The 60261-nt window shown below is 39.9% G+C and overlaps 1 protein-coding gene and 1 pseudogene across 2 annotated transcripts; one reads left to right on the forward strand and one right to left on the reverse strand.

Moving 5' to 3' along the window:
- Nucleotides 1-13018: 13018 nt before the first annotated feature.
- LOC119741636 lies at nt 13019-22039 on the reverse strand (annotated as a pseudogene).
- A 2632-nt stretch (nt 22040-24671) lies between these two features.
- Nucleotides 24672-58538, forward strand: LOC119740806 (MAPK/MAK/MRK overlapping kinase-like). 2 transcript variants are annotated; one of them, XM_038216240.1, is made up of 14 exons: nt 24672-24960; nt 27193-27307; nt 29154-29243; nt 30461-30531; nt 34588-34666; nt 35989-36037; nt 37584-37598; nt 40638-40723; nt 43119-43211; nt 44396-44497; nt 48286-48462; nt 52666-52837; nt 53887-54108; nt 55477-58538. In XM_038216240.1, exons 1-14 carry the CDS (start codon nt 24954-24956, stop codon nt 55561-55563), a joined length of 1365 nt encoding a protein of 454 aa, XP_038072168.1. In that variant the 5' UTR covers nt 24672-24953; the 3' UTR covers nt 55564-58538. The 2 variants fall into 2 exon arrangements, with proteins under 2 accessions (XP_038072168.1, XP_038072169.1); XM_038216241.1 differs by lacking the exon at nt 37584-37598.
- Nucleotides 58539-60261: the final 1723 nt, after the last annotated feature.

A 60261-nucleotide genomic window follows, 5' to 3' on the forward strand; every position in this document is an offset into this window, starting at 1 on the left:
CATTTCTAATTTGTTATCATCATTTATGGCCGTTTTTTGTTCAGGCCTTAGCAAAAACAAAGTATTATAGAAAACAAAATCAACCACACGTTGGTGACCTTTCCGCGCGAGACTTACACACTCTATAAGCGACAATATGTCGATCCTACATGGGCTTTGATGACAAATGTGAAGTGACGTCACCATGACGTCATCAGTTCATTTTTAAAAATTATTTTTCATTATTTCTTATTTTCTCCGAATTTCTAATATGCACATTATCCCAAGTCAAATCAATTTCAAAATACTTCATAATATACAATCTTCACATAATATCATACTTTTTTAAACATAATATATAACAATGTATCATAGATTTTTACTCACATAAAATTAGGAAAACAAAGAAGCCCTGTGTTCTGTTCAAACAGACAAACCTCTAGTATTAATTTTTGAAAGTTTATTATTTCTCCTAGTTTCTAATTTGCACATTAGGCCTATCCCAAGTCAAATCAATTTGAAAGTACTCCACAATATAGAGTCATTTGTCCGATTTTTTAAAACAAATATTATCAAACAAAAATACGGACAACGGAAAAGCCGTGTGCTCTGTTCAAAACAGACGCATACCTCTAGTTTTTTTTTCCTCTTGGGACTTCCAACCAAAATGCCATAGACTTTGTGCACGTTTTTTCTAGCAAACACTTTTGGCATAAAACAAAGTCATATGACATCAAAACTTAACATGAGGTATTAGGTTCGCTGGGCAATAGATATATGCACAAAATTTGGAAAAATGCGTGACGTCATGATTTTTTGAAACATATAAGGGAATGTCCGATCGTCATGAAACTTGGTGGGTGGGTAGATAATAACACTAGTACACAAAATCTTGAATGACGTCACGATGACGTCATCGGTCGATTTTTAAAGATTTTTTTAATATTGCTTATTTTATTCTGCTTACAAAATTTAACACTTTTATTAATCCGATTGTTTTCAAACTTGGAACAGACTAAAACCACAATAAAATAATGAGCACTGCCAAGTATTGTTACGATGACGTCATCATTAGACATGTGACATCATCGTTAACTTGTATATTTTAAGCACCTATATCCCACGAACAGTACGTCAGATTGGGTTGAAACTTGGTATGGGGTAGGCCGGGATGTGTTACAAATAAATATTGAGGTGACGTCATCATGACGTCATCGTGTGATTTTATATAGATTTTTGAAGTTTTGGACCTTTAAGCCATATAATTATCACGAACCCAATATATTAAATTTAAAATTCTTTTTGTATTAGGTTTGTTAGGCAATAGGTATATGTACAAAATTTTGAAAAATGTGTGACGTCATGATGACATCATCAAACATGCGCTTTTTTGAACCACATATAAGATAATGTCAGATCGTCATGAAACTTGGTGGGTGGGTAGATAATAACACTAGTACACAACATCTTTAATGACGTCACGATGACGTCATCAGTATATTTTTTACGATTTTTTTTAATATTGCCAATTTTATTCTGCTTCGGAAATTTAACACTTTCATTAATCCGATTGTTTCAAACTTGGAACAGACTAAAACCACAATAAAATAATGAGCACTGCCAAGTATTGTTAGAATGACGTCATCATTAGACATGTGGCGTCATCGTTTGTATATTTTAAGCCTCTATATCTCATCAACAGTAATTTAGATTGGGTTGAAACTTCGTATGGGGGCAGGCCGGGATGTGTTACAAATAAATATTGAGCTGACGTCATCATGACGTCATCTTGTGATTATATATATATATTTTATATATAGGACTTTTGCCGTATCTCACAAATGCAATATGCCAAAATCAAATTTCCCTTTGAATGAAGTTTGTTAGACAAAACATAAATGCACACAGTTTTGCACCAAACCAAAAACATGACCCCAATTAAAAAAAAACATAATGCGGAAGAGCCCTATGTTCTGTTGCAAACGGACATAGACCTCTAGTTTTCCTCTTGGGACTTCCAACCAAAATGCCATAGACTTTGTGCACGTTTTTTCTAGCAAACACTTTTGGCATAAAACAAAGTCATATGACATCAGAACTTAACATAGTCACAGAACATATAGCAAAGGTCTTTCGCGAAGATAGACGCAATGATGACGTCATCATGGGTCATGTGACGTCATCGCAACGTTGCATATTTCAAAGCCCTATATCTACAGAACGGTATGTCCGATTGGCTTGAAACTCAGCATGTGGTTAGACCGGGAAGTGTTATAGATAAAATTTGAGATGACGTCATCATGACGTCATCATGTGATTTTATATCTAATTTTGAATTTTTGAAGACTTTTGCCATATCTCACTAACGCAATATGATAAATTCGAAATTCTTTTTGTATTAGGTTCGCTGGGCAATAGATATATGCACAAAATTTGGAAAAATGCGTGACGTCATGATGACGTCAGCAAAAATGCGATTTTTGGAAACACATATAAGGGAATGTCCGATCGTCATGAAACTTGGTGGGTGGATAGATAATAACACTAGTACGCAACATCTTTAATGACGTCACGATGACGTCATCAGTATATTTTTTACGATTTTTTTAATATTGCCAATTTTATTCTGCTTCGGAAAAATTTAACACTTTCATTAATCCGATTGTTTCAAACTTTGAACAGACTAAAACCACAATAAAATGATGAGCACTGCCAAGTATTGTTAGAATGACGTCATCATTAGACATGTGACGTCATCGTTTGTATATTTTAAGCCTCTATGTCTCATCAACAGTAATTTAGATTGGGTTGAAACTTGGTATGGAGGCAGGCCTGGATGTGTTACAAATAAATATTGAGCTGACGTCATCATGACGTCATCTTGTGATTATATATATATATTTTATATATAAGACTTTTGCCGTATCTCACAAATGCAATATGCCAAAATCAAATTTCCCTTTGAATGAGGTTTGTTAGACAAAACATAAATGCACACAGTTTTGCACCAAACCAAAAACATGACCCCAATTTTAAAAAAACATAATGCGGAAAAGCCCTATGTTCTGTTGCAAACAGACATAGACCTCTAGTTTTTTTGGTTTTTTTTCTTCCTCTTGGGTATTCCAACCAAAATGCCATAGACTTTGTGCACGTTTTTTCTCGTGGGCACTTTGGCATAAAGCATACTCATATGACATTGAAACTTAACAAAGTCAAAGAACATATAGCAAAGGTCTTTCGCGAAGATAGACGCAATGATGACGTCATCATGGGTCATGTGACGTCATCTTAAAGGTGTATAATTTAGGCCCCTATATCCCAAGACTGGTAAGTCCAATTAAGTTCATAATTGGCATGTAGGTAGACCGAGATGTGTTAAAGGTAAAAATTGAGGTGACGTCATGATGACGTCATCACGTGATTTTATAAGAATTTTTAAAGTTTTGGACCTTTAAGCTATATCTCATCAACGGAACATGGTAAATTCAAAGTTCTTTTTGCAATGGTTTTGTTAGGTAATGCAAACTTGGACAAAAAAGTGACAAGTGCATGACGTCATGATGACGTCATCAAAAATGCGATTCTTCATTTCACATATAAGGGTAAGTCTGATCGTCTTGAAAGTTGGTGGGTAGGTAGATATTGTTATTAGTATGCGAAACCCGAAGTGACGTCATGATGACGTCATCACCTGATTTGTTATTAATTTTTAATATTTTTACTTTTTCTTCTATTTGCAAAATTATACATGAAATGGGATCATATTAACTTTATACTAGGCACAATACAAGGCCCTTAGGTAAAGTTGGTCCTAAACAAGTGACATCATAATGACGTCGTCATTAATCATGTGACGTCATCTTAAAAATTATAATTTAAATATTTTATATCTATAGTTAAAGCAGGCCAATTGGGTTGAAACTTGGCAAATATACAGTTACGTGTATGTTATATGTAAATCAAAACTTATGTCATGATAACGTCATCGTTAATCATTTTATTGATTTTTTATTGTATATTATTTTCAAAGTTTCATTACGTATTTGGATTGCCAAGTTCGGCATTATCTTAAATCCGATGAACTTTAAACTTCCTAACATGTTTAAAAGAACCAACCTAAAGCCAGATTTTTCTGAAAAAGGAAAGTTTTTTGGGCAAAAACGCGTAGAAAAAGTATAAGCTTTCGCTAACAGAGGGCAGCACATACATTTAATGGTTGGCGTTCGGCAGCTAATGCAAAGTACATTGTAAGTTACAAATTAAATGTATCTGCTGCCCTCTATTGACGTAAAGTATAATAATTGCATCCTGTACTCGCTTGGCTACTTGGCTATTCCCACTCAACCACGTGTGCATGGTTATCACCGTTGAAATGATTTGTTTCTTTGGAAATTTACTACGCTTGCAATGATGTACTGCCGTCTACCTGTCTATTTTACTTATTTGTGTATTATTAGTAAATTTTGTTAATAAGTATTTGAAGGTTTGAAATATAAGGAGTCATGAGTACTTCAAATTGTGCAGACTAGTAGATGCTCGAAATGGCATTAGTATGGAATAATAATGTCCTAGAGGAAAATAATATCTGTATGCTACATATATGTGGAAAACAAAAAATTCAACAGACAGAATTTATTCAGTGGTAAATTTAATACTTTAATAATCTTTATTAGACCTTTAAAGAATAAGTTCAAAGATTGGTAGCTTAATATCAGCTTCATCTGGCTAACATATGTTTCTGATGCACACACAGGCAGAATTTCTTCAGTGGTAAATTACTTTAATAATCTTTAGTAGACCTATAATAAGTTCAACGATTGGTTGCTTAATATCTGGCTACACATGTTTCTGATGCACAGACAAAATGAAATGTTTTTCTCATCATAAAGAGTTATTGATACATGTATGTCTTTGAAACTAATTTAACACAATTGAAATCAATTGTTCATCTATTTTTGTACATGATGACCTTTATGCAAGCAACATGTGTAGTTTGAAACCGATCAAGTCATTAGACCGGAAGTTACAACGAAAAAACCTTTAAAAGTTAATAAGCGAAAAAGCCCTATGCTCTGTTGCAAACAGACATAGTACCTCTAGTTTCATCTTACATTTTCCATTTTTGTTGCTTTGCTTTTCTTTTGACAACTCAAAAATCTCATTTCAGTATAAAGCATTCGAAACTCCTGTCGCCAAATAAACCGTTTGTGTATTAATCTGGAGAACAATGATTTTACTATAATCAGAATAACCTAGCTTTGCCGGCACAACCTATTGACCTCGTCACATAAGGTTTACATCGTTTAAAAATGTACACAGTTCTCTTCTCAACGGTAGTTCACTGTACCCTGACTCTTACGTGCAAACGATACAGGCCTTCGAGACACCCGTCTATGAGTAGAGCAGACGGGCTATCTATACTACAATTCAAGGAATCTCTGTCTGTCTGTCCGTCTGTCCGTCTGTCTGTCCGCCGATTATCTCCAGAACCGGGCACCGTATGAAGTTGAAAATCGTCGGGACAGCAGAATGTGCAGTACCGAGTTTGAAGTGGTTTGGACGAGCGGTTGTCGAAAAAGCTGCAAAAAAGCAGTATTTTCTGAGGCCTAGCGCGCCAGAATATAGCCTAGAACTCCGCGCACTGCCGTTCTTTTTTATTGTTTACGTCATGTTTGAGCTAAAACGCGCGTGTTAATGTGGCGCAAACAATGCAAAAAAGACACGGGCACGCGCCATAACTCTATTGCACGCGCACGGGCATTGTAGGGCGATACTATATTGTCCAGTACCGTTTGTACGCCTACGTGGTGGCTGCACGGGCACATTATTTTTGCAGTCGACTGAGCCACCTTACTGCAGGACGATACCACTGTCCAGTGGGGGAGAGTAATATTTGCGCTATTTTTGCAGCCTTTTTGAGAAACACTCGCACAAACAATTTTAAACTTGGCACAAACTTTGACGTAAGTTTGCGTTCAATCTGTTAAAACAACACCATTGAATCGCGTGCGTTGTTTGCACGAGCAGTTCTCAAAAACTCTGCAAGCATGCAACCAATACCTGTGGCTAAAGCAATTTGCGCTTCCCAAACAAGCACATTTTAGACACAATACAGCACGGTTGTACGCCGTACGAGGGCGTGAGAGGCTGCACGGGTATACGCATTTTGTCGTCGACTGAGCAACAATTACTGTAGGCGACTGACTGAGCAACCTTTACTGTAGGACGATACCATAGTCCAGTATGGGTAAATATCAGTGCCAGGGGATGGCGACGTGTACAAAGTGCGCGTTTAACCTAAATGTGCGTTCAACCTGTGAAAGCTAGCAACATGTAATGTGCGTTGTTTGACGGGCACGCGCGCGCACGTGCATTGTAGGGCGATACTATTGTCCAGTATGGGTAAATTATCTATGGGGTAAATAGCACTGCGTACATGTTTCCTTATGTTCACGTACGTGACTGGGTGGCTGCACGAGCACATGCATTTTTGCATTCGACTGAGCAACCGTCGATGTAGTTATATGGGTATTTCACTAAAATTCCTGGAATTAAAGTGGAGATTGTCTGTCCACATGTAAAAAGATATGTGCGTTCAGTCTGTGACTAATACCACTGAATCGTGTGCGTTGTTTGCATGAGCGGTCAAGCAATTTGCCCCTCCCGAACAGGCACATTTTCAACTTGCCCCTCCCGAACAGGCAAATTTTCAACTGGCCCTGCACTAGTCTATACTACAATTCAAGGAATCTCTGTCTGTCTGTCTGTCGGGCTGTCTGTCTGTCTGTCTGTCCGCCGATTATCTCCAGAACCGTGCACCGTATGAAGTTGAAAATCGGAGGGTGTGTTGCTCGGGACAACAGAATGTGCAGTGCCGAGTTTGAAGTGGTTTGGACCAGCGGTTCTCGAAAAAGCTGCAAAAAAGCAGTATTTTCGGAGGCAAACGCGCCAGAATCATAGCCTAGAACTCCGCGCACTGATGTTCTTTTCAATTGTTTACGTCATGTTTGAGCTAAAGCGCGCCCGCTTAATAATGACGCAACAATGGAAAAAGGACGGGCACGCGCACGTGCATTGTAGGGCGATACCATTGTCCAGTATGGGTGAATAGCACTGCGTACCATATATTTCCGTACGTGATGACTGCACGGGCACATGCATTTTGCAGTCGATTGAACCACTATTATAGGCGGTGGATTGAGCAACCTTACTCACGTAGGTGAGTAGCTGCACGGGCGATTTGGTGAATATCAGTGCCGGGGATGGCCTGGCGACATGTACAAAGTGCGCTCAACCTATGAGTGTGAGTTTAACCTGGAAAACAAGACAATTGAATCGTGTGCGTTGTTTGCATGATATGAGCATTTTGACGCGCCCGCACAGGTGCATTTTTTTGACGGGCCCTGCAAAAATGACGGGCACATTGTAGGGCGATAGCACTGCGCACCATGTCTTCGTACGTACATATACGTGGGTGGCATGCACGGGCACATGCATTTTGTACTCAACTGAGCAACCATCATTGCACTGTATGTGCCAGGGGCCCGGGGGGGACGACATTTTGTGCGTTTAACTTGCGAGTGTGCGTTCACACCATTGAATAATGTGCGTTGTTTGCACGAGCTACAGTTCTCAACTGCCCCTTCCGAATCTCTGTCTGTCTGTCCGTCTGTCTGTCTGTCTGTCCGCCGATTATCTCCAGAACCGGGCACCGTATGGAGTTCAAAATCGGCGGGTGTGTTGCTCGGGGCCACAGAATGTGCAGTGTCGAGTTTGAAGTGGTTTGGACCAGCGGTTCTCAAAAAAGCTGCAAAAAAGCAGTATTTTCTGAAGCCTAGCGCGCCAGAATATAGCCTAGAACTCCGCGCACTGATGTTCTTTTCAATTGTTTACGTCATGTTTGAGCAAGAGCGCGCGTGCTGACGCAAACAGTTCAAAAAGGACGGGCACATCATGGGGTTCTTTTCAATTGTTTACGTCATGTTCGAGCTAAAGCGCGCGTGCTGACGCAAACAGTGCAAAAAGGACGGGCACATTGTAGGACGATAGCACTGCACACCATGTCTTCGTACGTACATATATACGTGAGTGGCATGCACGGGCACATGCATTTTGTAGTCAACTGAGCAACCATCACTGCACTGTATGTAGGCAGTCGACTGAGCAACTACAATATTATGGTATCGCCCTACAACTACGCCCTACAATTGTAGGGCGATACCATATTGTCCAGTAGGGGTAAATATCAGTGCCGGGGGGTGACGACATTTTGTGCGTTTAACTTGCGAGTGTGCGTTCACACCATTGAATAATGTGCGTTATTTGCACGAGCTGCAGTTCTCAACTGCCCCTTCCGAACACGCACATTTTCGACTGGCCCTGCACTAGTAGTATACAAATATTGAGTGGCTCAGAGTGAAATGGAAAATTATCGCAAGGTAAAATCTGGACTTTTCCGTTTCACGAGGCGAAGCCGAGTGAACTGGAAAGTCCAGATTTTACCGAGCGATAATATTCCTCCCGTTTCACAATTTAAAGCAACTCAATATTTGTTTTATATAACTGACATAAGATCCTTGTCATTTGATTTTGAACTTTTATTTCAACATAAAATATGTGAAAAATGTATTTCTCTCTTCCAAACTAGTCCAGACTCTAGATGTTTTTTGGGGGGTTTGTTTTGGGGTTGTTTTTTTTTGTCACAGACCCAGTAGGCCTAGGGCGCCCTCTCTACTCGCTCGGGTGTGAGAGTTTCGCTCGTACCCCCCCCCCCCCCCTGCAAACAGGACGCTGGGTAAATTCACGCTCTGATTGGTTGGATTTTGCGTGACCAGTGACCTGTGCATCATCAAGGTCATGACTCCGCAAGGTTGGAAACGGCCGTTAAGATTAATTCATTACTCTTTTATTTCAGTTTAGAGATGTTTCTTTCTTGTTGAAGAGCGTAATAATGTAGGAAATTCTGTAAAACTTACCGGTGTTGTAAATTTACAATTCCCGTCACTCGCTCAGGCTCCGTTTCGAATCACGAACGGTCGGATTACATTATGCGACGCTCAAAATTGTGTCCACATGATGGTCCGCAATGAAACAGAAATCACATCCGGTATGGAATGTGCGCAATTCTATGGGAGGTTTTCGGATAGCATTTGCGCACATTGTCGAACTGCGGTCATGAACAGCTGCAACCAGATGCTTTATACATAAGTCATAGGCCACTTCCTTCACAATTTTCTGTGAAGCTCATCAGAGTATCCCAGCCTCCTGTTTGCAGGGCGGGGGGTTACCAGCGAATGTCTTTATGGGTGCACACCTGTAAATAGGCCAAAAATCCGTCCGCTGAGCTCATGAATAAAAGTTATAGGCTACCGTATATTAGAGAGTTTTGAGAGCCATAAAATTGGGGAATTGAAGAGATATTAATGAACCTCTGGCCCAGACTTGGGACTTCCAATTCTGAGCATTTTGGATGCTATTGGGCTCGGGAGTGGCGCTATTTTGCCATGTTGGGAGGGATCATTTTTCAAGATGGCTACTTTTCCGCTTTGGGGAAAATAGGGGTCGTCTTCTTTGGTTAGAATATCTCGAAAAGTCAATGGTCAACCCACCCAAAAATGAAAAGAAAATGAAAGATGACACATTGATCATCATTTTTTTGTGCAGCTTGAATACCTGTAAAAGAGTTCCGAGTATCTTTAAAAGGATGTTGAAGTATGCGCATTTAGCACTAGTGTCTATGGGATTTTTCTTGCAGGGTTGCACCCTGTAATTCACGAGTTGGCCATTTTTGTCGAGTTGCCTTAATGTATTTCATTAATTATTAACTGTTGAATTTGATGGCGCCAGACTATTTATGCAGGCATAATGCAGCCTTATTTTAGGCCCCAAAAAAATCTCCAGTTTCTGGTATGGAGCTTGCCCAAATAGTGGTGCGGCTTTTTTTTTACCTGATTTTTTTTTGCTTCAGATGTCGGCTGATGACTGCAAATGGTGCCCGACTAAACTTAGTGCAAATAATTATATGGGAGTCCAGAGAGGCCACATAAAGCTTATTCTCGACCATAACCCAATCTAAAAACACGTTAAAATTGTGCAGCAGCAGGATTCCAGTCAAACCAGTGAGTTTGGCGGTTTTGACTCGGAGACATCATCTTTCATTGAAAAAAAAAACGTTTTCATTTTGCCGACGCGCATGGCTACGGCGACGCGCGCGCATACCAGAAACTTTTTTTTGGCCTTACTGTCATATATATAATATAATATGGCTTGAAACATTAGGGACTGTTTCATTACAAATTTAAAATTATTTATTGAGGCAGACAGGAATTGATCAGTGATTAAATTGCTTTCATTTCTCTTCGCAAGTTGAAAAAAATAAGATTTTACCTAACTTTCAATTCAATATGGCCGACTCGTGAATAAGGCCCATATGTTGGCAGTTCCCCGAATCTTTGTTCAAGGGGCGCTAGATATAAATGTACAAAGATAACAAGCGGTGGACCTGTATTCTTTCTTCTGTACTATAACGACCCTTATTTACATTCTAAGTCCAAGTTTCACACTAAAGTCTATACCCGGCCAGCAATGAAAGCGCACAACTAAACATCACAGTGACCTCTGTTGATGAAACAAGCAAGGCTACAGATGGAATGCCTTTTGGGGTCTTTTGTTAAAAAATGTATAAGTTTATAAAATCGTTCCAAACAATCTTTCTAGATAGCAGTTCTATTCACCTACAACAAGCTAACAAACATTGAAGGCACATGGGATCATTTGCCTTTATCCCAAGAGTAACAACACATATTTTATCAAAAAGTTTACTTGGATTAAAGATCGTACTGGTATTAAACAAACACCCCGTAAAATTATTCCATCCGGCTTGCCATCCCTTCGAACTGGAAGAAATAAAAACATGTAGAGTGCTATCGACAAAATCTAGTTTCATGATCAAACGCTTGTGCATGGTTTTCCAAAGTTTTCTCGAGAAGTGTAATATCCACTGATATGAAACTTCAACAGGTTAGGTTTTGAACATAATTCTTTGGATTTTGAGTGGTGTTATTATTGGAAATGAACAAAATGCATGAAAAGCAAATGATCCCATGTGCCTTTCAGAAGTTATTATTGTACATTTAGTACACCAAACAAAACAAAAACAAAAAAAAGGAGGGGAAAAAAGAGGAGAAAATAAAACGCCAAATAATGGCACATCGTCATGTGTCGTACTTTAAACAGATCCAAGTTTAACCCTGTTGTTGAACAATAATGGAAGAGTATCATTTTGATAAAAAAACCCAACTAATTTTAACATGTTACTATTCATTTGGCATAGCATGCAGCACAATTTCTCAAATGTCAGTTTTAAAGGGAATGTACATCATTGGTTTTTGCTGTAATTTTCAGAAATGAACTATTTGGGGGGTTACTATGATAGATCAAATATTGTTCCACTGATATGTTTGAAGTTTTGTGTTCGAAAATGCTGGAAAACCAAGAAAAACACAAATGGTGGAGTAGTCTGGTTCCCTGACTCCACTAAAGATAAATTGGATCAATTTATAGATGCCGGAAATTTGTAAGGTAAGGGAACCAGTCTAGCTGGCCTGCACCCGTTCATGAACATGTAACCAATAGCAAACAAAATTTGGACTGAAAAAAATGGTGAAGTTAGAGTAGTAGTTGAAAAATAGTTAGGTTTTTCCAACGGTGGTCGGCCGACCACCGTTGGAAATTTATACAAAAATACAATTTTCTTGAAAACGACTTCACACCAGGTGCTATAAGTTTACAGGATGCTTTAGACCGTCATTTAGCAATATCCTAGTAAGGTATTTCATAAAAACTTGGTAATTTTATTTTTCGATGTTTGCAAAAGTTGTATATTCCCTTTAATGGTTGTAAAAAAATTTAAGAATTTATAATTGTCTAAAATGGATAAAGTTGAAGTTGAAGTCGTCTGCCTAATATCTTGTTAAATATTTCACATAAATCTTGAAGTGAAGCAAGAAGCACGAAGGAAGTACACCGGTCGATATCATGAGACTTACTTTGATTTTTGTTATTGCAAAAAAAAAATAATGAGTTTCACATGAGTATCGAAGTGGTTGCTTTAAGTAAATAATAAAAGTAGAATATTGGATGTTTTCTTTTTTCGGTCGTGGTAACAAAATGAAGTACTGAAAGCCGGGATTTAGATGCTGATTTGATACACAAACCGTCGAACTACAAAACTTGTCCATTTCATGAAATTCCCCCCCCCCCAAAAAAAAATGTGTTCATTCTTGAAATTCATTTATACTATACTCTTTGGGACAATAAGAAGAGAGACAAGAAACCAGTGTTTTGTACTAAAGGTCAAAATTACAAGCTCGTGTTTTGCAGGCCAAATAACAGAGTAAAGAGAGTAGTGAAGTGCTTTATTACATATAGACAAATTCGGCAGCAGCCATTTTCTGTGGTGGTGCACGGCTCACGCTCGGGTAGGGCGCACAGGCCTTCGGGTTTCTCCGACCAATAGGAATCCCAAAATGCGCACCCGCCTCACCTTTAAAGCTATAGTCCATCATTTGCAGCCATCCGAAAAGTAACTGAGGTAATTATTGTTGAAAAACATACTTGGTTGAAAGATAGTAAGTGGACTAAACTCCCTGTGAAATTATTCTTTCTGGCAAGCTATCATTTTGAAGTAATCAACAAAAGAAGGCCTTTCCAATGGTGCGTCTTAAGATCCACCATACAAAAATTTAAATTAGTAGTTCGTTTTGTTATTCGGTGAAGTGCGCGCAAGCATTGGCACGACGCACACGCGCGTGCGGTTGCTATAATTCGTCGGATCAGTGTGCGACATCGCGTATAGCTGCAATCAGCTCAGTGAGAACGTGTCTGAATTCAGGACCAATTCAAAACATGATTCAGCAACTTTGATTTGAAATTGAGATACTAGAATGCTGAGCTGAAACTTCATCAGGTTAGTTGTTCAGTATCCTTCATTAGATTTTGAACACTTTTTGTTGCTTCAAACGAACAAAATGCACAAATTACAAATGATGGACTATATCTTTAAGAACGCGTGCAGCGTGCGCGTGAGTGCGACACCACCGCAGTAACAGCTTCTAATTCTGGTGGCCGGATTTCATTATAGACTAATTCAACCAATCGGAGCATGACGAAAGCATTGTGCTAGCTATTGTACAGATAATCTGTTACGGGGCAGCTGCTTTGTACAATAGTATACACAATGGTCCCTACATTAATAGCGCATCGTGAGTGTACAGTTATTGCATGCTTGGATTGGTCTACAGAAACATTTAACTACCCTTTCACAAAATAAAATTAAAAATAATAATAATAATATAAATAACTACAACAACAATAACAACCCTAAAACCACAAAATCAAGAAAAAGAATCACATACACCTTGGGCTCACTAAAAATTGCTTTAACTTTTGATGTCAACTGGGATCTCAAAGCAGAATATGTCCTTTTTGTCCCCGTCCAATAACTCCCACTCCACATAGAGATCAATCTGTCGAAACAAAGAAATTAAAAGAAATTGAAATTTCCTTTTGACTGCGAAGCCTCCTCAATTGAAATTGCTTCACTACTCATGCAAATGCGAATGCGAACCAAATTTAATGTCATAAAACTTTCAGAGGAATATTTGCAGAGGTTGAAATGTGCTCTTTTTTTGCAAATACTCAGTGGGAATACGGGCATTTTTCAGAAAAGTGGGGGTAGTATTCAAAGTCTTTTTTAATGTGTTGCCGAGTAGAATGATTAGTCTTCCAAGTGCTTTTTAGTTGGTTTCATTAGGATGTTTTGTTCAAAAGATACAGCAATCACAATACAGGGGGACTAAAAAAAACCGAAACCTAAATGTCGGGACCATTGTTTTAGTGAAGTTCTGCATGTAGCACTTTCAAAATCTAGGATATAACAGCCCGATTCATACCGGTAAGCTTTCTTTTAGTACAAGAATCATTCAAATCACTCATGTACTTTTCAAGTTACGGAGTTTTAACACAACCACCACCGTTTTAAAGTTATGTCCACTGATCACAAAAAAAGGTGTGCGTTCTTTCAGCAAAACGGAAACAATTCACTCACATCCTTATGTGATTTGTTTTCGTCTTGCTGAAAGAACACTGAACTTTTTTGTGATCCGTGGACAGAACCTTAAAACGGCGGTTGTGTTTAAAACTCCGTAACTTGAAAAGTACACGATTTGAATGATTCTTGTACTAAAAGAAAGCTTATGAATTGGGCTTTCATATCCTAGATTTTGAAAGCGCTACATGCAGAAGTGTGGCCTAGCGGTAAGGGTTCGTGACTCATGATCAGAGGGTCAGGGGTTCGAATCCAGCTACCGGCCATACGTTGTGTCCTTGGGCAAGGCACTTAATCCCCACTTGCCTCTCTCCACCCAGGAGTATAAATGGGTACCAGCATTAGCTGGGGTAACCTGCGATGGACTGGCATCCTGTCCAAGGGGAATAGAAATATTCTCAGTCGTTTCCTGCCAAGGAAACCGGAGATAAACGCCTGCCTGATGGGCCATATAGGCTAGGGACAGACTTTACCTACTTTTACATGCAGATCGTCACTAAAACGATGGTCCCGACGTTTGCGTTTTGGTTTTTTTACTCACCCTGTACAAAACTACAGGACTTGAAAAAACACTTGGGCCCCTTTTTTATTTAAATCTCCTGGTCTTCTCAAAAAACCTTTGTCCAAATCATTAACTGATAAGCTGCACTAAACACTTTTGACCCATCCTTTGTGTGTTTCTCTATTAAACTGTGCTTTCTTTTTTCTCACTTTCAAGGAAAGTGGCTCAAGACGATTTTCAACCCTCGAGTTCAACTTTTGTTTGTTTCAATGCATCGATTTGAAAAAAATAAAGTTTGTATGGCAGATTGGTTATCTGATTTTAAGAGGTAATTTGAAAATATTTCAAAACTCACATGCAATAGGCCTATACCTTTATTAAATGGTTTTTGACTGTTCTTAAAATGTGGGACAAGCTGTACTTGCTGTCACATCACAGATTGGCATTGGGTCTTTTTCGTGCTTCAAAAATGGATGTGGGCGGGGACAATCAACTGGTATTTTTTTTTTTTTGCCTAAAAGTAACAGCCTCTTGGGCTCCCAAACTGTACGCACTATTATGAGCATTGGGGGTAGAAAATAGCTACATTCTACAATGAACAACCACTATAGGCTCCGTGCGCCAACGAAAGAGGACACCCTTTTACCTAGCAACGACGTCCCATTGGCGGGACATTTAGCTGGTTGACGCGCACCGTTCCTTGTGTGTGACGCACGTACACCAGGGGATTTGTACTATGTTCCATCAGTGGTACGGCCCCGCGTCGCGGCAAAATTGCAGTCAGGCAAGATGGTGTCGGTTGGTCAACCCCAACTGTACTTTCTTTGCCGGTGAGGGGGTACTTGTGAACGGAGCAAATACTGAATTTTTTCTACAGTTACAGCAAAGTTATACTGAATCGTTATGTCCTTAGGAAAACCTTTAACATCAAGTTCAGGACCAGGAGGCTGAGTAGACACTAGGCAGACTATGGATGGCTCTAACACAAATCTGTATTCCCACGTATGCTCGCATTTGGCAGCAAGTGCAAGAGGGCTTGCAGGGGGTGATATTGTGGTAAGATATTCTGCATTGTTTCCATATTTGTCTCACCAACATTTGCATTGTAAGGCCAAAAAAAAACATGTTTAGCGTCCTGCCTTTTTGAAAAAAGAAAAGGAGGCCTTTTTTCCCCTCCTTCCAATCGACCCATGATGGCCGCCAGCTTTTTTTTAAAAAATGGCCGCCACTTGGACTGAGGAATGACATACCAGCTTTATATGGGCTAGATGCAACAGACAAGAGGCCAAAATGATGTCACTTTAAAATTTATCATTTATTCGTGTTTTTTTTTTTTTGGTTAAAGAAAAAAAAAGAGGCAGCCTTCAAAAAGGAAGCGGGCGGGGACGCTAGACATGTTTTTTTTTTTATTTGGCCTAAGTACACGTACATGCTGAGTGATGTGATGGCTCAAAAACTGATAGTGCTAGGTCGTTTTTGTCCGAGCAGTTTCTGTGTCTATTTGTGAGATAATGAGCAACCTAAGTGGTTCTTTCTGGACTTACGCTGGGGTCAATTTTGGCGATGAAGAGCTTGGCAATATAGATGTTCTCGCTGGAAGGTTTCAAAGGGCACTTCAGGTTGGCTGTCTTGCAGGCATCTCCGTAGTCTGTTCCGTAGGGGAGTGGAACTCCACCGACGATTCCATGAACACTGGTGTTAGCAATCTTTGCCGTTTGGTCACCTGATGGAGAATGGCGTACAGAGCAAGTCAGGGCAGGCTGTGACTGACTCGGGAGTGTAAATTGTACTGCCGTTGAAAATTTGAATTGAGATCTAAAACTTTGTCAATGAAATTCTCAGTACCAAAAGAAAAAGTGCAGTTGGCCTAGCTTGAGTAACTCCAGCTGACATGCTCATATTCATTCACATGTAGCGCTGGAGACATAACCTAGTCGTGAGAGGGTGGTAGCAAGAGACCCTAAAATAATGGCCTCTCAAAAATTGTCGATTTTCACCTCTAATATCCCACCCCAGATTTCATTTACATACCTCATACATTCAGCAGTCATTCACGAAGTTAATGATCGACTTGAAACAGACCACAAAAAAAAAAATGTGAAAAATCTTGACGATTTCGGTAGCTTGTCCGTAAAAAAACGCCAGTTCCAACAGCTGTCGTCCATTTTGTTTTGTTAATTATGTAAATGCATTCATCACGTGATGACATTGAAAAAAAATCTGCGCGCGCGATGTATGTGGGTACCACACCGCTTTCAGGCGCCGCATATTGGGTTCAGTTTTCGTCTGGTGCGTTGTCGCGGAAAGCAAGACAACGAGAATGCTTTCCACGACAACGCACCAGACGAAAATTGAACTCACTTGCGGCGCCTGAAAGCGGTGTGGTACCCACATACATTGCGCGCGCAGATTTTTTTCGATGTCATCACGTGATGCATGCATTTACATAATTAACCAAAAAATGGACGACAGCCGTTGGAACTGGACGTTTTTTTGCGGACAAGCCACCATGGGCGTCGCGAGGGGGGGGTGCAAAGGGGGGCACTTGCCCCCCCCCCCCCCCCCCGGAAAAGCAAAAAGAAAAAAAAAAAAAGGAAGAAAAAAAAAGAAAAAAAAAAAACAAAAGAGGCGCGAAGACAAAGTGGTGTAAATTTAATGAGTTGGGGGGGGGGGCAAAATGCCCCCCTCTAAAACTGATAAATCGAGAATGTGTTGAGAAATACAAGCATTTTTTGGCCAAATTTTTTTTGGCCCCCTCTAGAAAAAAATCCTGGCGACGCCCAAGCAAGCCACCAAAATCGTCAAGATTTTTCACATTTGTTTTTTTGTGGTCTGTTTCAAGTCGATCATTAGCTTCGTGAATGACTGCTGAATGTATGAGGTATGTAAATTAAATCCGGGGTGGGATATTAGAGGTGAAAATTGACAATTTTTGAAAGGCCATTATTTTAGGGTCTCTTGCTACCACACTCTCACGACTAGGTTATGTCTCCAGCGCTACAAGTGAATGAATATGAGCATGTCAGCTGGAGTTACTCAAGCTACAGTTGGCCGAATATCTTATTTTGTAGGTTTAAGCTGCGGACAGCAGCTCAACAAATCGTCGTGTCTCTCCGTTAGTTAGTAACAAACGTTCCAAAGCAGCCTTGCATGGTTTTAAACACGTCCCTCAGGCCCTGGCCCTCTTTTGTGTCACTTTAATGGGTCATAACTGACCGTCAAAGGTCACCATGGGGTCACTAGGGTCAAAAACTTGATTTTTGTACTAAAAAAAACTACTCCTTCCAGAAATTACAAGGTACAATCACAGGACTCGTGCATGAACAAAAATTTGTTGGCCCGCAGCTTCCCATATCATTGCCAGCCTATTTTTCAACATTGGACACGATACTTACTTTTCATGGTAAAATCAACAGTCACTGTAACATTGGTTCCTTTCACCAGAGTGCATGGAAGTGTTGGGCAACCCGACACATCGACTTTGTTGATTGTAGACGTCAAGGTTTTACCAGCTAGTTGGAGGCAAAATGAGAACAAAAAAGGGAATTAATTTGAGTAAGCAGTGATGATGTTATTGCATAAAAACCCTGTTTTTATTGTGTAGGACACATGCTGCGGATCAATCACAAAAACAGACATGGGCCCAATTTCATAGAGCTGCTTAAGCACAAAATTTGCTGAAGCACGAACAAATATTGCTTAGTAAAATCAGATTACTGGCCAAAACTCCAAGTGATGTACATTGTTAGTGACGGGTCCTACTAAAGCGCGTCAACAAGCGTCAACAAGCCTCAACGGTCGTCAACGAGCATCAACTTTTTATAGGCTTTTGAATATTAAACAGCTTTTATATGGTAGAAAAAGTAATAAAGAACATCTTCTGCATATAAATTAAAGTTAGAATTATTCTAAAACTTGGTTTTTTTGAACGCGAAATGTACGACGAATTTGTCGATAAAAGTTGGCCACCATCTTGTTTATGTGTAGCTAGCCGTACTACGCATGCGTGAAGTGTACAGAGCCATACTACGCATGCGCGAAGTCTACAGCGCCATCCAAACAAGACGGCGGCCAACTTTTAATGAAAAATTCGCCTTACATTTCGCGTTCAAAAAACCAAGTTTTAAAATAATTTTAACTTTAATTGATATGCAGAAGATGTTCTTTATTGCTTTTTCTACCATATAAAGCTGTTTTTAATGTTCAAAAGCCTATACAAAATTTGTTGACGCTCGTTGAAGACCGTTGAGGCTTGTTGACGCTTGTTGACGCGCTTTAGTAGGACCGTTAGTGACTGGTATTTAGCTGTTGTTTACTTAGCATAACAATTGCAATCATCTACTGAGCGTGCGTCAACTTTGGCAAAGCGCACCGCGGCTGTTGCCTGTCATTCCAAAATCTTTGAAGCCCTCTGCAGTGAAGCGCGCCCTCTTGTGTGCGCTCTTCATCCGCAGCCGCGTATTGCATCCGGGTACTTCACAGAGCGCCAAAGATTTTGGAATGACAGGCAACAGCCGCGGTGCGCTTTGCCAAAGTTGACGCACGCTCAGTAGATGATTAAAGCGCTGGTCTGGTTCCCTGACCCCATTAGCCTTTTGACTAGGATTATGGTGGCCGGGAAACAGTCTGGTAAATATCAGAGCTGCCATGCTTTTTCAAAACCGTGACGAATTTCCATGAATTTTGGATAACTAGACCTCTGAAGGTACCGAATTTAACGATTTTGTGCTATTTAACAGTAATAGCTGGGTTGATTTTCTGCTGACAATATAATTTCGATCTTTAATTAATTTTCGGCTCCCCTAGCAACGGGACGCTCCGCTCACAGGCCGTACGTGGCTCTGTGACTGATATACGGAGGTAGTCCAGTATTTAAGTCACATTTATGGGACTAAGGAAAATCGTGATTTCTACCCCAAGAATCTGTTCAAAATTGCAAAACGGGTGTCGTTAGAATTGAGAAAAGTCTGCTTTTGATTGTAAAGGTGATTTTTCAGCAATAAAAAACAGTTTTTACTCTAATTTGATCAAAACAAAACAGGGGCCCTACACTTCACGATCGCCCCAAGTTCGGCCTTTATTTACGGAGGTAGTGAGGTAGTCAGGTAGTAGCCCCACTAGTGTAGCCACGATATTGCTGCGCTGTATCTCTCTGGCCACACGCCATGTTGTCCAGTACTACTGAGGAGCTTTTATTCCAAACACTGGCGCACCCTTTGTTGGCATTTTTTTTTTAACATTCCACTGACTGACTGTTTATGGTTGTATTCTATGATTTCTCATCTTTTGCCCTCCGGGTTGATTAGGTAATCTTTCTTCAAATTTTTCGAGAAATTTAGCATCTTTCTGGAGTCCACGTGTGCCAGGTTGGGAAACCGAAACGTGTTGCCTAACCATGGAGGAAGGAACACCTTCCTCCATGGCCTAACGTACAGCGCAGCAATAATACTGAGGCCAGACAAGTGTAGCCCCACTAGTGTGGCCGTCGGTATGCTGCGCTGAACCTAAGGCCACACACCGTGGTCCGCGCACTACTGAGGACGTTTTCATAAAAATTGCAGGGAATTTCTTACATATGGTTGTATTCTACGATGTCCCATCTATCACTTCTGGGATGCTTAGGTGTAATGATGTTCAATTTTCCGAGATATTCTTGAATCTTTCTGGAGCCCATATGCACTCGTGAAACGTCCGGTGATGGCAGCCATTTTGAATGTGACAAGAGATGACCTCAAGCTGTGACGTCGCGTTTATGCTAATTGCTTGTCGAGCGAGGGTGCGAGTTGCAAATGCGACGGCTGTTTCCTGTACCATGCATTTATCGTCTGGGGGCCACGTGCACTGATCTCTATTCAGGATCTACGGCACAGGAAACAGCCGTCGCATTTGCAACTAGCGCCCTCGCTCGACAAGCAATTTGCATAAACGCGACGTCACAGCTTGAGGTCATCTCTTGTCACATTCAAAATGGCTGCCATCACCGGATGTTTCACGAGTGCATATGGGCTCCAGAAAGATTTAAGAATATCACGGAAAATTGAACATCATTACACCTAAGCATCCCAGAAGTGATAGATGGGACCATATCGTAGAATACAACCATATGTAAGAAATTCCCTGCAATTTTTATGAAAACGTCCTCAGTAGTGCGCGGACCACGGTGTGTGGCCTTAGGTTCAGCGCAGCATACCGACGGCCACACTAGTGGGGTTGTCACGCCCCAACTATCGCATCGGTCCCAACTATAGTTGGGCCTGTCCCAACTATAGTTGGGCCTGTCCCAACTGTAGTTCCACAGTTGGGCTGGCCCAACTATAGTTGGGCCTGTCCCAACTATAGTTGGGACGGTCCCAACTGTAAGTTCCATTGTTGGGCTGGCCCATCTATAGTTGGGCCACTCCGATCTTTTTATTTTGCGGTGTCCCAACTATAGTTTACATTGATGTACAACTGTAAAACGTTCCCTTCAGCTCTGATACACGTCTGACTTTACTGGGGACCACTGAAATTAGTTATTGATGGGGCGAATCTATAGTTGGGCCACTCCAATCTTTTTATTTTGCGGTCCCAACTATAGTGTACATTGTAGTACGATTATAAAACATTCCCTACAACTCTAATACACATCTGACTTTACTTGGGACCAATGAAATTATCTATGGGTGGGGACCATCTGTAGTTGGGCCACCGCAATATTTTTATTTGGCGGTCCCAACTATAGTTTACATTGATGTACGACGACTATTAAACATTCCCTACAGGCAGCTCTGTTACATACTGTCCGACTTTACTTGGGACCTTTGACATTAGCTATGGGTGGGGCCCATCTATACTAGTTGGCCGGCCATGGCAATCTTTGAATTTTGCAAAATGTTGCTGGGCAATCAACCCAGCAGCTGGACAACTCATCCAACTAGGCAGTACCACGTGACCGGCCAGCCTTGCGGCATGCATGCACGACGAATACACGGTGCCAGCGCCGCGGAACATTTAATCCAACAACAAGATCTATCAAGCATGAAGCATCCGGCGCAACTCCAGTCCTAACTATAGTTGGGCCGACCCAACTGCCCCACTATAGTTGGGACAGTCCCAACTATAGTTGGGACCGATGCGATAGTTGGGGCGTGACAGGGCTACAAGTGGGGCTAGATACAGTGCCTTTAGCATTATGCATGATGAATCATCATGAACATGATCATGAGACATGATGATGATCGATACTTACTGCATGGGAGGATTTAGTTGCATAGCATGTACTTGCTGTCACTGCTAACACCAGGACAAAACTGATCATGTTGTTCGAAAACATGGTTATTTAATTAATCTTTTTTTTAATTCAGTATCTTTTAAACTTCAGCTACAGTTCTCCGTCGGATAGATCACACCGTTAGTTTTTTACCGACCGATCTCTCGCACTATACACTCACGTGACATGCCATACACCTGAGTCACATGGGTCATATCAGGTGATTATATTGAGGGCGCCCTTACATATTGACGAACAGTAAGGCCTATTTATTATGAGGGCGCCCTTAGATTTTAACGAATGGCCTTTTTGGGCCAACTTGCCGCCGCGCCGCGCTCAAATTTTAAGACGCGTAGATAACGGAATACAAATGGTGTAATCATCCATTATCTCCGAAATCATGAGTTTGCATGGATATTCCCGCCCTCAAAACGCACTTTAATGTTTCCCACGACCTTCCGGCTGGCAGTGCCTTTTGTTGACAAACTTCAAATGTACTAGTTACCTCGACCTAGAATACAGGTCAACTCGTACGCGAACCAACTCGTACGCGACCAACTCGTACGCGAACCGACTCGTACGTGGACCGACTCGTACGCGGACCGACTCGTACGCGGACCAACTCGTACGCGGACCAACTCGTACGCGTGAGTTTAGACGATTGGTTTAGCTCACATGGACAGATGAAATTAGGTTCGGTACGGTAGGTCGGCATAATTTTACCTTTTCTGAAAGGTTGAGATTTTCAAATTAAATGTAGTTGATTTTTGAATCCGCCATTGCTACTTACATTCGCGATTTTTTAGAGAAGAATTCTGCGTTTTTTTTTTTTTTTTACAAGTTCGCTTGATTGATTGGGAAGTTGTCTTCGCGATAACCAGTGCAGTATGATAGGTTCCCGCCGCACCGCGCACTGTATAAAGAATGCATGATTGAATCGCTGTAACCTGTGTATGCCGCGGTACAATTGCTGGTTGGTTAGACAAGTACAATGAGAAGAAAACACCGATTTTTGCGATGTCTATTGTATAAAAAGGAGCTACTATAAAAAAAAAAAAGAATATAGCATCACGCATGCTTATACAGTTGTACGGACAGCGTCCGCCAGTTTTTTGCTTGGGTCAGATAGTTTTTTAGTCCTAATTATTATATATCCAAATAATATTTTGTAAAAAAAGAAAAAATGGGGAGTTGATTTTTTATTTTTTTTAAAATCAGAATTTACAAAAATCAGTTACTTTATTATCATCATTCACGGGTTCACCCCAATCACACACAACGGTCACACATTGAACTACGGACTACCCGTCACACTATTCCCAAATTCTTCCCAACCATGCCAACCCAATCCTCGAAACCACTCCTAAAACGGCCCGCGTACGAGTTGGTTCGCGTACGAGTTGGTTCGCATACGAGTTGGCTCGCGTACGAGTTGACCAATCCGCGTACGAGTTGACTCGCGTACGAGTTGGTTCGCGTACGAGTTGACCTGTTACCTCCGCCAATGAGGTTATGTTTTTCATCGGCGTTGGTTTAACTTTATGATTGTGGTTGATTGGTGAGTTTGTCTGTACTTACAACAAGATAACTCACAAGTTATGGACGGATTTGCATGAAAATTGTTTCAAATCGATTAGATTTTGGACGCTGAGATCTGGGACTCGATCCATGACTGTAATCATCTTTATTCATCTGTTTCTGAATTGGTCACCAAACAGAATTATACATTTTCTTCCCATTGAATAAATTTTCTTGGTAAAAACTTTGATTTCCCCACGTTTGACAAGGTGATTTGATCTGGAACACTGCAGCAAAACGCATCAGTGAATCGTCTCGATACACTTTTGAACAGGACATCTACCTCTCATGTCTTTGGCTGGAAAATATTAGATTAGTTACCGTATAGAAACACTCATGCAAATATTATGGTGTTGAAATGTTTAACTGGACCGGCACCTTATCTTACTGGAAATGTTGTCAAAGTATATGATCAACATTCCCAACGTATCTAATAACGTACCTCCTCATCCTAAGTCAGAGTCTGGGAGAAAAGACCTTTGGAGTGGTGCAAACCTGGATGTGCACTTCCCATGATCTCTTCTTAAAAACCAGCTGTCTACTTAGCGAATTAAATCCACACACTACAGTAGTCGGTTTTACAGTTTTCTTGTCTTGATTTTTCAGACTTTCTTGTTTCGTCATGCCAAGTCCCTTAGAATTTGTAATACTGTAATTTTTCTAATTCTTCAAACCAACCACAACCAACCAACAAATTAACCAAATCCAATGGAAACATAACCTCTTGATGGCGGAGGAACTTGATGAAATAAATAAATAAAGGCCTAAAACTAAGCCTGGTTTGTAGGGTTACCCTCGTACGTCTGCGAGAAGGTTAAGAAAATAAGAATAGTAAACATTCCCGCCCGTTGGGAATTATTTGCCATAGTTGTTCATTAACAAGAGGAAACAGTTCTGTTTTTTTTTAATGGCGATGTTGACGATAATTCTCCGTCCGATCTTACACAGCGCCCTCTAGACGACTGAGTAGACTGCGTTGACTGTTGCTAGTGACGACAGGTTCACTGCGACATGTCACGCCTGTTAACGCCTCGAACCCCAGCTGTACACTAGCAGAAATAGGTCACAATTATCTACATCACCTTCAAATATCAAATGATTGATCGTTACTTCTGTTGTAAAATCAAAACAGATTAATATTCGATCTATAAAAAGCCTTAAGAACAATTAAACACGTTCTATTCAATATTTATTGAAAGTTTATAAATATTTTAAACCCTTTTTAAAGTGATGCGCCGTTCAGCCATTAAATATAGTTCCGGGACTGCGCGAAAAGTGCGATAAGTTCCGGTACGGTACATGCAATTATCGTGAACAGGTGTATACGTGCAGTTGTCTACGGATGGCTTTGTACACGTTTGGTTAGGGTTTGTTTTTAAACAGGTCTAACATTTTGCAATCATGTAATTTATTCGTGATGAAGCTATGGATTGGATGACCAATTGTGCATTTGTTGCTGCCGCTAGCTTAGCCACTTTTCAGCTGAATTTGATGAGGCTACGACGTCAGTGAATGATTGCCCACAACACGACACCATGCATAGTGAGTTCTGTTTACTTTTTATTTATTTATTCCAAAATATATGTGACGTGTGGGACGGTGTGTTGGATAATCATCATGTGGGGTATCCAATGAAATAAACAATAACAAATTACATACCATGACCATATTGATTACTACAGCACTATAGTGTGAGAGGTCTCATGCTTTTTTTCTGATTTGTATTTTCCCCCTTTTTCTTGAGTTAGCCTAAACTTAAAAAGGACAACATTTGTTTTTGCTGTTATTTTCAGAAATGGATTGAATTTTTTTTTTTTTTGAGGGGGTAATAAATATCTTCCTGTCTATAACTTATAAGCGCTTTCACGGTTATGCGCCATCTGGTCCGAGTAACTTTGACCCAACTTATCGCCTTTTTAACATGGTCTGGCGATAGTGGGGTCCAAGCTAATCATGCTAATCCTTATAATTTATATGCTGAGCAACACAATTCTGTCATTGACCCAAAAACCCAACATTGTCCAACAAAAACATCAGATTTCACCCTCAAAAACTGCCTCCAAATTACTAGATATGCCACCTGAGGTACAAGAAGACATCGATAATTAAGATGGTTGTACTGAAGTTTACTTACGATCCGGATGAAAAGTGAAATTTCCCGTTCAATTCCGAGAGCTCCCCTCGCGATCGTGAACACGTTAAATTTCCGACTCTTGTTAATGTTTGAACAACTGATGAGGTCTTCATGCCCAGCGTACATTCGATGGTCCCCGTATCCTGAGTGCGATTCCATTACCGAGCGCGCGCGATGCATCGATTATGATAATGAGTAAACTGGATCACGTTTGTAAACACAAGTGCATTTCGAAAGGTAAAAGGGAATCGGGAACCAGCTTGAACTGGTATCCGTCCATAAAAGCTGCCCTAGTTCCCGACTCCCTATCATCGTTCGAAATGCACTTGTGTTTACAAACGTGATCCAGTCTACTCATTATCATAATCGATGCATCGCGCGCGCTCGGTAATGGAATCGCACTCATTCCTAATGCCCAGATTTGTACAGATTGACTGATCATTTTCAGACAGGCAGTAGTCTAGGGGCTAGACGTTATTATGGTTTGATACGCGATCACCAGCCGCAGGGATAACCCACTGCCGCGAGAGGGCGCTATCACGACCAACCAATATCCCCCATGAACCGTCGGAACAACGTTTAGGCCAATTCCTGTTGGTTGTGTAATGCGGGCGCTCCTGTTTGGCCTAATATATGCAGCGCGCAATTCAAAAAAAAATCATAGAACATGTAGTTCCGAAGCAAACTTCTTAAAATTAATCATGGTAATGTGAAAGATGCAGCAAGACATTTGTGCAAATTCACTGGTCAGCTCTTTTGTGGGTTGTAGTATGTGTGGGACTGAAAATGGACCATAATTGCCTGCAGAAGTCGCGCATGCGCACTAGTTTCCCCCCATTTTTCGAGGGGAGATTTTAGGAATTGGCCTAGACGTTGCTACTGACAAGTTCGTGGATGATATTGGTTGGTCGTGATAGCGCCCTCTCGCGGCGGCGGGTTATTGCTGCGGTGGGTTATCGCGTATCAAACCACATGTTTATATAACCGACATACAGATCCTTGTCATTTGATTGGTGGAACTCACATCACGTGGCATTCGTTATTGCTCCCATTCATGCCGTGGCTCAAAAAGTACTATCCGCCCATGGGAAATGGGAAATACTATTCAACAGTTAGGATCATGACGCGGTATTTGTGTGCAAATGCATGCTGGTGTGCGCGTTCAGCGTTGCGCGTAGCGCGTATTGTTCCAAAGAGCCAGCGCTACAGCGTTAGGTTCGAACATTTTCGTGAAGGGGTGGTTTGGAAGAGAGAAATACATTTTCCTCCAGTTTTGTATTGAAAAAAAGTTCAAATATATCAAATGACAAGGATCTATATGTCAGTTATATAAAACAAATATTGAGTGGCTTTAAATTGTGAAATGGGAGGAATGTTATCGCTCGGTAAAATCTGGACTTTTCCAGTTCACTCGGCTTCGCCTCATGAAATGGAAAAGTCCAGATTTTACCTTGCGATAATATTCCTCCCATTCCACGCTGAGCTACTCAATATTTGTATAACAACGTCTAGCCCCTAGACTAGACAAGCAACAGCGCGGCGAGTGTTAAGTGTTTTTTTATGTCATTAATGAAATGTACATCTATGTATGTAGTGAGATTTTGTCTGTATTCCAATGTTTCCCTTATCTTTCTCTGCAGAGTATCGAGTCCTTGGTAAGAAAGGCGAAGGGACCTTCTCTGAGGTGCTGAAATGCCAGCACATCAAGGATGGGACGTATTACGCCTGCAAGAAGATGAAACAGACATATGACAGGTACGTGCACGTGGTTTGCTTCAAATAACCAGAATCAGAAGAAAAAAAACTTTGGTCTAAGTCTACACCTGCAGATTGTATGTTTACATCTTAACGACATATAGGGTGGCCCCCCCCAAAAAAATGTTTACACTTTTTCACACGCATATTTCTCAAAATTATACATTGAGTTGACTGTTTGTGACAGAATGACATGTTGAAAGTGTTCTGTGATATTCCTAAACTATCTTGGTGGTACGGGTGAAAATGGCATTGAAAATAAAGGCTAAATTAAGAAATGGCGGCCATTTACAGAAAAATGGAGGGAAAAAACGAGTTTGTCCACACATGTGTTATTATGAGATGTGGTCAAAACAATAGACCTGCGTGCACGAAGAACTGCATTTACAATGACCATATCTGATGTGGACAAACCGGCTTTTGACCATATTTCTGTAAATGGCCGCGCCATTTCTTACTTGAGGCTTTGTTTTCAGTGCAGTTTTTACCATGTACCACCGAGATATTGTAGATTAGGAATATCTTTTAAAAAAATATCTACTTGTCAACCCAATTTTGAGAAATCTGCGTTTGAAAAAGGTAGAAGTCTTTTTGGACCACCCTGTAGTGCACCCCTCTCAGTGTTCCAGTGTTTTAGGGAAGTTAAAGTTCCTTTCCGTTGTGTACTTTAACAAACTCATATTTTTTTTTCTTGAAAAATGTTCAGATTTGCCTTACTAGCAGACTGGCTCCCTGCCCGTTCTTGGCAGGCTTCAACAAATTCGAACTTTCAATACCTAAATGTACTTTGTGGGCCCATGTTTTTCGGACGATGTTTCATTGAAAAGAGTGTTGCAGAAGTTACAGCAATTTAGAAAACTCGTCATTTTTTGGGGGGAATGAAACTCGGAAATAGCACTGGGAATGCAACTTTAAAGTATAGAAGCTTTAGTACTCCCAGGTATCTACTAGAATGTATCCTGAATCCGCCAAAATCCAACAGCAAATAGCGGTACCAACAAACGTAGCCAAGGAGTTCAACTGTTGAGATCCTGAATCCATCATAATCTCCCAGATGCTCAATATTGATATGGCGGTACCCGGTTACACCTCTGTTCCAACACCCCTATGTTCCAACACCCCCATGTTCTGACACCCCTATGTTCTGACTGCACATATTTCTATTCCTAACCCTTACCCTAACCCTAACCGGGAGTAACACAATCTTATGTGGGGGTTGTCGGAACGTAGGGGTGTCAGAACATAATGGTGTTGGAACATAGAGCAGTCACCAAGGTATCCTGAATCCATCAAAATCATGAATTTCAGCTAGGATTACAATCCTAAATCCATCAAAATCCCCCAGTATGTTCAATATGGAGGTATCCTGAATCTGCCGAAATACTCTAAAACAGGGGTATGGATTTTGGTGGGTAGGGTTAAGCAATGTTTAATACAAATACAGTAGCCCTGAAAAATGTGAACGGGTTTAGACTCCAAAACAGTACCACTGTACTGATCTCAACTCAGGTTAGTGACAAACTGGAGGTTTTTTTCAAATTGTTTTCAATTTATTCATAATATGGAATTTTGCGTCGGGGTGATGTAAATCAAATTAGGTTTTGCCCTTCACTGACGTATCTGATGTACTGCTATGTACATCAGATTAGAACCAGCCAACCGATCCCGTTAGCTCGGTGGTCAAGTGGTAAGACATCTGCACTAGAAAGCAGGAGGTCGAGGGTTCTAGTCCCACCCGAGTGATTCTTTTCCAACTTTCACTCGGGTGGTAACACACCGAGTATACAGTGTTTATACGTCGGTGAAGGGCAAAACCTAAATTTGATGTTTTCAATTTCTTTTGTAGTTTGGAGCAAGTCAATAACCTACGAGAGATCCAGGCCATGAGAAGACTGAGTCCACATGAGAACATTCTGGAACTGATTGAAGTCATCTTGTGAGTTTTCCGTTATCTGTTATGAGAACTGAATAATTCACTCGTGATGGGTGTCGCAGAATTTGTCAGCTCGATGCATGAGCTTACCTTGCGATGGTTTGACATTCAGTATTTGCTAGAATGGAGGGGTCTGACACGGGATGTGTATGTAGACTGTTTTTTGAACTGCTGTTAAAAAAAATGGTGGACTCTGTGTACAAGTATTCCATCATAAATTTCGAAGATAGAGTTGGTGGAGTGAGTCCACTGGAAGGGAAATTTGAATGCTGTGCTGACGACACCAGCCGATTTCACAAAAACCTGATACAATGGCATAACTCCGCTTGCGCCACAATTTACTGCGTAAGTTGCGCAACATTTCACTTATGACACATTTCACGAAAGTCTCATAGTACGTACATGTAAGTCCGCGTAACTTGCGCAATCATTTTAGGTGGGGTAAGTTGTGGCGTTGCGACTGACAATGACCTATTTTTTACAAGTACATGTACACGTACATCGTGATCGTCACAAAGCCTGTCATTGCACAACTTATCAAGCTTGATACAAGGCACTCACAGCTTTTTGTTTGAGGTGCATTAATTGCTATTTCACTCGTGACAGAATTTTTAGAGTTGCTGCATGATTCCGAAGAAAGTCAGACATTATTTTCAAAATGGCCGGTCGAGGTTATTCAATGACTGTTTCCTGAACGAACAAATTCATACACAAACGGCCGTCGTAAATGCTGTTATGATCCTCGTCCAAGATGTTTAGATTATTCAAAACGTTGCGCAGCTACGCCAAGTTTCGTGAAATCGATCGCAAGTTTATTGCGCAGAGCTGCGCAACAAATTTGTTACGTAGGTCCGACGCATGGCGCAAGCTACGCACGTTTTTGTGAAATCGGCTGTTGACGCTTGTGCAAAGATGTTATTGGTTTGTGCCGATTTCAGAATACAATTAGTCATGCATAACTTTGTGTTATATACTCACAAACCAGTACATGCTTGCCGTGTGTCTATCCAACTAGGCTTTCTAAAGCCGTCACAAAGCACAGTCCACTGTCTATGTATGGAGTCTATTTTGGCCAGCATCTGAAATCAGTACATGTACCCGTAGTAGTCAAAGTTCAAAGTTTGGTGCATGTACATGTACATTGTATGCAGAAGTAAAATGATTTTAACTACAAAATATGAATATTTTATTCATCACCAATTTCCCCACTATTTTTGCAGTGATAAAAAGACAGGGACGCTAGCCTTACTATGCGAGCTTATGGACATGAATATCTACGAGTTAATACGAGGTGAGTTGCTGCGCGTTTTTTTTTAACAAGTGTGTCATTGAAAAGGGCTCTAATGCTTGTCAAATTCTTCGTCTGTAAAATTTGTTTGCATGATTTTTTTTGTAATTGTTGCAAAGGTGTGAAGCGTTGCTCTATCATGTCTTTATAATTGTGTCTGTATTAGTTGCTATTCCACTCCAAAACGTTTCATTTCCTTTTCAAACTTGCAATTGTTTGGGCACATGCAGACCAATTGGACAATTCTGTGTAAATGGTATTTTGTAAATTGTTCATGAATGTGCAGTGATGCCATCATGTGAAACATTTCTTTGAGGGAATATAGGATCATTTGCATTTATCCCAAATATAACCTACCAAATTATTATCAAAAAGCTTACTTGGATTAAAGATTGTACTGGTACTAAACAGCCTGTGAATTGTTCCGTCTGGCTTGCTGTCATTTAGAAGAAATCAAGAAATGTAGGTGGTTTCCAGTGATCAGTCAATTGACTGATTTTTGGAATAAAGAGTGATACATGTATTGAAGAAATCCTGTTTTCTCAAAAAAATATCCACTGTGCTGAACATTCTTCTTTGGCTTTTGAGTGGCGTTATTATTGGAAAACGAACAAAATGCATGAAAACCAAATGATCGTATATGCCTTTAAACCTATTCATTTTTGCATATAAAATGAAGTCAAATTATTGGTCGTGGGACGCTTTTCACCAACATATGTAAATGGTAAAATTCATTGCTCTTCCACCCTAGGTAAGACTAGTAAATTGAAATTGAAACGTGAATTAAAAAACCAGATATCCCTCTTTAAGTCATCGTGTAATATTTACGATTATAACTCATTGGGTTTTTGATGCATGAGGAAAATAGATTAATATTTACATCGAATTACATTTTTTTTGGCATTTTCATTTCATTGTTTGTTAGTCGGTCAGCAATGCGGTCTTGCCACAGCATGCAGCGCAGCAAACACAGTTACGAACAATTGATTCCCATGTTCAATGTAACAAATGCATGCAAACAAATAGAAACTTAAAAATGTAATCAACCATCACCCCCACCAAATTTTTCTGACTATAAAAACCCAGCGCAAAATAACAAGATTTTACCCATCCACCCACCCTATGTATTTTTGTCAGTGTAATGGGAAACACTAACACGTTTTTTTCTTGGCGAAAGTAGCTAGAACAGGGGCCAATTTCATAGAGCTGCTTAAGCACAAAATTTGCTTAAGCACAAAAACGTCTTGCTTAATAAAATCTGGTTACCGGCCAAAACTCCATACGATTGTTATGCTAAGTAAACAACAGCTAAATACCAGTCACAAGCAATGTACATCACATGGAGTTTTGGCTGGTAACCTAATTTTACTAAGCAATGTTTTTTTCGTGCTTAAGCAAATTTTCTGCTTAAGCAGCTCTATGAATTCACAGTTGCTACATAAAAAAGTTAGAACACATTGAGTAGGTTTTGCCAAATTATGTTGGAATATACTTCTCATGATAATATCTTTAGAACTCCAAACTGAACTGTAAGAGTTACATGTGCCGCAGATTTTAGGGCTGAAAAACTTGATCCTTGTCACATGTAAGACCATTGTTGTTTGCTGGTAGCTAGTTACCAGGCACAATGGAGCATTATTACTTAAAATCTTTTTCCATGCGTGACGCAGCGGCACATCCAATGCTTTATAAATCAGCGCAGCAGAAGCTTTAGATTTTACTCTTCCGTAGTGAAGGTTACTTTTGTTAGAATTGGGATTTACTCGTATTTAGAATGAATGAAATGAATGTTAATCTTTTGGAGCCCAGGATTGGTGCATGAAAGCATACCGGTAGAGCGAGGAATGGTGAAAGATTGTTATAAGCTGTACTTAACTTCAAAAAAAAAAAAAAGGAAAAGATTGTTGTCAGCTGTATCTAACTTCAAAAAAAGAAGGAAAAAAAGAAGAGACGAACAAGTTGTGAGCTTGTCTTTCAAGGACAAACTAAGTGTTTTGTTAGGTTAATAGGCAAAGGATGTGTGAAAAAGATTAGCTGCACATGTAAATTGAAATAACAGTGCATCCAGTGTGTAACCATGGTAACTGTATTCTTGAAGCTAATTAGTTGATGCAAATTCTCTTTGAAAAGAAATGGCTGGAAAATTAATCTTATAGTGCTCAAGTAGCACATTGGAATTAAGCTTCTAAAGCTTAATTAATTTGGATTGTTTTTCAAGAGGGTTTACTGTATGTTATCACATACGTAGGTTCTAGTACAAAACCGTTGATGTACAATGAATACATTGTAACACAGTACCCAATACAGTATGTGCATGTACAATGTACACGTGTGGTATTTTTTGTGAAATATATGCGAAATGCTTTGCATGCTGTATTTTATTGGCAAAATGCATATTTGTAAGAATATGAAATTGTGTAAGTCTGCACAAATGTATAATTGCCGTGCATTTTCCAATGCAATTAAGTTACACATGTACATGTATGAAAAATCACTCACTGTATTACATCGTCGTTATGCCTTAAAATGAAAGAATTGTCCAAATGTTGGGGACTGTATTGTGGTTACTAAGGCAACCAGGATGGTCTCTAGCCGGAATGCTTGGCACTTGATGCATGTTATGTACATATGATTGCATTGTACTGTACAAGTGCTGTTTCCTTGGGCGTGTGGAAACACGGCGTGCACTAATCTCGAAGGAGATACAGTAGTCTTCCCAAATTGAACCGACCGTTTGCACTAATGAGCTCACAGTCATGCCAGTTGCTGTCAGTTGTCGACAATGTCAGTGCACCGATCAAATTAATTGTTACATTAGAATACTGCAAACTGATACCAATGCTGATCATTTGCATGGAACTTTCAATGCCTGAAATAAACTATTCTGTTTCTCTCAGCATTTTGTTATCAATAAGTATTTCAGCTTTGTTAATAAATCAGCGTAAAATTTGTCCTTTTTTAACGTTGATTTCATAGAAATATATTTTGGATTGCAGAACAATTAACAGGCATGCAACTTTTCCTTGGATTTGCTGATTTCCTCGTTTTTTAACACTTCTCGTGATTGCCATTACAAATTTAAAAACACTACAAGTGAAGGCTTGTGTGGTTTGGAGTTTCCTCGTTTTTGTCTCTAAATTCCCAGTTACGTGCCTGAATTAAGCTACATTAAATTGTAGTAGGCTATTTGGTATAAAAAAAAAATTTGATTTGTGCCATGGCACTCATGTGTTGTTTAGACATGCTGCTAGATCCAACAGAACCCATCAGCAAACAGTCTGTGGAATATCCCCTTCCACAGCAAGTGTCTTTGATATGCGAAACAAGACTGCTTCTTGACCTCGAAATTCTGACCATTCTCCCGTAAACCGTTGTTGTGTTACAAAAATGCGGCAACCAAATTTGACCAATCAACACTTAGTCCACACTTCTGATCGAAATGATGTCACAATAAGCCATTTGCAAGTAACCTATACCCTTTGGGATTTACATTTCAAAAACATCTGGTACACTGACTTGCTCAGAATGCTTGGCACATTTTAACTTTGAATACTCCAGACCAAAGACAATGTTGCTAATCACATGATTCGGGACAAGCTCTTGCATGGTTACGTAAGAGACGCTCAGCACCAATACATTGTTCACAATGGGTGAGAATGGCACAAAGACACCAGACCATGCTGGAGCTGGGGGTTGCTAGCATAAGGCTTGCCCCGAATCACGTGATATAGTAACAGTCTCTTTGGTCGGGAGAATGCAAACTTAAAACGTGCAAAGCACTGGATTAAGTCAGTGTTCCAGATTTTATGCAAATTTAACACGCAAATGGCTTATTTCTAAAGTCGACTCCCATTGGCTGGCGCGTAGGTCGCATAAAATATGCATTGCTCACTTGTATCAGACCTTGGTTACAACGGGTGAAACTCAGACTAACAAACAGTGGGAAGTCTGCTGAAATCCTTCAGAATCAAACAGCTAACCTCATGTTCAACAGAACCTGTTTGAAACCATGACGACTAAAAATCTGCACTATATTACTTCACATGTTTGAATTTTCAGGAAGAAGGCATTACCTGGCTGAAACGAAGGTGAAATCCTATATGTATCAACTGTTGAAATCCTTGGATCATATGCACAGGTAAATCATTCAAAGGGCTGAGCAATTCGTGATAATTTTTTTTTTCATTTTATTCATTTGTTGAATTATTTATTTTTTGCCAGGGAGGGAATGCAAAACTTAAATTTGCATTTTTCAAGCATGAGTTGTAGTCATGGGCAGTTTATTAAGGGGCTGTGCTAAGATACTGCCCCATCCCAACCCCCAACCCCCCTAAAAACAAAACAAAAAAAACTAGCAAACAAACAAAGAAGCAAAAACAATAAGATAAACAAGAGAGAAAAAAATTAATGGAACATTTAAAATTTATGATGAAAACAAAGATCTACTTAGAAACAAATCTGAACAGGCCGATGGATTTTACCTTTAGAAGCAAATTGTTATTTTTTTTTTAAGCATCACCTGCTCTTGCAGATAGATATTAGTCACAGAGGATGCACACGACAAATTGGAAATCAATTGGGCCTGTAATGTAGGCAGTTGGGCCTGTAATGTAGGCAGTATGATAAGTACAAACCTGTTAAGGCAGTGAGAACGACATTGTGGTAAATTTTTTTTAATGTTGCAGTAAGCACCGTTTATATCGGAATTTTCAATGATCGATATATATCAGAAATCTGATATCAAGAATATTCAATATATTGATAATCCCGTGGAAAAATTGAAGATCATAAAGATGACACTTTGATTAAAAAATAAAATCATATTTTCCACGGCTTTCTCTTGAGCGTATTGCTCGAACATTTTAAAGCATATCTCATCGCTGAGAGTTTGTCAAAATCAGGCGTTTTAATTTTATAGTTTTACATTGGGGAAAAACCTGAATTCCAGCGAACGCAGAGCACAAAGTGACGCCGCTTGGCATTTTGCAATGTTTTTATTTTGAGCCACAAGTACAAGTGGCTGCCCAAGTTTTATTTTATTTTACAGCAAATGTTGAACACAAAACAAAAGCACAAACGGGAGATTTATTTTGACGATATCTGACGCATTTTTAGTATTTTTGATATGATTCCTCAATATCGAAAATTTCAAAATTTTGATATGATTAAAAATCGCTATATATCAAACTAATATCAAACGTCAAATAATCGAGTAACATCAATTTACCGGTATCAACTGCCTTAGTGGCAGACATTTCATACGTTGGAACCAATTAAGCTGTCTTTACAAGGAATGTCAGTCAATTGTACATGAACCATCCGGTTTTACAATTAAAACCAATTATGGCTGAAAGGGAGTGAATCTTAATTAACATATGAATGAGAAATATATATATTTAAATATACAAAAAATGTGCATTTTGAAACATTCCTGAATTTAGTCAATTTTTTTTTCTTCAGGAATGGAATCTTTCACAGAGATGTCAAGCCGGAAAACATACTTGTCAAAGTGAGTCCTTGAGGATGTTTTCGAGCATTGATTGTTTTTGAAGCTAGCAGGCTACATAACAAAATCAGCATGTAAAAATAGCTGCCCTAAATTTAACTCTTGTCCTTCTTCAGCATATGTGTGTTTGTTGTTTTGATAATAAGACCGAGTACAACAGGGATTCTATCTTGTGTTGGGAACGCACTAATGTCATTGCAGATTGCTGCTGGTTTCCCCAGGCAGCGGGCCATTAATTCCCCGTGTAATCTAATTTCAATGTCAGGCATCCTTTCAATCGGAAAAACAGCGAAATCAAATTTACTAACGATGCCCAGATCAGAATGAGCGCAGGTGTAACTTGGTTCTTATTACTACTCACAAGGACAGTCAAGAATATGCGCTGCTTGTATTTGAGCATGAAATTGTTTTTTCTTCACGGTTCGTGCGTGGAACAACAGCCCTTCAAGGACGGCATTCAGGAGTAGATCCAATAAGTGGGAATTGCGCTCCATTGTGAATCTGTGTAGCAGTTATTGTCTCATTTTTTTGTGCGCTTGCCGAATTTTCAACTACATATATACACGCATTTTATGAGGCATAATATAGAGTCCGCTGATATTCTGCATAGCATTTTCAAAAGGTTTTCCTAAAATTGTCCATTACTTCCTGAATTTGTTCAATGGAGGTACCGGTATGACCACTGCCTCAATCTTTTCAAATACTCTTAACAGTCACTGTCAATACGTTGAGCCAGTGAGGATGATATCCAGTATAATCTAGGCCTAAATTTATGCATGGCTAAGCATTTGTAGATGTACAGCTTAATAGCTTGATATAATGCACCCTTCAAAATCAGTGGGAGCGTACTTAAAGCCAGAGTCCATCATTTGCGGCTATCCAAAAAGTAACTGGCGTAATTATTGTTGAAAAACATACTTGGTTGAAAGATAGTCAGGGGACTAAACTCCCTGTGAAAATATTCTTTCTGGCAAGCTGTCATTTTGAAGAAATCAACAAAAGAAGGCCTTTCCAAGCACCGTAGGAAATTCAAATTAGTAGTTCGTTTTGTTATTCGGGCAAAGCGCGCGCAAGCATTGGCTCGATGCACACACGCGCCGGTTGCTATAATTCATCGGATCAGTGCGCTACATCACGCAGCTGCAATCGGCTAGTGAGAACGTGTCTCGGACGCTGGAGTCAGGCCCAATTCAAAACATGATTCAGCAACTTTTGATTTGAAATTGAGATCCTAGAATGTTGTTTTTCTCGAAAAATGCATCTGAAGCTAAGCTGAAACTTCATCAGATTGGTTGTTCAGCATCCTTCTTCAGATATTGAGCACTTTTGTTGCTTCAAACGAACAAAAAGCACAAGTTACAAATGATGGACTGTAGCTTTAACCGTCATACCGGTACAGTCTCAATCCTCCTAAATCCTCAAAAACTGCCTGCTTGAGTTTGGAGGAGTGAGGAGGTTAGGGTTACAGTGAAATTAATGCAAGGTTTAAATGTGTGTAATGCTGCGTTTTGCTTTTTTCACAAACTCTGCTGCCCTCCAAATGATAAAGTTGGCCCGAGAAAAGGTAAGGGCATTTTGAAGCCCGAACATCATCTGTCATTCATATTCATGTAGTACATTAGAGTAGACATACATTGTAGATTTTAGAGGAACTATTGCTGTGCGTCTGTGAATAATTTTGGGTATGGAACTTGGATTTGATTGAATATTGAAATATTTGATGTGCATGGATCAAGCATGTCGAGCTTTACGTGCACGAGCCTCAAATGTTTGGAAATATAATGGCCCACCAATCAGGATTTGCATACACCTGCGCCAGTCAAAAATTGACAATTAGCTTGACGAATTGAGCTTGTACATGTGTATTGGCACGCAATAATTTCGTTTCTTGTTTTTAACCTTGTAGGGAGTACAAACTCTCTGAACTTAGGTTTTATGTTTATCAGCAGAAATAATACAGTTTACATGTAGGAGTTCGATTGTTGATTCAATCACCTGATCACTGCTGCTTGAAGAATGAACATGGGATATCAGCAAAACCAAGTTTTTTGTTGTTGAAGGAAACAGTTTACTCATTATTGTAACAGAGACTGCACACTTGGTGTTGGTGTAGGGAAAGTTGAAAGTCCAAACAACTCGGCCCACTTGTTGGGAAATTTCCCTACAGCGGCATCCTTACATGCCTTACGTTTGCATGTATTTTTTATCCATCTCAAAAAAATTCATACTAACATCTCATGATGCTCATCATGTTTGTGTACATGCTTAGCAGCAAGACATTTGTACTAAACATTTCTGTAGTGGCTAAATTTTGTGATATTATTGCTAATCCTGCTGTGTTGGCTTGAAAGCAATTCATGCTGCTTATCAAAACCATGTTGTTAGTAGTTATATGTACAGGAGAATGTTGCTTTAACCCTAACTGAAACTCCCTAGGCTTTTTTGCTAGGATGAACATGTAACCTCAATCCTGCAAAATCCTCCAACTGCCTCCATGTAAAAATAGCATACAGCCTCAATCCTGCAAAATCCTCCTTTATTTTTTGAATGTGGCCATTGGAGGGGTGACAACTGCCTCAATCCTGCAAATAAATCCTCCGGCAATCACTGTCAATATGTTGAGGCAGAGCCAGTGACATCCTGGAGCAGTGCGGAGGAGTTCAAGCATAATGAAGGCCTTAGTTTATGCACGGCTGAGCATAAACAACACGGTCCGGCCTTAGACCTTGACACAGTGCATCCTCCGAAATCAGCCACATTTTTGCCATATAGCCTCAATCCTGCAAAATCTACATTTTCAATCTCTACCTTATTCCATGTTTTTTTTCTTCAAAAATTGTAACTTAGGGATTTCCTTCTTAAATTTTTTTAAATTTTCTTCCTCATCTTCTCCGTAGCACCCGGCTGAAAAGAAGTCAACAGACTTTTGCGGGCTATCCTGGCCAGATGCCAAACAATAAATAAATTACAATGTTTAAATGAAAGTCCATTGCTTCAAAAAGATTGGTTCAAATTGAATGTTTGAATGGTTGACCAAACAAGACAGCTAGTCCAAAAATTAAAAAAGGGTAAAAAAAACATGTACATGTACATATGGATCTCAAAATTAAAATGTAGCAGTCAAACAATATATTTTTCTGAGAAACTAAATCGTGTTTTTTTTTTTTTTTTTTTTTAAAGATTTGCCATGAGATGATTCTTTTTTGACTACTTTTTTACCCTTGACGGGATCTTTGTTCTGTGTGAATTGGAGCTTTTGTTTAAAAGTTACTGCAAAGCTTGTAAAGACTGTCAAAATCTGTTTGGGCCACTTTCTTCACCTTCTTGGTATCTTAGATACCAAGTGGCCCAACTTGGAATTCAAGTCATTCCATTTAATTATCTGTATCTCTGGACTTGAGTGTCCAACTGAGATGGGATAAAGACCATTTTGTGAAGTACATGTATTTACTACACCTACTGACTTTGGTTTTTCAAAAAGAGAGTGCTAGTTTATGGAATGATTGCTAATTTTTGTTTTTAGTTTTGAGACACCAGGTACTTACATTTCAATGTTAGGATAATTTTCTTGTTGGGAAAAAGTCTTCACAGGTCTACAAATGTACTTGTTCTGTGAAATGTTACCATGGTTACATGGCAAAAAAGCTTTGTTTCAAATTATCAATGTCATCATACTTGCTAGCAGACAAACAAGTTAATGTACATGTATGTAAAAATAAAAAAAATCAGGACTTTCATATTCCTCACAATTTATTACATTACATGCATGCTTTCGCTGTCATTGACATGCTTTCACTGTCATTTACATGCTTTGCTTTATGTTAAGTAGTAAGAGATTTTTGTCTCAATTATAGCACTGCTTTTTGTACCTAAATTCTATCTGCAGAAGTGTATGCAAACAGTGTTAGACTCTTAGGACATTGCTTTTGCTTCTCAATGGTATCTATAGACATGAGAGGACCTTTTGTGCGTTAATTGTTACTGGATTCTACGTATACACCCTGATAGCCATTTTACACAAGGTGTCCATTGTACATGTACAAAACTAGATGGGGAAAAAATCATGGTAAACAAATTGTAGTCTCAAACATCTTGTGTGATGTCAATGTCCATACCTAAAGTGCATGTACACTTCCAAAGGAATTCTCATAGAATTGGCAAACATCAAATAGAAATAGCAGAGTGCGATATTTGTGCATTATATCATATATTTTCTTTTTGGCGGATATCTATAATGGATTTGAAATTTCTTGGAGATGTCTGCTCGAGAGGGTTAAAACATGTAGACAAAAATTTGGACTTTGGGTATTAAGCAAACCCAACATCCTTCTGCCGTATGTGTTTTTGCAGTAAATTTAGCAGGAAAAAGAGCATAAGGCATACATGTTAAGCACCCACATTCACAATTTAAAACGATTCAGTCAAGAAAAGCAAATTGTCATGATCTTTTAATCATGTGCCTCATAACCCTATAAAATGAAAAGCAAAAATGAACATTTGAAAGATAATTTAATGACATCATACTCTGTCTTTATACATCATACCCTGTCTTTATACTCTGTCTTTGATCAATTTGAAATAATTTTTTCTTTCTTATCCATAGGATGACTTGTTGAAGCTGGCAGATTTCGGTTCATGTCGCAGTGTATATTCCAAACAACCCTATACGGAGTACATATCAACAAGATGGTAAGTTTAGAAACGAAAAAGGGTGTTTCGATTCCTGAACATCACTCAAGAAAAAAGTTTGTGATATGTGATAAAATGATCACGTCAGTAATTTACAGGAGACGTTACCATTCCCAAACTTAAAGATTTACTTGTTCATGATTAATATGCATGAAATCCTGGAATAAATACAGAAGTGCTCATATTCAAGCATTACCTTAGTCAGCAGCTTTCTGATACAACCAAAATTATCAATCCATGTTAGTCAACATACATTGTAGTGTTTAGTTTCAAATTTATGTTTGACATGTATGAGAAGTATCCTGCTAACAATTATCATGTCTGGCAAAACTGAGGACTACAATGAATACTGTAAGAACAGTTTTCCCCCCTTCATAAATATAATTGTGTAAAATTAATCTGTTAGTCGAGCAAAAATCCATGAAGTGGATTATTTTCAGGACAGCATGGATGCATGCCTTGAACATAAAGCTTAATCTGTCAAGTCTAAGACACAAAATGAGTCTTGATACAGTGTGGCAAGTCTCAAACTGAATCGAAGTCACATTTCACCGTGACTTGAGTTCTGTACTGGTATTTTGTATTCTGTGTGTGTTTTTTTCTTGATTGTGTTCTTTCGACGTACAGTTGCATGTGCAATTAAGAAAATTGCCTCAGTACCATGACAATCAGGTAATTTCTGTTTTTCAGAGATTGAAGGGGGGGGGGAGGGGGGGAGGGGAGGGGGGACAGAATGGGGCAATTAGACAGAAGGGGCAATTAGACGATTGACTGTTGCTTGAACATGTGTCAACTCAAACTTTGTGATTGCAATTGGAGGGAGGAGGAAATTGCTTGTTACATCATGAGAGGTGTCATAACCTGATCACCATGCCAGTGCCCCCCCCCCCCAAAGTTCAGCTTGTTCCTTTTGGGAAAGTTGACTTCATAACTTAATGGCTTTGAAGGTTCCGTACCCTTGAACATGTAAGCAAAGTGTACATTTTAGGAATTTCCCTCTTTCTTTTATATCATTTCAAACAAAAATTCAAAATTTGTGTGTGCATACATGTCGTTTCAAACAAAAACTCAAAATTTTTGTGTGCATATATGTATGTATACAGTACATTATGTGCATTATATCTAGGGAGAAAAATAAACAGATGTACCAACATGTGTATTAGTCAAAGTATAACAATTACACCACAACAGAGTATACATTGTAAATGGGCCAGAGTTTGTACAGTACAAGTTGCAATACACAGAAACTGAGTTTACAAATGGTTTATTCTTGTACAATATTTGAGTTGTGCTCTGAATTAAGCTCTAATATCTATTTGATTCCAGATTAAAAACCTTATCATTAATATCCAAATAATATCTGGTATTAACCGAAACTATGCCAAGATATCACTGTTAATGTGTGTAGTGTAACCAGCTATAGCAAAATCAGGGGTCTTTTGGAAAAAGCACAGTATACAAATATTGGCTGCTTCGAGTGGTGTAGGAAAACTAGCCTTCCAAGTTGATATTACATTTGTCACGAGGTTCAGAATTACTTGAAACTAAGCCATAGATACTCTACGCTGGTGCTCAGACAAGTGCACACATGCAATGTACATGTTCATGTAACCTTCGCTTTCTTTAAAGAGGTTGTGGAATGCTCGAAGACATTTCCGTCATTTTTTGGGTATATGTAGCCTAAGGTGTGATGAAATAAAGACGACTATTGTTTCTGTCATGAAATGAGTACAAAGGGTACTTTTGAGAGCTATTTTTCAGGTCCTGTTTCGACCCGAACGTGCAATTTGTGTAAAAGTCGTCGTGGCGGGCAGCAAACAAAACACAGTAAATCGTGACGTAATAAACAGGACTCGTTTATGCTACTCTGCATCGGGAGTCCTGTTTATTACGTCACGATTTACTGTGTTTTGTTTGCTGCCCGCAACGACGACTATTACACAAATTGCACGTTCGGGTCGAAACAGGCATGACAGGACTTGAAAAACAGCTCTCAAAAGTACCTTTTGTACTCATTTTATGACAGAAACAATAGTCGTTTTTATTTCATCACACCTTAGGCTACATATACCCGAAAAATGACGGAAATGTCTTAGAGCATTCCACAACCTCTTTAATGTGGCAGACTATTCCTGCATGCATGGATGTGGTCCAGTCCATCACCAGTCCAGTCACAAGTAAATCACAGGTCCTCTCACAAGTCCAGTACAACTGTGGATGAACAATAAGAAAGGAATGGTTGTCAAAGCTCACTTGAATAGCTTGTGATTTGAATTGGGACTGGAGGACTTGTGATGGACTCGACTTCATCCCTACCTGCATGGGGCCCGCATGTGGGTCCAGATTATGTAGGTTTTCTTTATTTCTCAAGATGTGTTTTTGTTTACATGTACAGGTATAGGGCACCAGAATGCCTCTTAACGGATGGCTACTACACATACAAGATGGATCTATGGAGTGTGGGTTGTGTCTTTTTTGAAGTCCTAAGGTACATGTAAATCCGTGTGCTTTTCATCGAATCCCTCCACAAATCTGTGAGCTGATCCGTGTCCTCAGTTTAAAGGGAATATACATCATTTGCTTTTGCTGTAATTTTCAGAAATGGATGGAATTGGGGGGTTGGAAATATATAGCGAATATAGTTACACTGACTTTTTTGAGGTTTTGGGTTCGAAAATGCTATAAAAACCAAGAAAAACAATCATTTTCCTGTAGTCTGGTTCCCTGACTCCATTTAAGAAGAAACAGCAATTTACATACATTGGGGAATTGTAAGGTCAGGGAACCAGTCTAGCTGGCTTGTACCCGTTCATAGGTGTGTAATCGATTGCAAACAAGTGCCATGGTCAACTAGGGCCAGTATTTGAAAAAGCCAGTTTTTTCCGACGCTGGTCGGCCAATCAGCCTTGGAAATTGATACAAAAATACCACTTTTCTTGAAAATGACAGTATACCAGGTGCCATGATTTTACAGGATGCTTTACACTGTCATTCACTAACAGTCCAGCAAGGTATTTCAAAATGATTTGGTAGTTTTATTTTTTGATGTTTGCAAATGTTGTATTTTCCCTTTAAGTCCTTTTTGCCACCGGATTATGACCCATTATTCCCTGTTCCCCTCAAAACCGCCCAGCCTGTTACTCCCTGTGCCGCCCATTTATCAAAGATCATTGGAATAGTTTGCGACTGGACTTGAGGCTGGATTGTTTGGGATGACTTTGAAAACAGCTTTGTGGGGAGTGTGGCCTAGTGGTTAGGGTTTGTGACTCATGATCAGAGGGTCAGGGGTTCGAGTCCAGCTGCTGGCCATATGTTGTGTTCTTGGGCAAGGCACTTTACGCCCACTTGCCTCTCTCCACCCAGGAGTATAAATGGGTACCGGCATTAGCTGGGGAGTAACCTGTGATGGACTGGCATCCCATCCAGGGGAGTAGAAATATTCTCAGTCGTTTCATGCCACTGAAACCGGAGATAAATGCCGGCCTGATGGGCCATATTGGCTTGTGACAGACTTTACTTGACTTTATTTGAATACGGCTTTGACATGCATACGGTGATAAGCTTCCTCTCCGTTTTCGTCCCTCAAACAATTTCCTTTTACAAGCCGAGTTTTTCCCCATTCAGAAATAGCTTGTAACATGAACTGTTTGACTCTGTTTTCCTCTTTCACAGCTTACACCCGTTGTTTCCTGGTGCCAATGAGGTAGACCAGATTGCCAAGATCCACGACATCATGGGCACTCCAGATGCCAGCATTCTTAACAAACTCAGAAAGTAAGTGGCACAGGCTCTTGGATAAACCTCATCCCCCCCCCCCCCCCCCCCCCCCCCCCCCCCCCCCCCCCCCCCCCCCCCCCCCCCCCCCCCCGGCACCCTCCAACTTCATCAAAGCCACAATGAAAAGATGCCTTCCTGGTCACCATTCTTGTTTTTCCGAAATGGAAACAGTATAACGCTAAAAAAGAATTTGACTTTAGCCGGATTTATAAATCCCACACTTGTCCATTTCTTTCTTCACACGTTGTATTAATTTTTAGTAAACCTATTCAGTGGAGGGAAATATACAATATCAAAAATTGACATCTCGGCATGCAAGTTCCATTAAAAAGTCTGTTTCCCACGTTGGTGTATATGATCCAAAGGGTATGATTGCATCTCCTCTGTAGGGGGGGGGGGGAAGGAAAAATCTCAACTGTTACAATGTTGTTTTAAAGGTTGAGTACATATATTTGTCATTTGTGCCTTTTTTTCCCTTTGAAGCAACATTTTGATCTTGATTTCAATTCAAAAGTTGTCGAGTCGTGTTTTTTATTGTGCCCGAAATCAGTGTTCGGAACACGTTCTCATTCAGCCGATTGCAGCTACACGAAGTCATGCATGAATTAAGGCAACTGTGTGTGCGTCGTGTCAATGCATGCGTGCACCCATTCACGGCTTCGCCGAATTTAAAACGAACTACCAACGGAAATTTCCATGATGCGTTTTGAAGATGCATCTTTGGAAAAGACATTTTATGTCAATACCATTACATATACTATAGAAGATCGATGAACCATAATTGCCTGATCTATCTTCTGTTAATCTGCCCGCCTTCATCATCGCCATTAGCCTATTTGAGAATATGGCCGACACAATAGAAGGGCGCTGTCACAAACTGAATGTGGTGGGCGAGATGTACTTTTAGGATTCATGGCTCAGTGCCCACGCCTCTGTGTGTTTTGTACCGTGCCATCGTATCGCCCACATGGGCTACTTTGCCGGGCGATTTACTTGAATATTTTGGTGATTTACAAGTATGACATATTGCCAATATTTTAAGTTTATTGTGATGGCCGTAAACAGCATACAGTCGGCTCCCGTTATAACGAGGTCCAATGGACTTTCACAATACTGTCGTTATAGCCGGAACCTCGCTAAAACCGGAGCGCAGTTTTCCCCATTCGTTATGCACAAGGTACGGTACATGTGCGTGCGTGTTTTAATCGTGTAACGCACGTCCGAAGACATGAAAAGATGGTCATTTGTTGGTATGTACGTCTGTTATTAATGTATATTAAATATTTAACTGATGGTGTTGAATAAATGAAATAAATAAAATACCTTTAAGGGAACATTGTTCAATATTTGAGGACCTGAATCCGGAGGAAAAGGCATCATCGCTGAGAAGAATCAGGCAAGTAGGTCACTCGCACAAATCGTGCCGAGTGACATTTTGCTTTCATTTTGCATTTGTTGTAATCGGGCAAGAGAGGGCGCCAATACATGCATTACTTCCGGGTTTTAATGACTCCTGATCCTTAGATGCCTTCTGGTGGTTGACTTTTTGGAACAGTTGGGTATTATTGTTTCTGAAGTGATTCTTTGAAACTGTAATTATTTCGGTTAACTATAGCGCACATTCGTGCCAAGTGACATTTTGCTTTCATTTTGCATTTGCTGGAATCAGGCAAGAGAGGGCGCTAATATTACTTCCGGGTTTAAGTGTCTCCATGTGTAATTTCGCAGCAATTGGTGATTATTGTTTGTCGGGAGGGATTCTTTTAAGATAATAATAATAAATAAACAAAAGTAATAATGTTAGATTAAATTTGGACAATGTATATATGGTGGGGCGTTTGAAGATCTTGGAAACCTGTTTTCATTGGGATTGTTTTTTCAGCGGGGCCGGAGGGGTTCTTAATTTGTTTAAGATTTTTATTTTTTTATTCTTCGGATTCTTTTTTGGGGGTGGGAACCACGGTATGTTTTAAACTTTATTTATTTGAAGACAGACTGAATTATCTCTTTTTGGAAGTTGTGGTGGCTCTGAAAAGAGCCGTTTGTTTTGTGATGCTGTGTTCTTTACTTCGTATTTTTTTTTATAGCCACAAGCCAACAATAGGGAGCAATTACGCACCCGATGTTCGGGCGGTAGTACTATAACTAAAGGCTATTCCTTACAATGTTAACCCTTAACTCCTGAGCGCCCCCTATTGTTAGTTTGTAATAATATAGAAACGTGGTACCGCAGTCGTAAACAAACTTCAAACCTGGTCACGCTAAGGGAAACCGCAGCGGGGGATTAGCGACTAGACCAGCGGTCCACTGCGCCGATTATCACAGTCCCATTGAATTTATTTATAAAGATCGGCGAGATTAAATAACGTTGGGTTGAAGTCTTTACAAAGGTACATTGATGGGTGAAGCTTATAGTGTGTTGCTTGAATTGGAAGACGGGAGCATGATACCTGTTTCGGGACAAAAGATCTGTCGTTGACAAGCTGCAATGCCCGTAGTTTTGAAAAGATGTCGTCGTAAATGGGTTGAGAACAATGCTTTTCCTCGCATTGGGTCAGCCAAAATCGTCGTAATAGCCGAAGTCTTGTTATGTCCGTGCACGTAATAACCAAATATTTCCCCATAGTAATGTACACAAATTGATCGGGACTGGGAGAATGTGCTTGTTACATCCGGGTTATCGTTATGACCGAGCTCGTTATAACGGGAGTCGACTGTATAGCGATTAATGGAACAAAAGTCTTCTCGACTCATGCAAACGCATTGACATTTAGGAAGGAGACGAGGCAGGCAATTAGAATCTATTTTTGTGTGACTATGGCAGTAGCTCAATTTGTGTTTTTCACAGATGAAAAGATGAATACATGGTGAGTCAAAAGAAAGTGACCGTATGATAAAAAAAAATGGCACGCTCCATTTTGTAAAAAATATAATTGGGATATTAAAAGAACATGTTATTGAGTAGTAACTGTGAAAATGTCACGTAATTTGCATACTCTATTCCCAAGTTATGTCTTTTAATAAAGAGATCACAAAATTCAGCTGTCCACTAATATTAACAAATTTACCGTTCTACGAATTGATGAATATCGATTAATAAATATAATGGAAAAAAAAAACGTTTTCCCGCCTCCACGAATAAAGGAAAAATTGAAAAGGAAAATAAAAAAAAAAAATCACCAATATTTCTGGGGAAAAAGAGTTGAATTGTTCCCCATTATTCAAAGCACAAAATCTGACGGTATAAATAAATTTTTCCAGTCTTGATTCATAAGATTTAAATCTCAGTTGTATTTGGAATCAATGAGGACGGCTATACAGTGCTTGTTTTAACAGACCATCCCACAATAAAAACGAGGAATAAGAAGAGGAACAATGGTTGTTGGACTATGCCTCACTCACTAGAAAGTGAAGAGAGACATGCCTATTAGCATCACACTGCAGCCACATTTGCCCTAAACTGATTCGTTACTTAACCCTAAAAGGGGCGGGTTGGCTGGTCTCGACTCGCAACCAGCCAAAATATCGAGACCAAAGGGGACCGAGACCAAGACCAAGACCACAGCTCCCAAGACCGAGACCGAGACCAGCAAAAAGTGGTCTCGAGACCGAGACCGAGACCTGTCTCGAGACCTACAACACTGATGTTGAAGCCATCAGCCAAAGGAAATTAAAAGTGAAAAACATGTTACCTTCCCTACAGCAAGCACGAATAATGTTAAGGTGTCCAGCTTTGGTGCTGAGTCATTTAGCTGGATCAATTAACCATTTTTGTTTCTCCACAGTAAAACAAGAGGGATGAACTTCAATTTCCCACCCAAGAAAGGCACGGGGATCCAGAAGTTACTGCCCCATGCCTCCCAGGAGAGCATAGAGCTCATCTTCCAGCTGTGTACATACGATCCGGATGAGAGAATATCAGCCAAACAGGCTCTCAAACATCCCTACTTCAAGGATGTCAGGTTAGTCCATCCCGAAGAACTTTACGGTTAACTCCAACCCTCTCATATCATTAAAGATCAATGGTGTTAAGAGGGAGTTGATAGGGTTGAGGAATGGGCAGCCCTGAGCCAGTCATTGTAGCTTAATGTCGGACAAGATTCCCTTGAAAAGATTATGTATGCAGAATGTGCCATGGATTTTTGCCATGGATCTTGCCATAGACCTTTTCCAGGGACCTTTACCATGGACCTTTGCCATGGATCTTTGCCATGGACCTTTGCCATGGACCTTTGCCATGGACCCTTGCCATGGACCTTTGCCATGGTCCTCTGCCATTGGCCCTTTGCTAGGGACCTTTGCCATGCACCCTTTGCCATGGACCTTTGCCATGGACCTTTGCCATGGACCTTTGCCATGGTCCTCTGCCATGGTCCTCTGCCATGGGCCCTTTGCTAGGGCCCTTTGCCAGGGCCCTTTGCCATGGACCTTTGCCATGGACCTTTGCCATGGACCTTTGCCAGGGACCTTTGCCATGGACCCTTTTCCAGGGACCTTTGCCAGGGACCTTTGCCAGGGACCTTTGCCATGAATATTTGCAAAGTTGGTCGTAAGAGAGTGTGCACTGGCAAGCTAGGAAATTGCAGTGAAGGTTTTAGTTGTGTTAGGGGCAGAGCATATTGGAAAATGGTCCAAAAAGCCAGGTGATTATGGTGCTTGTGTCCTTAAGCAAGACACTTTGTCACAATAACAACACAAAGCAAGATGCCACAATGTATCCTCCAATAAAATGGATTCACAACACTCACTACCTTGGACCCATGAGGGTGCTTATGTTGACCTAGAGGCCTGCTATATGTAAAACAGCATGTACAACAGACAAAGTCAGATAAGAAAAGGATGTGGGGGTGTAGCTATTGTGACCTTAACCCTAACTCCCTAGGCCTTTTTGCTAGGATGTAGCCTCAATCCTGCAAAATCCTCCAATTGGCCTCATGGAAAAATAGCATATAGCCTCAATCCTGCAAATTCCTCCGCTATTTCTTGAATATGGTCCATGGAGGGGTGACCACTGCCTGAATCCTGCAAAATCCTCCAGCTATGACTGTCAATAGGCTGAGGCAGAGGCAGTGACATCCTGGAGCAGTGCGGAGGATTTCAAGTATAATCAAGGGCTAAATTTATGCACGGCTGAGCATAAACAACACAAGGTCTGGCCCAAGACCTTGACACAGTGCGTACTTCGAAATCAGCAACCCACTTTTGCCATGTAACCTCAATCCTGCAAATTCCTCCAATTTGCAAAAAGGATTTTGGAGGATTCAGGGCGGTTAGGGTTAAGGTTTCACAACTCACTAGGGATGAAAGGTCAAAGCTGACTAAAGTCACAGTGTATTTATATCTTGTTTGGTTCTGTTGAATTTGCATCGAGTCTGGAACATCAGTTTTACATGCATAATACATGTACAGCATGTCTGGTGTAGCCATGCAAATTATTTGAGAAGGCTGCTAGCGCAAAGTTGAATGGATAATCTGTCCCCAAATAAGACTGTTACACAACTACGTGTATTTCGGTTTCGTTTTCCTATGGAGGTTTTGTTTTGTCGTGGAGTTATATATGGTATCAGTGTCAGGTACTTGATAATATACTAATACTTCTATGTATTTATCTACTGAAAGCTGATAACAATGTATGTACAGTGTACTAGAAGCATGTAAAATGAAAATCCATTGTTTTCGTACCTGTGGGTCTTTTCCCAGCAACTGGAACTATGCATGTTGTGATGATTGGAAAGAAACCAGCTAGCTTAATTCCTTTTTTATGGTGATGTACAAGTTTGAACAAACAGTCTTGTTTGTCATTAAGTCCAGTAATTTATATTGGAACCGCTCACGTTTCAACTTGTTACCGATGTTTACCAGTGAACCAGTTAGATTATGGATGTTGTATGTGCTGTTATCTCAGTCGGGCACCAGGGGAAAACAGATTACCAGCTTTCCAGGGTGTGGTCTGGGTGATATGCATGTCTAGTTGAAGTTGAGGAAAGCACTGCATTGCTTCACTTTTGGAAAACTTGTTAAAAATCTTCCTTTTTGAAGAAGTTGTGAGAAGTTGCTGATGAAATTGCCTGTATAAATTTGTCTTTGCTACCTAAAGTGGGCACTTAACTTCGTTTTCAAGGTACAGTGTGGAGGATTTATACATATTGAGGAAAATTTGGTGCAAAAGTTTTTATATAAAGATATGACCATATATTGATTTTTCTGTGAGGTCTGACAGGTCGGAAAGGGTGAAATGTTTTGTGTTTGTATTTTGTTCTTTTCTTCCCTGTGAAACAATTGTGTACAAGGTGTTATACCCAGACTTGATCATGCGTACAGCTGCCAATCTGAAGTGAAAATTCTTGGCTGTCTTGCACTGTTCTTTGACATTTTAGATGTCCTTTTAAAGGTAGAGTCCATCATTTGTAATTTGTGCATTTTGTTCGTTTGAAGCAACAAAAGAGTTCAAAATCTAATGAAGGATACTGAGCAACTAACCTGATGAAGTTTCAGCTAAGCTTCAGCTGTACATTCCGAGAAAAACAGCATTCTAAGATCTCAATTTCAAATCAAAAGTTGCTGAATCATATTTTGAATTGTTTTGAATTGCAACTATACGCGACGTCGCGCACTGATCCGACGAATTATAACAACCGCGCGCGCGTGTGCGTCGTTCGAATACTTGTGCGCGCTGCGCTGAATAACAAAACGAACTACTAATTTAAATTTTCCTACGGTGCTTCTTAAGAATCACCGTTGGAAATGCCTTCTTTCGTTGATTACTTCAAAATGACAGCTTCCCAGAAAGAATAATTTCACAGGGAGTTTAGTCTCCTTACTATCTTTCAACCAAGTTAGTTTTTCAACAATAATTACGCCAGTTACTTTTCGGATGGCTGCAAATGATGGACTCTACCTTTAAAAAGCAAGAATTGCATTCTGTATGTACGGATGGAAGCATAAATCAATGTGTTGTGAAAGCTATACCAAGTTTGTACATGTGTAACACTATTAACTTCCGGCCCCTAAGACACGGAACTCATGGTGTGTTCCGTGTTCAAGGCAACTTGCATGATTATGTACTCCATTCTCGGTTCGTTTGGCTCCCACTGACGTCTTACGATCTTAATTGGATTCCTTACAGCAACACCTGTGTGCTGTAATTTGATAATGATGGAAGTGTGTAGTAAGCTGTATTAACCACATGATCAATTTGCTCAATTTGTACCAGTGATGTACTTTTGTTAAAACATTCAGAAAGAACGGAATGAGTTGGGGCAAAATAACACTGCATAACATGGGGAATAAACAATTGTACTCACAAATTAACTCTAGAGTGTGCCCAAAAAAGTGCAACACTCAGAAAACAAATAATTAAAACTGTTTATAAACTTTTACTGTTTTTTTTTCTTCAATGAAATTATGTATTACATTAAAGCCTGACTATTTCTCAGTCCACGCCTTTTTACCCCATTCCATTTGGGTCCCTAGAACCAGAAATGCAATCAGTTAAGTGAAAGGGTGTAAATATTACTTGGGCCACTCTCACCTGTGATTTTACCAACTTCAATGCCTATTCAATGCTTAACCCAGATTCAGCATGTCCCGGTGAGAGTGGCCCAAGTAAAGTATAATTTCATTGAAGAAAAAAACATTAAACAGTTTTAATTATTTGTTTTCTGAATGTTGCACTTTTTTCTGTACATGTTCATCATACATAGTTATCACATGCTACCACTTGTAATACATTTAGGTTTTTACTTTCTTTTCATTTTTGCTTAACACTTTTCCTGTGCATTAATGAAGCAAATTTGTTTTCGAAACACATGAAGTTGCCATGGCTTTTTCCTTTCATTTCCAAAATGAACTACATGTCTTGAGGTGTCACCTGAAAATACACAATTATTTAGGCCCATTTCAAAGTCACGGTCACAAAGATGTAAACTTTGTTTTGCGGCAGAGAAACGTTTTAGAATCTCAGTTAAAGTTGACAGTCCCAGATGTAGTTTTAAACTTTCAAACAATTAGTGAACAGTTTTCTTTTCCCCGAAACGTTGAACATTTAATTCATAGCCTTAGCGTACATAATCCTAGCCAGTGGAAGTAGTATTATCTAGCAGGTCCTGCATAGTTCTCAAACCGGAGGAAAAAAGTATCATTGCTTGTTTTTTCTTTCTTCACAGAGATGCTGACAAGAGGAAACACCAGCACGCCGCGGTGAAGAAAGCGGAGGAGGAATCTGGCAAGATGTCACCCAACTCAGTTGATGAGGTCAACGCTAAGACCAATAACAACAACAACATCATCAGCACCAAGGAGGTGGATGTAACGTACCAACCACAGCAGAGGAGAAGGGTAAGACTATCAAATATTCTTTTAAATTTTTTTTTACTACTCCCTCATGTTTTCTGTTGGACAAAGACACTTTACTTAAAGGCATAGTATCATTTGCTTTCCATGCGTTATGTTTGTTTCCAATAATGATACCGCCCAAAATCCAAAGAAGAATGTTCAAAACCTAACCTGTTGAAGTTTCAGCTCAGTTGGTATTACAGTTTTCGAGAAAACTGTGGGAAAACATGTACATCCTTTTGATCACGAAAGAGGATTTCGTCAATAGCACTCATTTTTTTTCCAAAAATCTCTCAATCGACTGATCGTTGGAAATCACCAAAGTTTTCTTGATTTCTTCTAAGTGACAGCAAGCCAGACAGAATAATTTCACAGGGTGTTTAGTACCAGTACGATCATTAATCTAAGTAAGCTTTTTGATAATAATTTGGTAGGTTACTTTTGGGATAAATGCCGATGCTATATGCCTTTAAACAGCATTCAAATCTACGACCTCCAGAATCTTACCAGTTGGTTAGTTCATTACTAATTGCACTTACAGGCCGCACAAAGAATGTGACATTGAGTTCCTTCTCAGGATGAGAGTTTTGGAGAATTAAGGAAGGTTCCTAGTAAATGCTTCTAAATGGAGTTGGGCAAATAGTCTTATCCTCTGATGTCGAGAACTACTCGGAGAGTAGGTGTATAACATCCGTCATTGAGTGACCTTTCTAAGTTACGTCTTGGGATCCAGCACTCGATCGCACCCATAGGGTAGGACGGGTGCGCCTGTGGCCACAAATAGACCTATCCTCACTTGCCTAGACATCTTATGAAGCTCTAGAAGCACTTCATGTTCTCAAACAGCTTCACTGCTGCTTTGACCGATAAGGTGTTTACAACTTGCCAAAATGCAAGCCACCTCAAAAGTCAAGAACAAGTGATGTGCCCAAGCGATGTACGGTACCACCACAATTATGTCTTTGGTCGCTAGATTAGTCTGTATCAATGTCCTTCTCATGAAAAAATGACTTATGCTTTCTTTCTCTGCCCCGTTTTTCTTGAAAACCCAGAGGAAACCTCGGCGATTCCAGGAGCCAGACAAGACGTATCACACAACCAGCCTCCTGCCCAAGGTGGCCCAGTCCAGCCAGATCACGGCCTCCAATGTCAGCAGTTTCCCCACTATGTCCTCCTTCCCTTCCAGTACCTTTCCCAAGCTGCACACGGGGCCCTCCATGCTGCCCAGTATAGCTAACTCTCACTACAATAAACACCATCAGCACTCCAAAAAGGTACGAGTTACTACAGTTTTTTCATTGCTTGAACTTAAAATTTACATCTCAACCGACAGATTTCCCAGAATTGCCAGTTTTCTGATTTTCTGATTTTCCATTTCAAGACAAATGAACTGTTTCTGATCATCATTCTTGCATCACCAAAAAAAATAATCTATGCAACATGTCTTCTACTTAAGTGCATTGAGACACATAAACAAAAAGAGCAAGAAAAAGAACAAAGGAAAGAATGTTGCATGCTGACGCCCCTTGTTTTCATGATATATAATCTTAACGGACAGTCATTGCAAAAAATGTTGAAAAGACTTGAATCTAGGTCTGAGAAACATTCACAATTTGTTAGGAAATTCTTTGAAAATATTCTTGACTCTCCATAGACTTTGTGCACAACTGCTGAAGTGGCGTCTGGATACTACATTCTTTCCAGAATCAAATTCAAAATTCCAAGTTAGCCAAAGAATGACATATGCTTAATGTTACATAATTTCCATGGCAGTTTTGACCTTGTTTTAAAAACATACTGCTCGCAGCACCTCTTGACTTTTGATATGGTGGATTATGGGAAGTTACCTGGTTACTGCACCTACACTACTGCTATTTAACAGTGAACATATTCCACTGGTTAGCAACTTAAAGGGAATATACATCATTTGCTTTTGCTGTAATTTTCAGAAATGGATGGATTTGGGGGGTTGCTTGTATATAGTAAATATTGTTACACCGACTTTTTTGACGTTTTGAGTTTGTAGATGCTATAAAAACGAAGAAAAACAGTCATTTTCCTGTTGTCTGGTTCCCTGACTCCATTTAAAATGAAACGGAGCAATTTATAGACGTTGGGGAATTGTAAGGTCAGGGAACCAGTCTAGCTTGCTTGTACCCGTTCATAGGTGTATAATCGATTGCAAACAAAACCGGACTAACTAAATATGGTCAATTGGGGCCAGTATTAAAAAAAACCCAGTTTTTTCCAACGCTGGTCGGCCGACCAGCATTGGAAATTGATACAAAAATACCACTTTTCTTGAAAATGACAGTATACCAGGTGCCATGCTTTTACAGGATGATTTAGACAGTCATTCACTAACAGTTTAGCAAGGTATTTAATAAAATTATTTACAAAATAATTTAGTAACTTTATTTTTTGATGTTTGCAAATGTTGTATTTTCCCTTTAACAAAAGCTTGTGTTACTTAATTTACTGTAAAAATATTTAAGCACTGAAATATGATTGTAAATGCTGAATTTTGTGCTAATCAAGGCTGTGATATTGGGCAAAGGTCACAGCATTACTATTTATCTTATGAAACATACCCAATGAACTAAATTGAAGTTTAATTTTTATTTTTCCCTGCTAATCTACAGACAACCACCTTCCAACAACCAACAAAAACTATCTACGGTCACTACCAGCTTCCGTCCATACACAAAGGAAAGGGGACACAGTTTTGAGCCACTGGATCCCCCCCCTCCCCCCACCCACCTCCCGTTTCCGGTTCATGTCTTCCTCCCGATTGGTCGTCAGTATCCATGGAAACGCATACCGTGATTGTTTTAGATGTGCTCGTGCCCATCCACGTTTCGTTTACAATTATAAACCGACTCGTGAAATGAATAATGGCGGAGACTACGTAAAACAAAATAGTTGCGCTTGAACTTCTTCAACATGTCAAGCAGGCCAGTGCATTATCACAGATGGTGAATTGGAATGTGTGCTCATTTTTTTTGGAAATTCTTCAACTGTTTGAACACCATGCGATAAACAAGGGAAGCTGTTGCAGGCTCCTCGCAACAATATCTAGTGTGAAGGACACGTACACTTGTTGCTGGTCAACGTTTCTGGAGTCCAGATGTGTAACCACCGGAGGCCGTTCTTCAATGTTGCTGTTTTTCAACGTTCACAGAGTCCACAGCAGTTTTTTTGACACCATGCGAAATGGAATGATCCGTTAAGCGCCACCCATTGCACACACACGGGCATCTACCACGTGCGCATATCCAATGCCACACTGCACGTTCCAGCCGTGCGCGTCATACGTGCGTGCACGCATGTCAGACTATCGTGAGCACGCGCGTCAGACATTAGTCCTGGTTGTGATTGGTTGAAACACCATTGGGCATGGTCCATTGTAAACCTCTTCAGTTTTGGCCAAGTCTGTGTCCAGAATCAGGCTGGCAATGCATCTCGGGGGAAACATCACACCAACTAGTTTTGCATCTTGTGTGGGATTCTGTCACTGAAACACCCATTGGATAGTTTTCTTCCAATGGATTTTGTAGGTTTTTTTGCAATTAATGACTTTTTAAGGACGATGCACAGTCTACATTGAATGGTAATTTTGTTCCAGTCATTTATAGTTCTTATTGTGCATTCTAAAGCCATATGTTACGCCACCCTTTTATGAAGTAGATATATTTCAATGCAGAATCTGTAATGACGAGTCAGTCCATAATTGTAGATTTTTGTAACAGTGAACTTGAACGTAGACTTGCCACAAATATTAACCCAAGCGGTAGTTGGCCATAACAGTGTCTGTTGGCTGACTTGTGTGTTCCTTAAAAACCTGAAAAGTCCTTGCAGCCTTCAAACTTGGAAAGTTGTAAAACTGAGGCTGACGTGAATCGTTACGCTGGCCTCAGGTTGACCTGTGATTTGCTTGCGCAGCGACGGAACTAGCCTTGGTCAATAGTGTACGTGATGGTATCTAGCCGCTAAAAATATAAACACTAGCTGTATGCTATGCACTCTATGAAGTGCGAACAGTGACCTCATGCGGCTACAATATGCATATCAGCTGGCGAAGGATGAACATTCGTTCTTCCCCAGCAACTGATTAACGCCTTGACCAAGGCTAGTTCCGTCGTACTTGTAGGATTAGAAGGCACCTGTGTGCCGTCTAATTCTACAAGCAGTTTCGACGCAGGTCGATATGAGGCCGGCTTTGTGTATCATTGTAGTTTGATCCAAACTGCGTTTTTATGATAAATGCCTTTTGATATTCTAAATAATGAATTCAATTCACAGACCTCATCTTTTGAACATTCCTTTTTACATTTTTTTAAAATTCAAAATTATAAATATGTTCAATGTTGACTTATTTATTCTAAACTCAATTTTACCATTTGAAATCTCTGATATTTGCAGTGTTCATTCAAATACTGCCCAAAAATCACTCTCTTGGTTGAAAACTTCCTTGAAATTCATTCATTTGAATAAGAAAAAGGTATTGAATGACAAGGTAGTACTCAAAAGTGTGAGATTCAAAATTGTATTCATATGTGGTAAACTTTTAATTGAAGGTTTTGGAACAAAATCCGGTTCACTTAATCCTAAACTTAGTGCACATTATGCAAAATCAGCAAAAATGAAAGCGCTGTTCCCACAAATGTAGTTTTATAGAGCTATAGTTTTTTTTTTTTTTTGGGGGGGGGGGAACAGCAATCCATGTTTAAATATGCATAGGTCTTTTAAATGTAACAGTAATTACATGGATTTAATAAGTGTATAAATCCTGCAGATACCGGTAGACATGTATGTTATACCTACACATTATCTTCAAGCAAACTTGAATCCTCGATCCTGATTGGTCGATCCATGGCAACAACAGTGTGATGTCATACCAAATAGCATGGTCGATATCGCACTCTGCGTATCACGCCATTCCAAGATGCGTGCGCCATTCCTTCTGCACGCCCGTAGAATGCGATAACTGCTGAAAAGTTTGTGAACAGGTTGCGTGTTCCATCTTAACTGTGTCTCAAGTTAGCTTGAAGATAAGTTCGTTATCCCACTTGCGCTCGTAGTGCGTCTTGCACCTCACGTACCACTGGGTCTTCAGCCTCATGGTATTTGGGACACAGACGCACTATATTTTTCTATGTTCCACTCGCGCTCGTGGGATAACTAATAACGTAGGCCCCGACAGCATTGCACATGCAGCAATGTTTCCATGTAGGATTAACCCCAACAGAACTCAACCCATCAAATCCCAACAGCATGTATTGTTGGAATCTGTCAGAATGGGTACAGTACCCCTAAACTGACAATCTTTTACATTGGGTTGGCACACCTCCAGAAACTAAGTCAGAAATATGTGTGTGCAGTTTCCCATATGGTGTTGGAATTTGCCAGGATGGGTATGGTTCCCAGTAAATCATGCTAGGGAGTTACGGTTAATAGAATTGCACTTCCCTGCGGTAAGAATTATATACATGATCACCCATCTGGAAAAGACTTGAGAGAATGAAGTCCTTTTCCGTCCAACAGTAATGGGAGATTTGAAACTGCATCCTGTGATCCTCAAATGAGCATTCCAGTGCAAGTTACATAATATGGTTTTGCCAACCAACATGTAAAGAGATGAAACATTTCAAGTTTTTAAATCCAGTTAAGACTGCTGGAGAGAGCAAAACGTCGAGAAAAAAAACCCCCAAAAAACAGGACGGGGAGATGAGCTAGGAAGAAAAAAAATCTGCCTTGTAAATTGGAAACAGAATGAGACGGTCTAAGGTTTTATTGTTTGTCAATGAGTGATTTATTTTTTTACTTGAAAATTTATTCTTCAGTGTCCGTCCCTGCCATGTGGGACAAGCACATGAAGAATGTGTATACATGTATAAGTACATGTATAAGTACATGTGTGTTCCATACAGCTTTGAAGGAACAACTTTTTTTTGTACATTCAAAATTATGTATAAAAAAAGCTTTTAATTATGTATATATGTATTGAAAAGATTCTGTATGTATAAAATGTTTTGCTTGTTAACCAGCATTTGTTTTTTTAAATTAGTGAACAAATTTTATCGAAATGAGAGGCAATGTGGTCCCCTTTTTGATGAATTGTGTGAAAAGGCGTAGAAGCTGTTCATTTCATGAACATTACAGGCATGCAACTGGCAATTTAGAAAAAAACGAGGAAATTCCAAAGCCCACAAGATTTTGTTCAGTAATTTTTAATTTGTAATGGCTTTTATGAGAAGTTAAAAACGAGGAAATCAGCGGAGAGGAAAAGTTGCATGCCTGCAATTTGACCAATCAAAGGACACCATAACTGTACATTCGCAGAGAAAGCATTGTGCAAGCCATTGTACAAAGCAAGTTTTTCAATGGCGAATTATCTGAATAATACAGATAATGTATTATTCAGATAATTCGCCATTGCTATGTTTGGTCTGTACTAGAGCATGGACAGTTGGAGAGCTAGATTTGCCTTGTATGAGCTGTACACAGCACTGAATCTGATGCTGGATCCCATACTGTTGTGCATGTAGCAGTGGAGCTACTATATACGAGTGGCGTAACTATGCCCTCCCCCCATCCCTAATTGAAAATCTTAAATGGAACAATTTGCCTTCAGTGCCCCCCTTGAAAAAACTTATGCACCCTCAGGTGTGGCCCCCCCCCCTCCCTTCCAGAATTCAATGCTAGTTACGCCACTGACATGTGATTGCGAGATGGACATGGACAATGTGCTTATTTTCCTCCATGGTGTCTGATTTTCAGGTGTGAAATAAAAAACAATCTTTAAGGCCAAAAAAAAAAAGTCTCCGGTTTCTGGTATGGAGCTTGCCCAAAAAGTGGTGCGGCGACGCGGCTTTTTTTTTTTTTTGGCCTGATTTTTTTGCTTCAAATGTGTGCTGATGACTGCAAATGGTGCCCGACTAAACTTAGTGCAAATATATGGGAGTCCAGAGAGGCCACATAAAGCTTATTCTCGACCATAACCCAATCTAAAAACACGTTAAAATTGTGCAGCAGCAGGATTCCAGTCAAACCAGTGAGTTTGGAGGCTTTGAGACATCATCTTTCATTGAAAAAAAAACTTTTTCATTTTGCCGACGCGCATGGCTACTGCGACGCGCCACATACCAGAAACCGGAGACTTTTTTTTTTTGGCCTAAGTGTGCTTTGTATGAAATGGAGCATCCTCTTTGAACAATGCAGCGTAAATTTGTGACCAAGCAAAAGTCCCGTAAGAAAATTTTATCTCCAGATCAGCGGTGGCAAAGAATGTAGTATCCAGACGCCACATCTTTGCTTATGTACAATGTCTATGGAGAGTTTGAGTGCATTTTCAAAGTATTTTCTAACAAATTGGAAATGTTTCTCAGTCCTTTGTCATTTCAACATTTTTGCAATGACTGACCTTC

This window comes from Patiria miniata, unplaced genomic scaffold (assembly GCF_015706575.1).
Source record: "Patiria miniata isolate m_02_andy unplaced genomic scaffold, ASM1570657v1 HiC_scaffold_5, whole genome shotgun sequence".
Taxonomy (NCBI): domain Eukaryota; kingdom Metazoa; phylum Echinodermata; class Asteroidea; order Valvatida; family Asterinidae; genus Patiria; species Patiria miniata.

Coding starts and splice junctions, on each gene's coding strand:
- LOC119740806 (XM_038216240.1), top strand. Junction 29,244..30,460: donor GAACTGATTGAAGTCATCTT/GTGAGTTTTCCG, acceptor CTATTTTTGCAG/TGATAAAAAGACAGGGACGC. Junction 43,212..44,395: donor GTCTTTTTTGAAGTCCTAAG/GTACATGTAAAT, acceptor CCTCTTTCACAG/CTTACACCCGTTGTTTCCTG.